At 36.4% G+C, this 63,523-nt stretch overlaps 5 protein-coding genes across 6 annotated transcripts; 3 read left to right on the top strand and 2 right to left on the bottom strand.

Moving 5' to 3' along the window:
* Positions 1–3,492: 3,492 nt before the first annotated feature.
* Positions 3,493–8,075, bottom strand: LOC117337902. The gene is made up of 5 exons (XM_033899048.1): positions 7,943–8,075; positions 6,393–6,666; positions 5,728–5,852; positions 4,896–5,040; positions 3,493–3,849 (listed from the first exon to the last, which is right to left on the bottom strand). Exons 1-5 carry the CDS (start codon positions 7,989–7,991, stop codon positions 3,690–3,692), a joined length of 753 nt encoding a protein of 250 aa, XP_033754939.1. The 5' UTR covers positions 7,992–8,075; the 3' UTR covers positions 3,493–3,689.
* A 1,044-nt stretch (positions 8,076–9,119) lies between these two features.
* LOC117337912 lies at positions 9,120–15,968 on the bottom strand. The gene is made up of 5 exons (XM_033899059.1): positions 15,405–15,968; positions 11,650–11,923; positions 11,134–11,258; positions 10,255–10,399; positions 9,120–9,431 (listed from the first exon to the last, which is right to left on the bottom strand). The coding sequence occupies exons 1-5, from the start codon at positions 15,451–15,453 to the stop codon at positions 9,272–9,274; spliced, it is 753 nt and encodes a 250-aa protein (XP_033754950.1). The 5' UTR covers positions 15,454–15,968; the 3' UTR covers positions 9,120–9,271.
* Positions 15,969–18,640: 2,672 nt separating this feature from the next.
* LOC117337878 lies at positions 18,641–24,816 on the top strand. The gene is made up of 5 exons (XM_033899021.1): positions 18,641–18,734; positions 21,471–21,744; positions 22,400–22,524; positions 23,269–23,413; positions 24,463–24,816. The coding sequence occupies exons 1-5, from the start codon at positions 18,686–18,688 to the stop codon at positions 24,620–24,622; spliced, it is 753 nt and encodes a 250-aa protein (XP_033754912.1). The 5' UTR covers positions 18,641–18,685; the 3' UTR covers positions 24,623–24,816.
* Positions 24,817–33,675: 8,859 nt separating this feature from the next.
* On the top strand, positions 33,676–36,059 carry LOC117318066. The gene is made up of 7 exons (XM_033873099.1): positions 33,676–33,785; positions 33,969–34,100; positions 34,468–34,542; positions 34,704–34,784; positions 35,065–35,136; positions 35,404–35,484; positions 35,887–36,059. Exons 1-7 carry the CDS (start codon positions 33,779–33,781, stop codon positions 36,057–36,059), a joined length of 621 nt encoding a protein of 206 aa, XP_033728990.1. The 5' UTR covers positions 33,676–33,778.
* A 1,792-nt stretch (positions 36,060–37,851) lies between these two features.
* On the top strand, positions 37,852–51,912 carry LOC117337885. Of its 2 annotated transcripts, none has more exons than XM_033899038.1 (5): positions 37,852–37,933; positions 48,307–48,571; positions 49,243–49,367; positions 50,539–50,684; positions 51,454–51,674. In XM_033899038.1, exons 1-5 carry the CDS (start codon positions 37,885–37,887, stop codon positions 51,511–51,513), a joined length of 645 nt encoding a protein of 214 aa, XP_033754929.1. In that variant the 5' UTR covers positions 37,852–37,884; the 3' UTR covers positions 51,514–51,674. The 2 variants fall into 2 exon arrangements, with proteins under 2 accessions (XP_033754929.1, XP_033754922.1); XM_033899031.1 differs by lacking the exon at positions 37,852–37,933 and adding an exon at positions 44,132–44,319 and having other exon boundaries at positions 51,454–51,912.
* Positions 51,913–63,523: the final 11,611 nt, after the last annotated feature.

Raw genomic sequence — 63,523 nt, 5'->3', positions numbered from 1 at the left:
CTGGCAACCATAGAAACTGGACAACACAGAAATCTGGTAACAATAGACACAGGTAACCATAGATAGATATAAACCAGTGGAAACTGTTACCATAGAGGCAGGTAACTTATAAACTTGGAACCATTGGAAACTGTTACCATAGAGGCAGGTAACTTATAAACTTGGAACCATTGGAAACTGTTACCATAGAGGCAGGTAACTTATAAACTTGGAACCATTGGAAACTGTTACCATAGAGGCAGGTAACTTATAAACTTGGAACCATTGGAAACTGTTACCATAGAGGCAGGTAACTTATAAACTTGGAACCAGTGGAAACTGTTACCATAGAGGCAGGTAACTTATAAACTTGGAACCAGTGGAAACTGTTACCATAGAGGCAGGTAACTTATAAACTTGGAACCAGTGGAAACTGTTACCATAGAGGCAGGTAACTTATAAACTTGGAACCATTGGAAACTGTTACCATAGAGGCAGGTAACTTATAAATAAACTTGGAACTATTGAAAACTGTTACCATAGAGGCAGGTAACCTATTAACTCGGAACCATTGGAAATTGTTAAACCATAGAGGCAGGTAACATGTAAACTTGGAACCATTGGAAACTGTTACCATAGAGGCAGGTAACATGTAAACTTGGAACCATTGGAAACTGTTACCATAGAGGCAAGTAACTTAAAAAATTGGAACCATTGAAAACTGTTAACCATAGAGGCAAGTAACTTAAAAACTTGGAACCATTGAAAACTGTTAACCATAGAGGCAAGTAACTTAAAAACTTGGAACCATTGAAAACTGTTAGCCATAGACAACTACAATCGTTATCTCGCAGTCATTTTGGCTTCAAGAAAAATACTATCCCGGTATCCCGAATATTCGAGATAACCAAGCATATTTTACAAACAATATTTAATGACGGTACTAAATCTTTAATTCGAGTTAAGCTGAGTGTTCGAGTTATCAGAATTCGAGGTAACGAGACTTGACTGTAGGCAAATAAAAACAGGAAAGAGGTTATCATATAAACAACTGGTATCCATATATAGTAACTAGTTACAAAGGGCTCAGTTGTTGAAAAGATTGTCAGCTTAATCACTTGATTAGTGAAAAACTCATTTCTCCTTTACTTCAAAACCTGTGTTTGTGTATTTCTCAAAATAGACAGGTATGGAGAGGCTGATGAGTGTTATAGTTTCCTAAATTTTTGTCAAGTTAGTTTAACCAGATATGATTTTATCAGGATTTCAAGATTGTTGTTAAATTGTGATTAGCCAAATCACGTTTTGAACAACTGAGCCCAGAACATCACGGCCATAGGAAACTAGTTCAGCATTGAGTACTTGTTACCATGGAAAACTAGTTACCATGTGAAACTGTCAACCAAAGGAAACTAGTAACCATGGAAAACTATTAAAACTGGTATTTGTAGAAACTTTGTTACACCAAAGGAAACTCGTAACCATGGAAAAATAGCAAAACTGGTATTAATAGAAACTTTGTTACATCAATGGAAACTGGTAACCATGAGAAATTGACACCACAAAAACTTCACCTTGCTCGCGGAAACAAGTTAACTTAATATAAAAAAGTACAACGAACCCAAAGAAACCTCGCATGGAACAACAGATGTATGTTAACATTAGTTCATTTACTGAAATACACGTTGCCCCACCCGTGAATGTGTACTGTATGTAGCGCCATCTATCGGGATGAAACCTGGCTGTGACGTCATTAGGGTTATTCTAACATCCCAATATTTTTTTTTCATCCTTGACAGAATATCGCTGCTATGTTTTGACTCGGCTGACGCCGCTACAGATACGTAATATGTCACGTTGTTAAATTTCACCGGGCTTGCATTTCGAAGTTGTTCCGAGACGAATGTATTTTTGCGGCTTTTAAAGTTCGCTCAACCACGCTTTGTAAACAGTCTGCAATGAACACGGCTTTACATTTCTGTCTACCCTGCAGGTAGGGCGTAAGAAATCGTAAGAGGTGACTGAATTTGGGATCTTATCTTTTCTCTTCTTTCTGAACAACTTTTTTCTTCCTAATGTCTCCCTTGACAATGCCTCACTTTTGGTCTTCAGTTGAGCGTTCGCCCCTGTGAGGAAGGCTTTGGGTTCTGTCCCCTGGCCGAGACATACCAGAGTCATTAAAATGGTAGTTGCTACTCCTGCTTAGCGCTCAGCATTTTGGGAGTGGGACGACTGGTTGGCCCGTTGTCAGTATAATGTGACCGGGTTGGGTGTCCTGCTGGGTGTCTTCGGCAGTATGCTCCAGTGAGGTAGCACTATAAATCGGCAAAAGTTCGGCCTATCACAAGGAGACTTAACACGAACATACCGCAGACTCCCAAATCACACATACGCACTCACCACATGCATGCATGTCGCACGCACGGGAGGCCGTCCTTAAATGACCTTAGCTGTTAATAGGACGTTAAACAAAATAAACTAAACCAAACTAAACTGTCTAAATGCAAATTTTCGCAGAGGATGTACTCCTTTTTGCGCTATATTTTTAGCCCGTGCAGTAAGTCTAAGTCAGTGTGCAAACTATTAATGTGTCTCTATATCTATATATAAATCTGGGATTTGACCTTTTCCCTTCTTTAAAACAACTTCCATCTTCCTGATGTCTCCATTGACATTGCCTCACTTTTAGCATTTAGTTGAGGGTTCGCCCCTGTGAGGAAGGCTTTGGACCACTCCAGCTGTGATATACTGTAGTAATTAGAAATTGAACTTTCTGCTCCCTGGTTGATGGTCCATGATGTTATTAATAAGATACAATGAACATATCTGACCCATCCTGGCCTAGGAATAAGATAGATATGGAAAGATGTGTTGTCAATCTGCCCGCGTCAGAACATGCCACTTAAGCGACCCTTAAGTCGGCCAAAATCAGGAAGACATTCCAAATATCAACCATATTCTTCTACTTTCAATGTAACTATTTCTATGTGAAAGAGGCATTGCATGTAATTGACAGATTTTCCTTGTGAAATTCATGTGAAAGAAACAGAGTAAGAGTTTTATGTGAAAGAGACATTCAGAGTAAGAGTTTTTGTGTGTGTGAAAAAGACATTCAGAGTAAGAGTTTTAAGTGGAAGTAACATTTAAAGTAAAAGTTTTATGTCCTTCAGAGTAAGAGTTTTATATGAAAGAGACATTCAGAGTAAGAGTTTGTGGGTGGGTGGGTGAGTGAGTGTGTGTGTGTGTGTGTGTGTGTGTGTGTGTGTGAAGAAGACATTCAGAGTAAGAGTTTTAAGAGGAAGTAACATTCAGAGTAAGAGTTTTATGTGAACGAAACATTCAATTTGAGTTTTATGTGAAAAATCATTCAGAGTAAGAGTTTGTATGAAATGGAAACTCAGTGCAAGAGATTTATGTGAAAGAGACATTCGGTTGTTTTCTTTGTGATAGAAATTCAGTATCAGATTTTCAAAGTGCAAAAGACTTGCATGTATTAAAAAAAATAAAAATGCCTCGTTGCTGCTGAAGCATTTATTCGGAACCTTAACAAATACAATACTCGTCAGAAGTAATGTTCGACTCAAAAACAAGTTTGGTAGCTATTACATCCGTTTCATTTGAATTGTATTTTAAGAATTGAAAATAAACCTCTTGGCTTTTATTTTACTATATGAAGAGTATTAAAAGTCATTGTTAGTAAAAACAGACTTTTAGAGACTTGTGTTGTTGTTTTCTCCAATCGTGCAGTTAAACCTTTGTAGCGGAGACTGCGACCATATCACGAAGATATGTTCGAAAGTTCCACGATCGACTTCCGAACATTGGCGTTCAATCTCCGCTCCGGACTCTTGGTAGAAGCTCTGTGCCACCCTGTCATAAAAAGTTCAGATGAGACAAATACATTTATGGGCTGTCCTTATATGTACGAAATAAAGAAAAACAAAAGTTCAGATCAACAAATATATTTTGTGGGTTGTCCTTAAATGTACGATATAAAGAAAACAAAAGTTCAGATCAACAAATATCTTTTTTGGGTTGTCCTTAAATGTACGATATAAAGAAAAACAGAAGTTCAGATCAACAAATATATTTTGCGGGCTGTCCTTAAATGTACGAAATAAAGAAAAATAATATTAAAGGAAATAGAAGATAAATATGTACCGACAAAAATGATCACAGTTGGTAGGAACAACAGACACAGCTTTCCAGCAAACCAAGTCACGTGGGAAGCCATTAAAAAGGAACTTATTGTTTAGAAAAGCTTCAAGAAGCAAATACATGGAAGAAAGAACTCGATAATAAGGACCAGAAAGGCCAGAAACAAAGTAAGAAAAAATAAACCAAACTTGTAAACCAAGGAAAAAGTATGAGCACAGCATTGCAGACAGGCCAAAACAGACCCTAAAGCCGATTTGAATCTAACTCAACATCAAAGTCAGACATCGGAGACCTTTATTCAAATCCAAAAGATAAAAACTCACCTAATGTCTCGTAGGATATATGAAAAGCTGATGTACTCTCAAAGTTTTTCAGTAGCGTGTTTGTGAAAGAAGAGACAGGGCAAAAACACCTCAACAAAAACAACAGGTGATAACCGAGGAAATGCCAATGCTTAAAGTCAACGTCGAGATGGTGTTTGAAATACTTACTAGTCTAGATCTTAAACCAGAAAAGTCGCCTGAATTGGACGAACTCCATCCAATGTTTCTCAAAAACACTGCTGCATCAATATTAGGTCCATTTACCAATATGTCTAACAAATCACTTTCAACAGGAACACTACAAGACGATTGGAAGAAAGCTCGACTCTCTGCGCTATCTTTAAGAAGGGAGGTAAACGTAAGCTGGTAACAAATGTGTAACTATGAATATATTTTAGGAACATTTCCCATGACCTTTGACCTGAATAATCTTACCTGCACATCATCAGCGCGATATTTGTAGGCTCCTGGTCGGGCCAATCCATAATTGTCCTGATCGAATGTGACAACCCGAAAGACATCATCATCAATGGCAGCTGGAGCTCGAAGTTATTGATACATTGAAAAATGGACAGTACAGCTGAAAAAGTGTTAATAATAATAATATAAGTATCATTCAAGGTAAGAGTACTTTCTAAACCTCTTTACTGTAACATTACAACAATTTCATGGACCCAGCTAATTTTCCGGATAATATGACATAAAATTTATCTCCGGTAAAGGTTTAATTTAATCTAATCTAAGCATATTCTTGGTTTTTGTGTCTTGTTATAAATCATCTATAGATTATATGACCAAGTGATAAAATTTGTAGTCGCTTGAGTGCTTTATTCAGGGCCGTACACGGTGTTATCTGAGGTGGACTTCCAAGCGTCGCTTTGACTTATATAAAATCACCAAGTGTCGTCATTTGCGTTCATGTAAGCATTGAATTGTTGTCAGATATGGTTATTAGTAAAATGTAAATGTTCATCTAAATAAACAGCAGTATGAACCACGTAACCAGTCCTGGAAGCGGTTTTACTATCTGTACAGGGCTCCGCCATCTTGAATATCTTAGAGCGAGACAACACAACACACTGTGAAGACAATTAGGATACAATTCCGATATTGTGTGTTTACGATTGCTTACCAAAACGTAACAACACATTTGAGACAAGACGATCTCGATATCACCATACCATTTGAACAATTTGATTATTTATTTAATTCATGTCATTTATTATCATCTACTTATGAAACGTTAGCCATTTTGATTTAAAGGTACCTGATCTGCCTGGCGCATCACAAATGTAATCATACATGTTGGTCATAGTTCTAACACTCTCCATCAGCGTGGGACAGGCGGCATAATCTCCCTGATAATAACAGGCTATTGACGACTCCAGATGCCTGTCAAATTACACACAAGAATGAAAAATATTTTAAACTTTTAACAATTCACGAGAGAGAGAGAGAAATGATTCATAAAAGTATATTATTTTCACTAGTGATACTTTTACTTGAGTGAACTTGACTAATCGGTAAGATTGATATAAATACATTATAGATCATATCTTCGCAACAGCCAGGGTCGTATGAGGACGGGTGTGAAAGACATATCTAAAAAGAAAACAAGCGGAAGAAACGGGCAAACAGAAAGGGGAAACAAGAGAACTATTGTCAGGGCGGGGGCCACCATATCCTTCCATACAGTGACAAAAATAAGGCAGTGTAAAGAGAGATGTTGTTAGGAGGAAAACAGTTGTCTATTAGGAAGAGATAGGTTTCCAAATTTAGTTGCCTCTTACGAATCCTCTAATGGGGACAGTTGGTGTAATTAAAACTACAGCAATTTATCTCTGTGAAACACTGACATTTTGATAACGAATTCATGGAGCATTTTTGGCATAACGAGTACCGGAAATGCGAATACTACAGTGCCCATCATACCTGCACGTTTCCCTTAAGTATCCAGAGGAAAAGGTGAAGCCTTCCGTGAATGACCCCAAAGGTTGAGGGGGCGGATTTGCGAACATGCATATGTAAAATTCATTGCACTGCATGTTGGCTTGATCTGTACCGATGTCCGTATCGGTAACCATCTCGCTGTCGATGTTGTCAGCCGGTAAATTGGTTATTTCTTCACTTCCGGGGCCAGCGTTTTCTTGGTGATCAAATACATCCTCGATGTTATTTCCGTCGATATAATCTCGTATTGTTGAAGCTGGCAATAAAGATATTTATTTTTGAATATTGATTAATATTAGTCTCGTAGTCGGACAAGATATGTGAAGAAGAGCACCACAAATGGATGCATGGTTTGAAACTTTATGCAAAAAAGTTAAGTTCCAAACATATTTTTCCAAATAAAATCCAAACTGTCTTTGTTCGATCCTATAAGAGCATCAATGCTAAAGATGAGGACACTAACACATTATCTGACTGAACTGTAGACCACTGAAGAAACGAACCAGTTTGTTTGTTTGTTGGATGTATTGCCCCGTGCTCTGTCAGAGTGATTTTGTAGAAGTGTGACTACCTCACTGGACAAAATACAGGACGGCCGTCGCATGGCATCCAGAGCGATAAGGGTAATGTGTCTTGCCCAAGGACACACTAACAGCAGCACAGACCAACCCGTTTCTCAGTTTCCCCGAGAAACAAAAAACCGACATTGTTTAGGAGCATCCGACCATAATACGAATTTCGACGGGATCATAAAGACAATAACTTCCACATGTATTACATTATGTCAGCCGCTATGTTTAATCTAATATTTTTCTTGGGTTTTTGTCTTTTCACGAAAACAAAGAAAACACAGATAACAGTCAATTTATCGTCGCATCCTTTTTTCGGAATTAATGCAGAGTGATGATTTGGGTACATGTATATGTAAAAGGAGTAAAGAATAACTTACAACGCAATGACATGTGCTCACAGATCAATGATTAGTGCTTACAGTGCAATGATTAATGCTCATAGCACAATGATTAGTGCCCACATCGATATAAATCGTAATCACAACATCAAAATCGTACTTACAACATAACATCTCGTGCTCACAACATACCACGTTTATGTAACACGTGCCCACAACTTAATACATTTAGCTCGTGCTAACAACATAATACATCTGTGTTATTCGTTCTAACGACGCTATATCTCATATTCACAACATAACTACACGTACTCAAGATAAAACATGGATACACGAAATAAAACAAGTGTTTTACGCTAAACCAGTCCCGTAAATCTCCGTTTGGAAACGGATTAATATATATATTTTTTAAAAACTTGTTTCTGGATCCTATTCCTGTATATTTTTACTTTATTGTTGTAAACATTTGTAATATACATATTGGAATGAAATGAAGTTTATATCAAATCTCTGAAATTAAAGAATTAAAAACTCTGTCCCTTAGAACTTATGACTTCAAATGATATGTCGAAACGAAATACATTCAGAAGTATATTTAAAAGAAGGACTATCGGTATCTTACCTGAAATGCTTCCTGCTATGACAGCCAGTAACAGGACAAGGGGAGACATGCTGTATCCTCGGGGAGAAGTGATGCATATGGGGAAGACGAACAATGTAATATGTATTCATATGCACATATAACGGAACATAATGATGCAATTATTAAAATATTTTCCCAATTTTATTCTTAAGTGGGACTTTGATATTTGAAATAATCGGACATGCTTTTACTCTCTAAAGTTTAGGTAAATTATGTAGTTTTTTGTATAATTTTGGGGCAATAATTGTTGAAATAAACAACTAAAATTTGACAGCTAACACATCTTTTTATTTTGACATTTAAATGTTATATAATCCTCGTCAAAATACGTTATTTTTTATGTTTATATGTAATATGTAAATAAAAATAATCATAAAATATGTTAATTATGACGTATAGTCTTTTCAATGAAATGGAAGTATCCATTTAAAGTGACTTAATCCATTTTCCTCACATATATTTCTATTGGTCAATAAATGACATTACGAAATGAATTCGTAGTTTTTGCATGGTCAAGTCACGCGATATAGTTGCTGGTGGCTAGGGAGGCAGTTACATCATCACTCGTTTTAAGCTGTGTCTATTTATAATGGTAATATCTCTCTTTTATCTAAAACCTTCCATCTGGTAAGCTCACTCCCCCCCCCCCCCCCCCCCCCCCCCCCCCCCCCCCCCCCCCCCCCACACACACACACACACACACACACACACTCTCCTTTCCTGTTCATTATCCGTCCTACTCGTCTTTGCTCATTGTTCTGGAAATTCGAAAAACTCATTCCTAAGATTTTTGCTGATTTGAACTTCAAGAAACAAACATGTTGTTATTAAAGTCATAGGATCTTAGATATTCACGTGAAAAAATATATGTCAAGTTTTGCAGGGAATAGGCTCAACTTAAGAGTTTGTGCGAAAGGAACGTAAGATTACGTGAATGAGAAATTCAGTGGAAGAGTTTATGTGAAGAGGTATTATTTTCTTAAGATTTTCATTATGAATAGAATATCCACGTAGCTGTTTTTTTATTCCATTTTCGGAAAGAAACATATGCAATGTAATTTTTTTTATACCAAAACAGAAAATTCAGTTAAAAGAGTTTTCTTTCTGATAGAAATTCAGTGTAAAATGTAATACGAAAAAAACCAAGAACCAAAACTCGTTGCTGCTGAATAATTTAATCTGAACCTTAGCAAATACAATACTTTGAATAATTTGAATTGTATTTTAAGAATTAAAAAAAAATACACTTGTAGCTTTTATCTTACTTTGTATAGAGCATTAAAGGTCATTGTTAGTAAAAACAGACTTTTAGAGACTTGTGTTGTTGTTTTCTTCAAGGGTACAGTTAAATCTTCGTAGATCAAACCGCGACCAAACCACTATCATATGTTCGTAAACGCGACGATCGACTGCCGAACATTGGTGTTCAATCTCCGAACCAGTATCGTAGTAGAAGTTCCTCGTTGCCCTGAAATAAACAGTGCGATGCTATAAATATATTTTGTGGTCTGTTCTTAAATGTACGAAGTAACGAAAAAACAAAATTTCAGATAAACAAAAATATGTTATTAACTGTCCTTAAATGTACGAAGTAAAGAAAAACAAAAGTTCAGAACAACAAACATATTTTGTAGACTGTCATTGAATGTACGAAGTAAAGAAAAACAAAACAGTAGTTCAGATCAACAAACACATTTTATTAACTGTCCTTAAATGTACGAAGTAAAGAAAAACAAAACAAAAGTTCAGATCAACAAACATATTTTGTAGACTGTCATTGAATGTACGAAATAAAGAAAAACAAAAGTTCAGATCAACAAACATATTTTGTAGACTGTCCTTGAATGTACGAAATAAAGAAAAACAAAAGTTCAGATCAACAAACATAATATCATTTTGTAGACTGTCCTTAACTGTAGGAAATAAAGAAAAACAGACATCAGATTTCGATTTCCTTTTACTTTCGTAACTAAATTTTGTGATTAAATAATATGTCAACCTTCTTTTTTTCATAACCTACATTATATTTTTTTTTTACATTTGTAAAATCAGAAATGGATGGGTGGCATATCGTTACAAAACAATTACGTATTTAGAATCAGTCAAGCGGGAAACGTTCGAATTTTAACTATATTGCAATTGCCAGCGAACACAGGAAATGTCTCCCCTACGGAAGTACATCGTACACAGCAGTGTGAGATATCAGAATAGAAAATTTGCTTTGAACCAAAGTGTAAGTGTGAATATATTTTAGAAGTATATCACACGACCTTTGACCTGAAGAATCTTACCTGCACATCATCAAAGCGATATTAGAAGGTTCTTGGTCTGGCCAATCCATGATTGTTTTAACCGAATGTGACCACCCGTAAGATGACAAAATCAGTTGAAACTGGACCTCGTAGTTGTTGATACATGGAAGCATAGACAGCACAGCTGGAAAAGTGTTAATAATGATAATAATAATATAGGTATCATTCAAGGTAAGTAGTACATTCTAAACCCCTTAACTACATAATTGTTCCGGATAAGATGACATGAAAACCTATCTCCGGTAAAGGCTTACTTTAATTTAATCTCAGTATATTTTGTTTTGTTTTTGTGTCTCGTAATAAAACATCTACATATTACATGTCCAATTGAAAATGTGTCAGTCGCTTGAGCGCTTTTACTCAAAGCCGTACATGGTATTATCTGAGGTGGACTTTCAAGCGTCGCTTTGACGTATACGAAGATGGCGTCCAAATCACCACATGTCATCATTTGCGTTCATGTAAGAATTGCATTGATGTTTAATATGGTTATAAGCGATATACATCTCCATCTCAATATACAAAGAAGCATGAACCATTTGACCAGTCCTTGTAGCTGTTTCGCTTTCCGTACAGGTCTCCGCCATCTTGAATATCTTAGTATGAGAAACCACAACACACTGAGGAAGATGAGGATAAAATTCCGAAATTGAGTGTTTTCGGTTGATATCCCTTCTCTTACCTACACGTAAACTTTATAAAACCGTATATAACATTGAAATAGCAACAAATTTGAGACAAGACAATCTCAATATCTTGCAATCATGCCGTTTGTACAATAAGATTATAAATGGAGTTAATTTACGTCAATTTATTATCATTCATTTATAACACGTTAGCCATTTTAGTTAAAGGTACCTGATCTGCCTGGCTCAACACACATGTATCGATACATGTTGGTCATAGTTTTAACATTCCCCGTCACAATTGGACAGTCGGCATACTCTCCTTGATAATAGCAGGCTACTGATGTCTTCATATACCTGTCAAATAACACGCAAGAATGAAAACTATCTGATAACATTTTACGAGACACAGAGATAGAATTATTTTCTATCAACTACACCCACAGAAGAAAACAAAACAAAGCAAGAGGGAGCAGACAGTAAAAGAAAGGAACAACAACTGTTAAACCCTTTCACAAAGTGTCAAACTTTCAACAAAAGACCGCCAAATATGAGACAGTGTCAATGGATATATTAGGAAGAAAACTGTTGCTATTTCTTTACTGTTATATTTATACGCAAGTTAGCAGTTATGAGTCGGTAACGCCCACCTACAGTTGGTAAGGGCATATAGTGTCCATTCCCTAGAGTGTTACATATATTGGCATAACGAGAACCAGAAATGCTATTACAGCAATGTTCACTATACCTGCATATTTTCTTTAAGAATCCAGGGGAAATGTAGAAGCCTTTCGTGATGGACCCCAAAGGTGCAGGGGGCGGATTCTGCATCGCACATGTGTAAAATGCATTGCACTGCATGTTGGCTTGCTCTGTATCGATGTCCGTATCGGTAATCACCTCGCTGTCGATGTTGTCAGCCGGTATGTTGGTAATCTCTTCACTTCCGGGACCAGCGCTGTCTTGGTGTTCAAATACATCCTCGATGCTATTTCCGCCGGTATAATCTCGGATTTTAGAAGCTGGTAATAAAGATATTCATTTTTTACTAATGATCAATATTAGTCTCGTAGTCGGACAAGTTATATGAAGATGAGCAGCACAAACTGATACATGATTTGAAACTTGCATCAAATCTTTAACCGAGAAATTGCTGGTTAAGTTAAGTTTCAAACATGACAAAAAAAATTTAAACATCAAAATTATTTTCGTAAATCTAATCTGTATTGTCTTTGCAAGACCCCACATGAACTTCTATGCCAAAATAAGTTTGCTGGTTTTATCACCCCGTGAACTGCCATAGACATTTTATAGTAGTTGGTGACTACTTCACTAAACATTCGAGAGGCCAATCGTATGTCATCCAGTGTAACTGTAAAGGTTTCTTACCCAAGGACGAAACAAGGACAACACAAACCGTCCCGTTATGTGGCCGGTGAAAATGGACCCTCGATGAAAAATGACCCTGGTCAGTTTTCAACCCTGAATATTGACCCTGAATGCCGTTGAACTGGGGTATGTTGTTGAAAAATCAAAAATCAAAAACATATGTTTAGGTATAAAGCAACTATTACATGTATCTGATTTCAGGAAATATTTTTGATATCAGAAAACGGCAATGCATATATTATGTCGAGCTGCACGACATTCAAAAGTTTCCTCTTTGACCAGTGATTACATTTGAGTATGGCAAGCGAATATGTCATCTATTCACGGAGCAACGTCGATCCAGGATTTATAAATAAATTATATAAGATATCTTATAATAAATGAGATATATCATAATTTTCTTAAAAAGATTTACAAGATATATCACAAAATATATATAATTTGGTAAAATAACGGATCAACATTGTCACAACCTAGCTTGCCATAATTGAATGTCGAATGTCGAGCTGCACAACATTCAAAATCTGAATGTCGCATATCGCGCTCTACAATGTCTGAATTTTGAATGCCGTATGTTGACCTGCAAAGCCTCGATAGCCAGTGATTACATTTTTTGTTGACTGTCGTAAGTTGAACTGTATATCATTCAATTTCTGAATGTTGCATGTCGTATGTCGAGCTACACGACATTAAAAAAATCGCTTGTTGGTTAGTGAAAACATCTTGCACCCTGCTCCACATAAATGAAATCGATAAATGAATGACTCGTCGCTTGACCTTGACATTTGGTGTGATCGATTTGGCCATAATAATCGATTCGACAGGGCGGGTATAGTTACGAAATGATAAACCATCTGTAATTGGGTCAGTTTTAAACGGAGTCCATATTCCATGGGTCGAAGTAAAGAATGCGCCGATGGTTCAATTTTCAACGGCATTCAGGGTCAATATTCAACGTTGAAAAGTTACCCGGGTCAATTTTCAACGTTAAACTTGCGTTCTACTCGAGTTATCGCGGCCCCCGGACGGAAGAACGGACGCAGACACTTGACCATAATGCGCCTGTCGAATGTCAGTGGGCTTATAAATACTTCACTTTCTAAATGTATAATTATATTTCTGCCGTCATATCTAATTAAATAATAGGGATATAAGTATTACATTTTTCTCATTCCATTTGCGGAAATAGCAATCCTTCATGGCAATTGTGTGTCCAGAAAACCTTTAAATTTCTAACTATTATTCAGGAAAAATATGTTTCATAGGTGGTAGTCCTCAATACTCTTTATCGATGTCACACTGGATAGTTTAATAGCTGACAGACCTTTACAATCTATGAAGTCACTAACATAATTGTAGCCCCGAAATGCCATGCCGGGCTCAACAACCGAGATGTACTGCATAAGTTTAACCCCTGCGCTCAGTTTCTCTATGGAAGAGGTGACATATAAACCCCAGATAGATATTTACGCCTGCCATCGAATGACCTTGATGGTATCTATGTAAGACTGATCTTTCTTATACTGAATGGAACTTTGATGGAGACTTAATTAGTGATAACAATCTTCAACGAATACCCAAGATTGTTGCCTATCGGACATTTTGGTTTATTTTTCAGAGCAGTCTTAAAGTTAACCATGAAAATTGCAGGATCACGGAGAACAAACACATCAAGTTTAAATATTAATACATTTCCATTACTCAAGACACAAAAATATAAATGTAACCAAATAACCAAATTCAATAAAACACCCATGCGAATGATGAACTAACTAACTAACTAACGGTCACGCCCAAAAGAAGCTCGACTTCAGCGCTGCAAGGTGAGCCCCGAGCTGGACATTTCTGAAGAAGAAAAAGAAGAAGAAGAGTCGACCTGCTTGGGAACCTCATGCAACAGATCGGGAACCGTCGGATGTTTCCGTAAAGATGAAAATACGGAAATTACCGACGCTTCATGGTTGTCATTAACACTATCCTCAGGCCTAATCAAAGGACACGTATAAATTAAAGGCCGAATTAAGACCATTTAAGTTTTGTTTAAATACACAAATGTTCTATTCACGCAGATAAGAACATTGACGATTGCAAATACGGTTTAATTAATCTGAACACGACCTGTCATCACACTGTCCGATTGTTTCGTGACGTCATCATACTCTTTTCGATCAGAGCGTTGATAATACTGACGTTTTTTCTAACAATAGTCATGATGTTTTAAGGTAAATGTTTATTATTTGTTCCCGTATGGTTTCGTTTATTTATAAATCATGTTCATAAATTCAGACTAATAATGGGGTATAACGTTACGGTTTAATTAAAACACAGTCCATACAGAGCTGAATAACTGCTCCAGAAACTCGTAATAACATGTGACATTTCGTCGTGTCCTATGACAATGAGCATTGACAACAGTTTCGTTATTACGTATTGGATGAACGAGGGACTACACATGCCAAAAGAAAGAATATTTTCCTTGGTTTTGTCTTTTCACGAAAACAAAGAAAACGCAGACAGCAGTCAATTTATCATCGCAGCGTTATATGGACATAATGTAGAGTTAAGATGTTGATACATATATAAAAGGAGTAAATAATAACTCGTGCTCACAGCGCAATGACTTGTGCTTAAACACAATGATTAGTGCTTGGAACACAATAATTCGTGCTCACAGCACAATTACTCGTGCTAACAGTACGATGTTCATAAATCTTGCTCACAACATAGTAACTCGTTATCATCATTAACTTATGATAACAGCATAACGATTCGTGCTCACAACACCATAGCTCGTGCTCATACCATACAATGTCGTGCTCACAACATAAAATCTCGTGCTCACATCATAAGAACTCCTGCTCACAAAAAGACATCTCATGCTCACAACATAAAAGCTCATGCGCATGCCCTAACATAGCACGCTCACAATACGATGCCTTGTATCCACATCAATAAATATGTGAATGCATGGAATAAAACGAAAGCGTTCCGCACCAAAGAAATCCCGTAATTCTCCCCAATTAAGAAAAAAATATCTAAAAACAATCCCTTAGAACTCATAACTTCAAATGATGTCAAAACAAAATCTAAGTATATTAGAAAGGACTATCCTACCTGAAATGCTTCCTGCTATGAGAACCAGTAACAGGACCAGGGGAGACATGTTGTATCCTCGGGGTCGAAGTGATGATTATTGCGAAGACAAGTCATGTACATCGTATTCATGTGAACACACAATATACCATAATGACACAATTGTTGACATATTTTCCCTAATTGACTTTAAAGTAGAACTTTGATATTTGAAGTGGTCTGACATGATTTTAATCTCTAAAATGTAGAAAAATGATGCAGCTTTTTTTTTTATATAATTTTGGGAGCAATCATTGTTGAAATAAACGACTTTAATCTGACCACTTACATGTTTTTATTTTTGACATTTAAGTGTTATATAATAGTTGTCAAAATACTTTTCCTCGCGTATATATATATGTGTATGATAATATGGAAATAAGAATGATCATGAAATATGTAAATTTAAGAGTCATGACATATAGTCTTTTCAATGAAACGGAAATATCCATTTGAAGTGATATGATTAATCAATTTTCCTCTCACATCTTTCCATTGGCCAATAAATGACATTACGAAATGAATTAGTAGTTCTTCCATGGTCAAGTCACGCGCTGTAGCTGCCGGTGACTAGGTAGGCTGTTACTCATCATCACACGTTTTACGCTGAAAGATAAAATCACTATAATAAATATATATATCTGTATCTAATTCATCACAATCACATCTATTCTACCTTACAGTTTTAAATATGATAAATAACTGAAACAAATGAAATGTCTGGAAACTGGAATAGATCCATTGTGGGAAAGAAGACGCAAACATGAAATTATCCAGCTTCATAAAATCATTCAAGGACTGACATCCAGCTATTTGTCAGAAATGCTACCTAATCGAATGAATGAAATGCATGATCATGATACACGCCAATCTCAAAATATTGCTAATCTACAGGCCAGAACCACGTTTTATATTAACTCTTTCTTTCCTCTTACTATTAACTTATGGAATAATTTGCCTCCTAATATAAAAGTTAATCCTTCCATTTCATTTTTGAAACTTAATCTCAACTCTGGAAAATGAAAATTCCCATGCACTATTTTACTAGAAACGATTGGGTCAAATTTATCATGCCAGACTTCGTTTTAAATGTAGCTCTCTTCGAGATCACCTATTTCGTAAAAAATGATTGAAAATCCTTTCTGTACTTCTGGTCAAATTACGAATTTGATGTACTCTACTACTACTTTATTCCACCACTTCCACCCTCCACCAAACCTTCTACCTCTTCTGGTTCCAATGTTTTCTCTCCTCTTCAACTACATTATTGTTAATGTTATCATCTTACTTATTGATACTACTATTATTATTGTTTTCACTATTATTACGACAGTATGACCTTTTCTCTGCTGGTTTTACAACACTTACCTACAGACCTCGGGTCATGTTGAGCCATCTACAGTCTGTGGCTCACCATGACATCTTTTCTGTTTGTCATGCCTGTCACAAGAGAGAAGACGGATTAATATAAGTACGTAAGTACTTCTTTCCTAATTCTCTGTTATTCTCTGTTTATGTATTGTCTTATTATCATTTTGAACAAATAAATACTGATTAAACCAAATAAAACTGTCCATCTTCTCCAAAGTCGTCAAAAGAAAAAAAAATCTATTTCCGTAACGAATGGGTTTCATCTCTATATTCTACCTTTATATCCCAAGACTATACCCTTGGATTTTGAAAGTGGAACAATATTGGTAGTTTTTAACGTTTTTATGGAGACCTCATTTTAAACAGAGACTATAAGATAAATATCTTCTAATTTACTCGATTATATACATATAATTGTCCATGTAAGGAAATCGTACTCACAGTAAGTACAGTATGTCTAGATAAGGTACATTCGTTGAACGCGTTGATTTTGAAAACATCACTTAATGTCTTGGCAAAAGCGTTGGTATCTCCTAGCATTTTAACATAAATTTCTGCAAAATATAAAAACAATATCAATATTCACATTACTTATCACCATAAGACGGTGCACAGTTATGGTGATAATTTCGCTTAAACCGTGTTTTGTTATTCATATCTAAACAGCACACCCTGACGTAAAGACACCACGAATTTAGTTCCATGTGTCAGGCTGCCCTCTCTAGTTTCTGTTTGATATGTAGTTTACATAAAAAAATTATCGTCAAAAACTATAACCAATATTGTTCCACCTTCAAAATCCAAGGGTTTAGCTCTCTGGTTGTAAAGGTAAAATGGAACCATTTCGTTACGTAAATACTTTTGATTTGTTTTTGTTTCTTTGGAGAAGATTGCCATTTATTTTTACTTATTTTCTTCAGTGCTTTATCATATCTTAAGCTGTGAGATAAAATGTAAAACATCCTAATGAAATAGATACAGATATTCAATTCAATTCAAAAATTATTTTATTATTCCAAATATAACAAATACATGTTCAATATACATACAATCAATAAACCTAATTATATTAGAAATTTAAATATTATTTATGTATATTATTATCATTTGTTAAGTTTTTTTTTTTTTTTTTTTTTTTAAATATTTATATATATGAAATAATAGGATCAGACAACAGGATTACCCTATATAAGTCTTTTCCATAGACCGGTTGCAGATAGGTATAATAATTATACATAGTCTAAACAGCACACCTTTCACACTCACTTCCACACAATTTCATAAAGGAAAGACATGGAAAATAATGATGAGCAACATAATCATAATAGTTGAAATCTTTTAGTGCTCTTTATATATATATAGATACAGATATATATTTGTTAAAATGATTTTTATCTTTCAGCGTAAAGCGAGTGATAACGTAACGGCCTCCCTAGCCACCAGCTGTTACAGCGCGTGACTTGACCATCGCAGAACTACTGATTCATTTTGTTGAAATCGGATTGATCATATCACTCCAAATGGATTTTTTTTTATTTTCATATTTTTATACATATTATATATACATATTTAAGAAAATTAACGTATTATGACAAGTATTATATGACATTTAAATGTCACAAATACAATATGCGAGCTGACAGTCCGATTTTAGTTGTCTATTTCAACAATTATTGCCCCAATATACATATAAAAACCCTGTGTAATTTACCTACATTTTAGAGAGTAAGCTCATGTCAGATTACTATTACAAATATCAAAGTTCCACTTTGAAGTCAATTAGGGAAAATATGTCAATAATTGGCTCATTAAGGTTCATTATGTGTTCACATGAATACGACGTACATTACAGGTCTTCGCCATATTCATCACTTCGACCCCGAGGATACATCATGTCTCCCCTCGTCCTGTTACTGGCTGTCATAGCAGGAAGCATTTCAGGTAGGATACCGGTACTTTTTCTTTCAAATACACAATGTTCTTCAATTTTGTTCTGACATCATTTGAAGTCGTAAGTACTAAGAGACAGTTTTTTTTTGTTCATATCTCAGAAATTACGGACAGCTTTGAAGCAAACATCTTTTATTTTGTGTATCAAAGTTTTATTGTGATTGCGTGTGGTTGTGTTGAGGGAACGATATCTCGTATTGGTGTATCTGCGTAGTTTCACTAGAACTAGATTATAGGGACCAACCAACCAATTGTTTTCCCATAGACTATCTCATTCAAGTTCTTGAATTCAATATGACAATTATGGTTTATAACAAACGTTAAGGGTCTGATATAACACCTAAAAAAAAAAAAAAAGTTGTGTCCTTCAGCTCAAATTTTCTCCAGGGTAGCCATTTTGTAAATGGGTGAATTTCGCAATAAAAATTCTCAAAAATCTTAAATGTTTACCTGTTTATTATTATTACATGAAACTTTTGGGGGGAAAATCAATCGGACTTACGAAATTTATGTCAACATTTCTTATGGATAGTTACCTATCAGGATACATATCTATTTTCTTACTTCATGACATACTGGCCAATCAGTGGCTGCCAGACATTTTATCATTGACTTAACTTTCTATACATAGAGGATGCTTCAAAAATCTATTTTTTCAATTGGTTAGTTGTTCCCTATATATACTTCCACAGCTGCCGTATTGCCAACGTCGCCACACATCCCGACTTTTAGTTTCTTCGTACCGTATTTCAACGATTTGTTTGAGGCAAACGTAAGAATTGAACATCATTTTGCAAGCTGTGGGCATACTACCGTACACTAAGTCATAATGATCTAAAGCACGAGTTATCATGGTGTAAGTACTAATAATTGTGGTGTGAGTACTAATCATTGCGCTGTGAGCACAAGTCATTGAGCTGTGTGCTCCAGTCATTGTAATGTGAGCACGAATCATTGCGCTGTGTGCACAAGTCATTGTGCTGTGAACACAAGTCATTCTTTGCTCCTTTTATATATGTATCAACATCATAACTCTACATTATGTCCACAAATTCGCTGCGACGATAAAAAAAGGAATACCGTATGTCTTTTCTTTGTTTTCGTGAAAAGAAAAACCAAGGAAACTATTCTTTCTTTTGATATGTGTAGTCCCTCGTGCATTCAATACGGAATAACGAAATTGTTATAAATACTAATTGCCGTAGGACATGACGAAATGTTACACGTCACTACGTATTTCTGGAGTAGTTATTCAGCTCTATGTTGACTGTGTTTTAACAGTACATTATACACCGTTCTACACGCGAGTCTGGGTTTAAGAACATGCTTGATAAATAAACGTAACAATACGGGAACAGTAAATAAACATTTACCTTAAAAATACCACGACCATTGTTAGAAAATGTCAGTATTAACCAGATCGGGGACTCGCCTTGCAGATATGAATATAACGTGGGAGAGTATACCTCTGTTATGGAACCGTCTGTCCTATAACAAGTTTAAGTGTAGGTTTTGAAGATGTTTCCTGGTCCTGATAGTGCCTTATTCTGTTATTGTTATGACGTCCCTCGTAGCGGTGTTCTGTTGAATTTGTTTACATTGATATTTTAGCTGTTCGTCTAAGTTTTCATATTATAAATATACCTCCTAATAGTGGTCTACGTATAACCTCAGGGCCGGCTTTATTGCGCTTATTCTTGACCGAATATCTACAGAAGGATCTTTTCTGTACGAGGTGGACAGTTCTCGCTCTGGAAACCGCTATTAGAAGTTATTGGTTAGATTTGTGCCAGAACATCGTCGTGAACACCTTTCCTTCAGCAGGTTTGGAGGACGCTTATGTTTTAACTCACCATTTGGCGATGGTGGACTTTTCGAATAGCCCTTTGTCCAAGGTTCGCTGTTTCTTTTGAATTATATGAAGGTTATTTCTCAAACTTCCAATGTACGTTCCCCTTGGTCCCTTAGTTGTGCCCATTCAATTTTAAAGAGCATACGGAAAACAAAATGATCGACAGGCAGCCAGCTTGGATTTCGACATTAGAATTTTCTTTTTGCTATTTCCTGAGAGGCACGTGGGGAATATTTTTCAAATTTGATGCGTAAGTTAGACTCTTTACAATTTAAATGAGTTATCACAGTTCCCTAAGAAGTACTGAAAGGGTATTTATCTATCTTGTTGTTTTCAATTCTGATTCTGATCTGCAAAACAAAATGGCCGACATGCGGTAGATTTTGACAGTCGAAGACATAGAGGCATCAGAATACGTTTACTCAAATTTGATATGTAAGTTTCCCTCTTTACAGCTGAAAGTTATTATAATTATTTCCCAGAAAGTTCTTCATGATATGAATCTTTCTCGGATTTCATATGCAGGTTACTTTTTGCCTCCTACCTGTGGCCATTAAATTTTGAGATTGATCAAGAAATATATATCAAAACAAAATTCGAAAGGAGGACATCTTGATTTTGCCGTTGAAGTTTGAGACTGATCTGAAAAATATACGAAAATGGCCAATAGGCAGCCATCTTGGATATTTGTTTGTTACTGCTAATTAGTTCTTCCTCAAATTTTCATTAATTATACATGTTCTTTTTTTCCAAATGATTAGGAAGTAGAGGAGAAAGATGGGAAAAGAAGAGAAAGAACCAGACTTGCATAGATCCAATTAAGGTCATTCGACTAATTTTGACCAATATTAATTAATGATTATCTTTATTGCCAGCTTCTTCAATCCGAGATTATACCGGCGGAAATAACGTCGAGGATGTATTTGAACACCAAGACAACGTTGGCACCGGAAGTGAAGAAACTACCAATTTACCGGCTGACAACATCGACAGCGAGGTGGTTACCGATGCGGAAATTCATATAGAGCACTCCAACATGCCGTGCAATGAATTTTACATATGTGCTATGCAGAGTCCGCCCCCTGCACTTTTGGGGTCCATCACGAAGGGCTTCTACATTTCCCCTGGTTTCTTAAAGAAAATGTGCAGGTATGGTGAGCATTGCTGTAATCGTATTTCCGGTCTTCGTTATGCCAATATAACACATAAGTACATTATCAAAATATCAGTGTTTCACAGAAATTAATTTCTGTAGTTAGAATTACACCAACTGTCCCCATTAGAGGATTCGTAAGAGGCAACTAACTGTGGAATCGTATAATAATCCTAATAGACAACTGTTTTCCTCCTAACATCTCCCACTTTATCCCTTTGTGTGGGATGGTAGCCCCCCCCCCCCCCCCTCCCCCCAAGCCGTGACAGTACCCCCCCCCCCCCCCCCCCCCCCCCCCCCCCTTCAGACGGTCTGAACCTTCTGAACATCCGTCCCCATGTGACTTTGGTTGTTGTGAAAACCCCTGAGAAAATAACACTTTTATGAACTCTCTCTCTGTCTCTCTCTCTCTGTCTGTCTCTCTGTCTCTCTGTCTCTCTCTCTCTCTCTCTGTCTCTCTGTGTGTCTCTCTCTCTCTCTCTCTCTCTCTCTGTCTCTCTCTCTGTCTCTCTCTCTCTCTCTCTCTCTCCCTCTCTCTGTCTCTCTGTCTCTCTCTCTGTCTCTCTCTCTGTCTCTGTCTCTCTCTCCCTCTCTCTCTCTCTCTCTCGTGAAATATTTCAATATATTTCATTTGTGTGTGTAATTCAACAGGTATATGAAGTCGTCAGTAGGCTGCTATTATCAGGGAGATTATGCCGACTGTCCCATTGTGACGGAGATTGTTAAATCTACAACCAACATGTATCGATACATGTGTGTTGAGCCAGGCAGATCAGGTAACTTGATATCGAAATGGATAACTTTTTTTTATAAAAGGATGAGAATAAATGACGTGAATTAATAATAATAAAAAAGCATGGTGACAAGATATTGAGATTGTCTTGTCTCAAATTTGTTGTCATTTCAATGTTGTACGCGGTTTTATGAAGTTTACGTTGTTTAGGTAAGCGAAGGGATATCAACCGTAAACAAACAATATCGAAAATTTATCCTTATTTTCCTCACAGTGTGTTGTGGTTTCTCATACTAAGATATTCAAGATGGCGGAACCCAGTAAGGAAAATCGCTTTGAAACCGCTTCCAGGATCTGTTACGTTGTCTGTGCTACTTTGCATCTTAAGATGGATTTATGTTTTGCTAATAACCATATTGGACAACAATGCAATTCTTACATGAACGCAAATGATGACACGTCGTGATTTTGACGCCATCTTTTTATACGTCAAAGCGACGCTTGGAATCCGCCTCTGATAACAACGTGTACGGCTTTAAATGCTCAAGCGTCTGAAGCATTCATCTGTTGAACATGCAATCTATATGACGGGACACAAAACAAAGACTATGTTTAAAATAAATTCATTTATGCCTTACCGGAGACAGCTTTTCATGTCATATCCGGAAAATTGTCGGGTCCCTCCAAGATTGTTGCAGTGTAACATTAGGTGTCAGTAAAAGGGTTTAGAATGTACTATTCACCTTGAATTATACCTATATTATTATAATTATTATCACTTTTCCAGCTGTACTGTCCATTCTTCCATGTATCAACAACTTCGAGGTCCAGTTACAACTGATTTTGTCATCTTATGGGTTTTCACATTCGGTTAAAACAATCAGGGATTGGCCAGACCAGGAGCCTTCAAATATCGCTTTGATGATGTGCAGGTAAGATTCTTTAGGTCAAAGGTCGTGTGACCTTTTTCTAAAACATATTCGCAGTAACACTTTGGTTTAGTACAAAAGCTTCCGTTCTGATCAATATCACAAACTATTGCCCGTATTGTACAAAAGTGTAGATCTTTCGTGGGGGGACATTCCCTGTGTTCGCTGGTAATTACAATATATCTAGAATTAAAATATAAATACAATTAATTGTCCAGTATTTTTTACGCAGAACGCGGCATTCTGATTGGTTGAGGCATTTTTCCGAAAAAAAAAAATACAAAAAAATACGAGAATGGCGCGAAATATGTGACGTCACAATACGGCCATTGACATTGTGTATTGATTTGTGAAAAAGAATCCGTTATAAGATCAGTTCAATTGTACATAAAATATGTTTTAATTTTGAAAATCAATTTAAAAAAATTAATTATAAGCGTTGATGTCAATTATTTGATAGTTTCATAGGGGTATGTAAAACATTGTTTGTAAACTGTACGAAACCGTGTATACCAATGAAACTAAAAAAATGACATCAATGCTTAAATATAATTGTTTTGCAATAATATACAACCTCTAATTTTCCAAGGTATAACAGGATATGAAAAAAACCCATTTAATCTAATCACAAATCTTGGTTAAGGAAACAAAAGGAAATCGAGATATTGAAATGATATCATTTCAGTATAATCATTCTGACTTCGTTTTCTTTATTTCGTATACATTCAAGGACAGCCCAAAAATACATTTGTTGATCTGAACTTTTGTTTTTCTTTATTTCGTTCATTTAAGGACAGCCCGCAAAATATATTTGTTTATCTGAACTTTTGTTTTTCTTTATTTCGTACATTTAAGGACAGTCCGCAAAATATATTTGTTGATCGGAACATTTGTTTTTCCTTATTTCGTACATTTAAGGACAGTCCGCAAAATATATTTGTTGATCTGATTTTTTTTCTTCTTTATTTTGTACATTTAAGGACAGCCCAAAAATATATTTGTCGATCTGATATTTTATTTTTCTTTATTTTGTCTCATTTGAACTTTTTTAGGGTAATGAATAACTTCTACCAAGATACCGGAGCGGAGATCGAAAGCCGGTGTTCGGCAGCCGATCGTCGAATTTACGAAAACATGGCGGTGATTTGGTCGAGGTCTGGATTACGAGACTATAACTGTACGATTGAAGAAAACAACAACACGAGTCTCTAAATTCTTTTTTTGTTTACACTGACCGTTAATTATCATAAAGTAAAATAAAGACCAACAATATTTCCCCTCAATTCTTAAATACAATTCAAATGACACGGAAGTAATTGCTACCAAACTTTTTTTTTTAGTCGAACATTACTTCTGACGAGTATTGTATTTGATAAGGTTCAGAATAAAGACTTCTGCAGCAAAGATGTTTTGTTTGTTTGTTTGTTTACTTTGTTGTTTGTTTGTTTTGTTGTAATACCATCCGTATACCAGCATCTACAACATGTCACTTCTACGTTTTAATACATGGGAGTCTTTTTCGTTTTGAAAATATTACAGTGAATTTCTGTCTCAAAGAAAATTCCCAATATTTGAATTCGATTTAATACAAAGAAAACTTTTACGACAGAATTTCTGTTTTATTCAAAACTCATCCACTGAATATGTCTCTTGTGAAAATTGAATTAATAAAAGTTACATATTCCTTTCATATTGAAAATCTAAAAAAAAAAAACTTCTTTAACATAAACTCTTACACTGAATTTTTCCTTCACGCAAACTCTTACGCCGAGTTTCTCTTTAACACAATCTCTTTAAGTGAGTTTTCCTCTCACATAAACTCTAACACTAAGCACAAGCTTCTACGCTAAGTTTTTCTTTCACACAATTTCTTACAGTAAGCTGTTTCCATGCAAAACTTGACATATATTTTGCACGTGAATATCACATTGGTTTCTTAAAGACCAAAGTACTTCAAATGTTCAGAATAAGGAGGTTTTAAAGATGAGGAGGAGGAGTAATGAACAAGGAAGGGGAGCAAGGAGGGCGACTGAACGTGCCAAATGGAAGCCGAGATCATTGAAGATTTATACTTTTCTCCCTTGGATTTCATCAAGCTTTTTGACGTCATCTTCTCATTAACCAATCATGAAGTCATAGATGTCGTGCTATTTTTACGATATCGAAGTCCCACAACAACATTCTTGCTGTACTATCCGCCAGGCTATGGCGCGGGAAGGATGTCATAATTAAATATTTTTGCCTAGGCAGTAATCGAATATTGCTTAGGCACCCAATCAAATCGCGTTTTACATTCTGGCTTGGTTTCGCAGTAAACAAAAAATGCGGCACCCAGTACAGAGCTACATTGCCGACTATGTCATGGCATTTTACCTAAATACAAAAATCACAATCTTTGGGGGAACATTCGCAGTGTTTGACCAATTCATATAAGTCATTGATCACATATCTCATCGAAATGACACCAAACCTCGATGTGTGTTTGTAAACATCACCGATGAAGTAAATCGGTAACGCTTGTTTTGATTGGTCGAAAATTTCATGCGTGAAGGGTGGTAATTTCGAATCACCGCTAGAGGGCCAGAACTGACGCCTATATCTGCCAAGGGTTCGTGGAGTGTAACGTAATCAGAAGCCTTGGCTAGCGAAGATGGCCATACCAGGCTTCGCTTCGAAAATTGCACGAATATTCATAAACGCCGCCTAGCGGAGAGAAATGGTACTAAGGCAGGTAATCCAGTATAATTCTTGTTATACCAGTTTTATCGGCGTGTTTGTCAAGTAGTACTCTACAGCGAAAATAACAAATTCAACTATCTATACCAAATATGGAATATGAGTGTATCTTATTTTTACATGTTTTAACAAATTTTATTAATTAGTTTTGCATTACATTAGACTTCGAATGTTTATTGGGGTTATAAAGGTTGAAAAATATTAAGAAATTTATAGCAAACTATCCCGTTTTACCTGTCTGACATTTAGTCCCGATTATTATTTGTTCTAATTCTCGTTCCTTCGCTTTGTGGAGCGAAACAAACGACAACCCGCGAGATTGCTCCTTGCCCTCGAGGCAATATTTAGGCCGTTTTTTCGTAGCGAGCGAACGGTGATTATAGTGGGTTTTTTGTTTTTTGTTTTGTTTTGTTTATTTTTAAACATTTTATTTACTTCAAACGCATAAAGGATTAAACACAAATTATTACAACATTACTAACGCCCTTTCCACATTACATGTTTTATAAATTGAGAAATAGCATCATATGATCATAATGGATACCATTTTTATACAACCAAACAATATACATATATATCATATATCATATCAAATTATCGAAACCTTTGGCTATATCTAAATGTCAGGATACTAAACAGCGACTCCAAGTTTTCGTTATCTTATCATGTCGCTTTAACGGTCCGTACCTTAATATTTCGGCCCTTTCACAAATACAAATCCCTCAGTTTCAAGATTTGTTAAATCTTTTTCAGATGCGCTTGAATAATGAATACTCTCCATATCTATAATCTCCATATTTGTTTGCCTCAACTTTCCATGAATTATTCTTAAATGGAATCGCTACTCCAGGTAAAAACAATTTAAGCAAATATTCAATATTGTATCAATTTGCTATTAAAGGGGAATTAAGTTTCCATAAAGATTAAAACCATTTCACACCCAAGTTTTACCAAAACTCGTCGATTTCTCCCTGGTTGTCCCTCCCATTATAGAAAATTTACTAAATGTTCTCACTTAAAGCAAATGAAAATCGTTAAGTTCGTAACCGATAACTCATTTTTTACGGCAATATTTTGGCGAGTTGAGTTGATTACGGATGAATAAATCAGAATTCTCGGTACATAGGCAAAATTCCCTCAAGTGAAATTCGAATTTCACGTGGAATATTTCCTGTGAATTTCACGTGAAGGAATTTTGCCTGTGTATCGATCTCCCCAAGTTACAGAATGAAAGGCAATATCAATATAGATATTAAATGTTGAATACTCGTGTACGGAAAGCGTCAAATGAAACCAATTCTAGATTGGTAATAATCAGGTAATGCCATTGAGGCAAGCTGTGTAATTTTCGTTATAAAATTATACAACATGTATACTAATTTCTTTTTTTAAATGTTACCTACCTAAGAAATTTTAATTTCTTGTCCAGAAATAATTTGCTAACATTTTCGTATGAAATATATCTAAATCGAATCGTATTTGGTCGAATATCGCTGACTTTTCTGAGAGACGGATGGTTGCTTGGAGCCTACAGAAAATTGAGATTTAAAACACTATTATAATATTTTACAATGTGTGCCAGACATTTACATCACAGATATGTATAACGGTTAGTTGCTATAGTTTAGTTCCCTACTTTACTTTTTGATAAAACCTCATTCCTGGCTCATACATAAAACAATTTTTATCTCTGACAATGTGTTCTTTACAAAATCCTCTCACAGTGTCAAACTTCACAATGATTTTTATATACATCGAAATTGTGGATAATGTCAACGAGTTATCTCCCTTTGACCGTTCCTGATCGACGGAGGCGTTTGAATATGGATCAGAGTAAACTCTTGAGAACTCTAGTGTATTTGTTTATTTCTGATGCGTCGGTGTATACGTGTAACCGCTTTGATGTAAATAATTTCATTCAGTTATTGTTAAATCTGTCGTGTCAGCAATTTATCAGTACTCATGTAAACACACTCCTGTTCCGCTTCATATATGCAAATAAAATATCATAAATCAAAACTAGATCGGTAAACATTCCCAGACGACAGACTGTTTCCCTATCTTTCAATTACATCATTATTACATTCTATAAAAAAAATTATTTCTCGTAAAAGGGACAATATCTAAATTGCATTACTTTTTCCTTTCAGTATATTGATAAAGCGGACACCGTGCTGCTGTATTATCGCTCACTATTAACAAAAAGGATATCCACACCACTGTGATAACCTCCTGCTCCCAAACATCGTCCATTGAAGGACATCGAGAGCCACATTTAGGGACAGCTAAACTGTTAAGAGACCTGAGCGCCACCACATGTTGTGACCCGGAAACGATCCCAGGCACAGTCGTAAAGACAACACCGCGCCGAGCCTCATCACCATTCTCCAGTTAGTACGAATATTCATACCCTGCCTACACTGCTCTCCGGCAGGGTATGAAGTCCCTCCCATTGCCGATAGTGTAGCAAGCCCCGATGCGATTCACATCGGGCAGTATTAGCAGTGGTAAAATTTTTCTCGGATAAAAAACACATGTAAATCGATGATTCTGGCATCTATTATGAATATTCAAGCCACAAACCTGCACATTACTTCAACTGTTTGACAATAAATAGTAAAATCCAAAGCGAGCAAGACACACGGAGATATCAGTTCAAACATACCGCCATCTTTAATACAAGTGTAACTTGAATATTCGTAGTCTAAGAAATAAGTTATCACATTTAGAAAATTTGGCTTCTGATTATGATATTGTTTGCGTCACCGAGACTCACCTTGATCCTTCTATTTCTGACGCTGATATACTCCTGGGTGGTTACGAGTTATACCGCAAGGACCGGGGAACCCCGGGAGGGGGGATAGCAGTATTTACATCCAGTCTCTTGTGCACCCGTCGTAGAGTTGACTTAGAATTTCAGGTGGGTGAGGTTATTTGGACGGAGATAAATTTTCCATATAAAAAATATCTTCTGTGTACTCTGTATAGGCCTCCTAACATCGCACAATCCTTTTGGAATCATCTACAGAATTCTATAGACACTGCTATTCAGGAAACCCCAAATATAGTATTAGTTGGTGATATAAATGTTGATCTTTTAACTGTAGGAAACACGCACGTTGTGTATGATATTATCCACACCTTTCACCTAACAAATGTAATCGACAAACCGACACGCATAGGACGCACGAGCTCTACCTTACTTGACCCCATTTTACTCTCCGACACGTGTACTTCTAACTTTTCTGACGTAATTGACATTGGCGATGAGGTATCTGACCATAAAGCGACGACTGTAGAACTGACTGTAGGCACAGTAATTACCAGGACGTTTAAACGAACCATAAGATGTTACAATGAAGCTAATTACGAACTTTTTAATAGTAAACTTGACGATACAGACTGGGTTGATTTATTCTCTACCTCGCACTCCCCAGATGACGTGTGTTAAGTTTACAGAAAAATATTTGGACATAGCTGAGGAGTGCATTCCTACGAAAACTGTTACAATACGACCTAATGACAAGCCTTGGTTTAATTCTGACCTTCGACGTGAAATAAGGAAAAGAGACAGACTTTTAAATTTTTTTAAATCTAATCGCTCTATAAGAAACTTGACGAATTTTCGGAGAGAACGTAATCACGTTAATAATCTAAAAAAGCACATAAAAGAACAGTTCTATGCGGACATAAATGGTATTTTAGACCGTTTTTCTGATTCGAATCCTAGAAATTTTTGGAAAGTTGTCCGCAGATTAATAAAATCTACTGAAACTGTTAATACTATACCACCCCTTGTAAATAATAACGGAGATCTTGTAATGACAGATGTAGATAAAGCTAATATACTAAATGATTACTTTGTTTCCATTTCTACTATTGACGATACAAACATCGACGAGCCAGGGGTCGAACTTAGGACGGACGCTACTATATCAGACATACAATTTGAACTCAATGACATAATCGACATACTTAAATCTTTATCTATATACAAAGCTGTAGGCCATGATGGGATTAGTCACAGTATGTTAAAAAATACTGCAGTATCTGTAGCTTATCCTTTATCATTAATTTTTAGATACTCGTTGGATACTGGTGTCTTTCCAGAACATTGGAAATTAGCAATAGTTATGCCATTATTTAAGAATGGGGATAAACATGTTTCTTCAAATTATAGACCTATATCATTACTCAGTACTATTGGTAAAGTTTTTGAACGCTTAGTTGTGAAATTTTTGAATAATTATTTACTTGAAAACTCACTTATATATAAATACCAGTCAGGTTTCCAACCTGGTCACTCTACCGTTCATCAAATGGTAGAAATGTATCATACTGTTTGTGAAAATTTGGAAAAAAAGCAACCAACGTGTCTAGTTTTTTGTGATATCTCCAAAGCGTTCGATCGTGTGTGGCACAAGGGACTAAATATAAAATTAGCTAATTATGGAATAAACGGAAAACTTTTAAAATGGTTAAATAATTATATCAGAAACCGGAAACAACAAGTTTTCGTAGGAATTCGTAAATCTTCCGTCAGAACTACTAATGCTGGCGTTCCGCAAGGGTCAGTATTGGGTCCTCTTCTTTTTATCCTATATATAAATGACATATCAGATAACCTTGAAAGTCTTTCTAAATTATTTGCTGATGATACCTCCTTATTATGTTCTGGTCGATCGCTCTTGGAAATTGAAACGAAAATAAATAATGACTTAGTTAAAATTCAAAATTGGGCAGAAATATGGCTGGTGAAATTCAACCCTCTGAAAACGGAAGCTTTACTTATATCAAACAATGAACACGAACATGTTGTAGATATAAGCTTTAATAATGTGGATGTAGAATTTGTTGATAACCATAAACACCTAGGAGTTACTTTAGATGCAAATTGCAGATGGTCCACTCATATTGACAACATTTGTAAAAAGGTATCAAAACAGGTAAGTATCCTCCGAAAGCTCAAATATCTTTTAAACAGACAAACTTTAATTAAAATTTACAAGTCTTATATTCTGCCATTATTTGAATACTGTTGTGAGGTTTGGGACGGTTGTTCTCTCGGTGATGCAGACAAATTGGAAAAACTTAACTTAGAAATAGCAAGAATAATTACTGGATTACCATCTTTTGCTAGCAGACTTTCGTTATATTCTGAAAGTGGTTTAGAACCACTTGCTACTCGTCGTACTAGGAGAAAACTGCAACTTTTCTATAAAGTCACAAATCACCTAACACCAAATTATTTATCCACTCTACTTCCTCCTTTAGTATCTGAAAACTCTCACTATAACCTCCGAGACGCCAATAACTACTCTTTACCAAATTTCCGACTTCATTTGACCAATATTTCGTTTTTCCCGGCTACTATTCGACTTTGGAACCAATTAGATTTAGAAACTAGGCAAAGTAACTCATACTTAGTTTTTAAAAAGTCTATCACTAATATATCAAAAGTCCCTTATTATTACTCTGTTGGAAATAGAAAATCTAATATATTGCATGCAAGATTAAGAAATAGTTGTAGTACTTTAAATAATGATCTTTTCCGATCTCATCTGATTGATTATAGTTACTGTCAATGTGGTCATCCTATTGAGGATACATATCATTTCTTCTTCGTCTGTAATAATTATGTTGAACAGAGAATCGAATTGTACCGAAATCTGAACAATTTCATACCGCTAGATCTGCAGCTATTACTGTATGGAAGCAGTGATTTATCCATAGAGGATAATGTTACAATATGTAAAAACACTCAGAAGTACATTCTTGATTCGTATAGATTTTAATTCCCCTTATCTTTCTAAATATATCTGTGTAAATTTATGTGTGCTTATCATATCTATTCCGATGCCGATGGCAAAAGAGAATTGAATTTCCAGGAGGCATAGGAAGCGAACGGAGAGAGCTAACCATGGCACAGGATGTGATGAACTTTAGAAACAGCAGAGTGTTTTGAAAAGTGAATAGTGTGAACTTCTGCTATCGGCATCGGAATAGTTTATTGGAATAGTTTACTTGAATTGTTTATTCATTTGATAATCTATAGTCATAATGATTTTTTTTTTAATTATATCTTCATTATAACACACACTCTCTCTCTCTCTCTCTCTCTCTCTCTCTCTCTCTCTCTCTCTCTCTCTCTCTCTCTCTCTCTCTCTCTCTCTCTCTCATATGTAAATATATGTCATCTTGTAAAATAAATGTATTATATGTATGTAAAATTATATAGGGAAAGGGCTTAATATAAGTTTGATAACTTGTGCCCAATTCCCATGTATATATTAAGATACAATAAAATATGTTTAAATCAAATACAAGTGTAAAGGTCAATTTCCTTATAAGGATATCAAAATAAATTGATGCTAATGAGGTTTCCCGCGAGATTTCAACAGAAAAACAGATTCGGAGTAATATATCTCGGTAAGGAAGGTCAATTCATTCTGAAATTATTTAATTACGCAAAGTAAGATTCGCTTTCTTCACAAGAGTTACAAAAGAGTGGTTAATATCTCTGATTATGTATTTATTTATCGTAGTAGCTTCATCCATATATGGATCACGGGTTCCATATTTGGGTTAGAATCCTCGCGAGAGTTCTTCGAGAAGTATCATGGCGGATCACGGAGACAACTCCGAGCAGTATGATATCAGAATATGCGAATTAAAGATTTCTAGATTAGACGGTAGGCTAATACATTGCAAAATTGTATTAAAAATGTTTAATTATACGAACTATTACTCCAAAGTTATACGATATCCGCTATTTGTAGCATTTTCGAAGTTCACTGTTTTGCTACATTACGAGCAATGGGAGGGAATCGTAGCTCTGACGACGACCATCTGTCAGAAATTGTCCGTCCGTCGTCCAGAGCTACGTTATCGCAGCTATTAAGAGACCTGAGCGCCACCACAGGAAGTGGCCCGGATGTGATCCCAGACACAGTCGTAAAGACAACACCGCGCCGAGCCTCATCACCATTCTCCAGTGTACTCACTAAGAACTTGGATCCTACCAAAGGACTGGTTGTCTGGAGTCTTCTCTAGTGTTTTAAAGAATGGAGAAAGTTTCTTACACGACGCCAACCTGAAAATGGACTTTACCATTGTGTCTCTCTAAGCGTTCGGAACTTTATCTAACAAACTGCTAAAAGGAGAGAGAATGTCGGTAAAATCCGAGTGGCCTGAGGACTCCGGGTGAGGGTTGTCGGTGGTAAGATGAAGCTTAGTCTCATATACAGCTAATAACGCAGTATTGCTTTTCGACGATGTAAATGTTCGCGGCAAAATAAATAATTTATAGTTAAACACACGGAAATCAAATTTTTTTCAAATATAGCGTGTTATATCGTCATGCCTTTCCCTAGAACACGTTATCGCTCGTTCAGTAAAGGGGCATAACTCTGTGTAGTTCTTTTTGCAGACTGGTATCGTCCTCAGTTACTTCCCTTGTTTAGGCTACATAGCAGCACTGGTTACCAATTATGACGTCATAGATTCAGTGCTATTGTTACGTCAGTATCACTGTGCTTCACCACCAGATTCTTGTTTCACGCTATTTGCATGCGGTGTTTACCAAGTAGTTCTCTACAGCAAAATTAACAAATTCAACTATCTTTACCAAATATGGAAGGTGAGTGTATATATCTTTTTATGTATATGAACTAACTTTACTAGTTTTTATTAGTGTATAAGGGCTTAACTTGGCACGAATTATTTGTTCCTTGAATGGATGATCCATATTGCATAATAGGTGAGTTTTGTAAAAATGTTTTCCAAATTTAGAAAAGCAATTGACATCATTTTTCCGTTGCAGACTTTGACATTAACACAGAACTGAACAAATCTACAGAAATCGACACTCCTAAATCTAGAGAGAAAGTCAACGAACATCTCCGGAGTTATCAGGATACCATCACCAGGATTACAACAGTCAGAATCTACACGGGTATGTCAGATAAATGATGCTCTGGTTAATGTTCGCAATGGCGTGGAAAGTTATAAGATGTAAACGCTGGTTCGGCAATTGCAGAACACACATTGATATTATATATATGTATATCAATTATTTGGATGAAAAAAAAAATATTAAAAAAAATTAAAAAAATGATAGTAATAAGGGTGGATGGGAATTATGATAAGGGCGGGATAGGGGCGGATGCTATGGTAACTCCGTCCCCTCAACCCGCCCCTCCCACTTGATTCACCATTGGTTCAGAGCGAGGTTCCCTAACCGAGTAAACGTTTTGTCGAGTTTTTTTCTCCAACTTGATGATAATGCTGTATTTCATAATGATTGTTGTGTTTATTTTCAGCTGAATTTCTGGAGAGATTGAGATATGTCCATCTGAAACATATCGCTCCAAATCCACAGACCGGTGATAATCACGGTAAGTTTGACTTAAGGGCATATCCTACCTTATCGTAATATGCACTAAAACACCTTATTTTGATGTGTATGTCTTGAACAAGAGAGTTTTAAATTAAAACTATACATACATGTATACACAATATACATGTTCATTGTAATGTTGATTGATTTGATCTCCAGGAGACGTTGTCCAACCTCCTCCGGCCACTAGAAATGACCTGATGACCTTAGAATGGACAAGATACCTTCCGTTTTTCCCAGGTAAGAATTTAAATCCAGGATCCAATCGTTATGAATATTTACAGTGGGACTTTGTTGGTATGGAATATTTGATCCTGATTTCCCAGGTTCCGCTGTGGTACACTTTTCAACTAACATGCTGACCTCTTTTCAAAGCATCTCTCTTTTTTTTTTTTTTTTTTAAATATGATCATATGAAATGATATTTTAATTTTACTTCTTTTGGATTTAGTTTCAAATAATGGAAACGTACATCCTGTATACCGCTTTGATGGTTTTTATTATCTTCTATTAATTGAAGCTCACTTGGAAAGAGCATGCTACATCAAATTGAAGCCGATTGCACCAAACCCACAGGAAGGCTTCAAACACAGTAAGTAGAATTTTTTTTTTCGATAAGGGAATTGCTCAGTTGCAACAATTCGGTCGATTTCTTCAAGGTCCGTAATTTGTCGGAAATGGCCAAATTGTTGAGGCTTGGAATCTGGAATACTTAAGTCGATCGGGTCTTTCCGGAAAAAAACCCACCACCAAAACAAATAAATAAACAAAAATACCCACAAAAACAAAAATTTACTGTTCTACAGAAAAAAATCCGTGTGTATTACAAGGTACAATTTATATTTTATACTGTTTTTAGGTTCTATTGTCCCTCATTCTCCGGCCACTAGAGACGACATGATGACCCCCGCGTGGTCAAGATATCTTCCAGAATTACCAAGTAAGTTATACTTATAATAGATATGTCGAGTTCATCAATATGTCATATTTAACTAGAAATATCCTCTACTGTCAGTGGTTCATTCAACATTTTGATAATCATTTCCTAGCATATATCATTTCCTATCTAAATGTTGAAGTGATTCTTCCAGTCACAAAGAATTTTGTTTGTAAATATAAATATAGATTAATAATTTACAAGGAAACAGGTGTTATTAAGGGCGGACATATTCTTCTAATATTTAACGAATCCCAAACAGAAATATATTTACTCAGGGGCCTGTGTCAGAATAATGTCTATTCATTCGATTTAAAAAAAATAACAATAATTGCTATTCAAACAAGATTTCATTATTTACATCAACATACTGATCATAACAAAGTATGTTATGGATTACAACAGAATCCAGATCGTCTCACGGCTGGACCAGTTCCCCGACCCAGGAAGAGGAGGTCGAGCTGAGAAAGAAAAGTGACATCCGAAACAAAATATGGCACAACCTCTTCTACAAGAAAGATTACTCCAAAGCTGAAAATGGTATGTGTGGTTTTATTTACCCTGTCTTTTATCAATAAGTTTCTGCATGCGATTTGAGTATCTCATAAAGATCCATAATGGAAATTCTCAATGTTTTTCTTCGATGATACACATATCACAGTTCATTGTATAACTTAAGATTTGATCGTTATTGTGTTCCAGAATCTTCCTGGTTCAACGTTGTGAAGAAACATAGAATGACGAAATCACTGCATGACATCGTACTCACAGTATGTATAACTCGTAGATGTAATTGTCTTCGTAAGGTATATTTGTGGAACCCTTGTATTTCGGTTATATACTAAATAATTTCATAGAAATACACCAGTTTTCACTTATCTAAATATACATTTGGCGCAATATTCAAGCACTGTCGTTTGCAAAGCAAGCCAAAAAGCCTACCAGTTAGGGTTGCTATCTTACCTATCGTTATTTCATTATGTCGCAAAAAAATACCCCGAAAAATAAAAAATAAATTTAAAAAAAATTAGAGGGGTGAAATGACAACAATTTATACTAACATTATTGAGAATCGAAATAAATTGTACACAATAAACATGACTCCCTGTCTAGCACCTAAAAGTAAATTAAACACTCGAAAAGTTTGTCAAAACCAACACTCAACGACTTTGTTTCTTCATCGAAATCCAATTGTTCCGGTCTCTATAATGATATATTAGGGTAATTGTATCGGTAAGGAACCCTTGGACTTCGAAATCTATAATTTTTCATTGGCAATCAACTGTAATTCACGTGGTCTGGATGTATTTAGTATTTAATTTTAGCGTTGCATTATTTTAAAATTAGATTTTTGAATGTTTCAGCATAAAACGAGTGATGACGTAACTGCCTCCCTAGCCACCAGCTGCCACAGCGCGTGATTTGACCAACAAAGACACAAGGAGAAATGCGTTTTTTGTCTTCTCCGCTTGGCCAATGAAAAGATTTATGAAGAAATCGTACAGAAATTTCTTATCCCTATTTTGCAATGTTTAAGAATGATAAAAAAAAAAAAATAAAAATAGAAAAAATAAAAATGAATAAAATGAAGAATAATGAATTCTTCATATTTAAATTTGCATTTTAGATTCAATTCCATTTCCTATTTATTGATTACAATGTATACGAAGTAAATCAAAATGAAGTATTTGTGATACATACTGTGTTACCTTAAACAATGTAAAAAATAAACTCATATAAGCTAATAAGCGTTTTCGTTGTTTTTCTAAAACTTTTGAACATATACAGAGCGTTCCTTTATCGGGTTCGTACCAGCTGTATCGGTACGAATCTGCTGTACTCGTAATGGAACGCGGCGTTCTCTGAAACGTACCACTTGGATACTGTGATGCTACATTCCTCATACTAAAAGCACGTTTTGTTTAAAACGAGACGTGAAATATCATTGTATAAGTTATGTGTGTTAATATATGACGGAACTATTCAGGTATTGATAATAATAATCGCTATGTTTGAAGCGTATAGTTTGTAGAGATGGCCGCCATCTTGGGAACTCACTTGAAAGTCAATTGCGTTCCTTTGTATGGTACCGTACCTATTCAGTATAATTGGTACGAACCAAATGAAGGAACACACGGCTAATGTACTTTGCTGATACATGCATTTTTTGAAAAATTAAATGTCAAACTACCCTGCACAAACTAAATGCATCTACATGTTATCACAGATTGAAATCGTCTAGGATGAATTCTCCTGCTTCGCATAATTTGCTGTTCAAATATCAAGGTTAAACTTAAGAGACAGTCACGACAAAAAAAAATATGGGTCATTGAATGTCCATATGAATACGATGTACATGAGTCGTCTTCCCCATATTTATCACTTCGACCCCGAGGATACAACATGTCCCCCGTCGTCCTGTTACTGGCTGTCATAGCAGGAAGCATTTCAGGTAGGAACTTTTTCTCTCAAACATTTTACATTTCAGTTTAATGAATTATTTTTATTTAACCGTTATTTAAACACCACAGTTTTACAATAAAAATGCAGCGAGGATTGGAAAATATAAGCTAAAGATATACATGTAGTTGAGGGCGTTATAAAATATAGTAATATATGTCATGTTCAGTATATTTGGCGCTTACTTTTTTTCCTTCTCATCTACGAAGACCCTGAGGGAGCCCCTCCGAGAATACACATTGTGTATTATTTTTTTATCACGTGCGTATAGTTCGACCAGAATGACCTGTCGTGATGAACTTTGATTAGTATTTTGATTACAGACGAGTCTATAGTCATTAAGGGGAAATAGGTGCTTTGTATGTATATCTGTTAGTTGTTTATAATGTAACAAACCTTATCATCAGCTTCATCATTTGTATTTATACTGGTCTAGATTTAGCGACAAAACTGTTAACATGTGAATAATTGATCACATAGTTACTCGAATATGTGTTAACCATGCATCAAAAATAATCATACAATCCCCTGTGTTGTCAATATAAAATTGTAACAAATACGAATGGTCCAAAACAGCACCCTGCTGGACACAGTAGTATTCCTAATCAATATGTTTTGTTAACACACATGTGCACAAATGCAACTACCCATTTTGAATATTCCAGGAAAAGGTCGTCGCGACATGTCATTCTGGTTTGACTATATCTCGCTGGTATGAAATAATTAATGTGTTGTTCATTTGTTCACTAACACACGGCATGAGATGAGACGTCTGTTTAGATTTAATATGACATGTGCATAAATTAATTACGAGATATAAAGTCGTGGCCCCGACATAACTAATTCGTCCGCACGAGATATTAGCTCGGTCGCTGGTAATAACTAACTCCCGTTCACGAAATATGATCTCGTGTTCACCGTTCGAACGATTGAATGTCCTTTGGGAGTTCAAAAGTGATTGATCAATTTCATATATAAAAAGAAGGTTACACTCGTATTTCTGCCTAATTGTGATGAAATTAAGCATCATATTCTTATTCTCCGAAACAAGTGTAGATAGGGGACCAATTGGAGCTATCCGTATTTTGTTTACGGAAATTGCCGACGGTTTCCGATTATATTAGCAAAACTCTGACTGTGTCAGTGTTATATAAAATGTGACATTTTCCTGAATTCTCTCTGTGATCCTAGCAGAACATTGACCAATAAGATATACTTAAAATATCAGTCCTCAATAAATCCTTTGTTCGCTCATGTCTCTCCAACCTTTTCTGAATCAGCCTCTGAATCCATGAGCTCATCGTACCATTGTTTTTTTTTTTTCTGGAGGCTGGCTTCCGTTAATTTGTTGTAATAAAACCTTCATCAGCCCAGTTTGTCCCTTATCTACACTTGTTTCGGAGATTACTTTGCAATAAATATGCACGTAATTGGTCACGTGGGTTTTCCCATGTGAAAATAATAAAAACAAAACAGCTGGTGTGTTGTTAATAAGTCCTCAACGACATTTCGAGGGCTGCACTTATCTGTATCACTGTGATTTTAAACAGATATTCGTTCGGTAATTGACGAATGATTGTCCCTTTTAAAAGCGACGACTACGCATTCAAAATAATGTCCTTTTTCGAAAAAGGATAATTATGACGTAACAGAGATATCGTATCGTGTTCTTATGCTCTATCCAAGCTTATTTGTTGGTTTCATCACCATGTCGACAGCAAGGGTATTCTTAAATTAGAATCCAATTGTAGTTGCTTGTGGCTAGCTAATAAACCACACGGGATGCATATTGCGTGTTTCCTTGTCAAGGTCACAGCTCTCGAATGACAGCACAAGACGGTCCATAATTTCAGAATCCGTAAATATCTAGATATTTTCAGATGTTATACCGATTCGTATCTCGCCGATGTTGACGTTAGAACATTGTTCTGATACTACAACAACTTACCTATGGTCATTCGGGGACGGTCTCCCATGTGTGCGAAATGCATGAGTGAAGTGTGTGTGTGTTTGTTTTGGAAGGCTGCAGTATGACCCTGTTTGTCTCCTTGAGATAGTGCAAATCTGATGTCGATTTATAGTGCTGTCTTACTGAAACACACCGCCGAAAACATCCAGCAGGATATACAATTGTACTGTCAACGGGCGATGTCGCACTCCTAAATATGTTGGGACAGGACTCAAAACCTCCCTCACTGCGGTGAACGCTCAACTAAACGCCAAGAGTAAGTCAGTCTCAAGGGAGATTAGGAAGAAGTTGTTTAGAAAAAAGAAAGAAAGTAAGATCCCAAATTTAATCATCTAATGCGATCATGCATTGAGTACGATTTTAACGCCCTACCTGCAGGGCCTCACCTCTGAAGAGAACGGTATTTTTTCGAGTGAAAAAACGGTAGAAGAAGGAATCTCGTACTCATCAAGGACGGGCCAGTTTTGAACCATTGGTCTGAATAAAACTGACATTTTAGTATCGAAATATATGTTTTATATTCATCACGAACATTATGAGCTTCTACAATCCGTGACCATACCGGCGGAAATGACGTCAGCGATATATTGGATCGCCAAGATAGCGATCTCGTTGAGAGTAAGAAATGCCCTCATTATCGGCCGACATCGACAGCGAGATGGTGAATTATACAATCGGGGAAATGCCCAACATGCAATGCTTGGCTTATTTCACGTGTTTGCGTCAGAATGTAATTATCAATTCTTTTGTGAATTTAAATAACCCCTTAGAAGTTTTAGGTTTACATCTTCCAATCTTTAACTCGCTAGGAACTCACAAAACAAGATGGCCGTAGTTATAGTTACTTGACGTTGTCGGGTGGCAAAGTGGTAACACAGTCACTTTTTATCTAAGCGATCGGGGTTCGATTCCCAGATCGGACCCGAGAAGGAATAGGTGTTACATGCCAAACTACATGTACGTGGGTTTTCTCCGGATACTCCGGGTTCTTCTTTCCAGGCCAACAAGTGTGATTAAAATATAGAGGATATTGAATGGTTTCCCGTTTAATATAACATATATTTCTCGAGTATGACAGAATATCGATATTTTCACGAGTGCGAAACACGAATGAAAAATATCGAAATATTCTGTCATACGAGTGAAATATATGTTATATTTAACGGGAGACCATTCAATTTTCTTTTAATTGCATTTCATAGACTTCAAAACAAAATTAAAAACATCGGAAAATTAATAGTCAAAAAGTGTGGGAATCAGTAATGACGTCATCTCTTTGTGATGTTACACCACGTCAACTTGACGGCGCCATTTCGAAAGGACTGATCAACGCAATGTGCATGAATATCTAACGTCAAGTGAGTATTTTGTCAAAAACTAGCCTGAAAATTTCAGAAATACAGCAAAATAACCAATTTATCTATCTCCGCTTCGATTGGAAAAATCTGCAAGTTTCAACGAGGTGAATACGAATGTCCGTTCTCATTGGACAAAAACGGAAATACTTTCACTGCAAAACTTATATTTTCACTGCAAAATCTTATATTTTCACTGCAAACTCTTATATTTTCACTGCTCATCGCTGCAGTGAAAATATAAATTTTATTAGTTTGATAAATTTCCTTATTGCATTTTTGCCGGTGAAATAAAAAAACATATCAAAAACATATAAACCATATGGGTAAATTCGGACAGTTTCATGTTTCTGTATCTCCCGGGCTCTTAGTAAGACTATCGCTGAAACGTAATGCTATTTATTATGCGGGAGTTGTCTCCCGTAGGCCCTGATCACTCGCTATCGATTTCGTTTTTGAGAAGACGCAGGTAGCCTTCTGTCCGAAGGGAAAAGGAAGACATTCCATCAAAGTTAGATTTATTCATGTTCAAGTTGGCTAACATTGTAAGAGCAATAAACGTTTTCTCATCGGATAATTCAAAGTAGTTATTTCCTGTGACAAAGAAATTTCTTTTGCAATCTAATTGAAAAATATTTCCTGTAGTGTTCGAAAAGCTGTCGAAGCTTTTGGTATAACAAGGTGGTTCACATTAGCTGACCATGCAAGTCGTAAAATAGAAATTGACGTGAGACTGTTTTCCCTCCAGAGGTCCAGTAGGGAATAGTTGAAATGGCCAACTCAATGGCTGACAAAGGTTTTGGGTTTATAAGGCAGCAATTGCTTTTAAAAGCTTCTCGTCTTGAAACCAACATCAAAATAAAGACCCCCTTCTCTGGAGAAAAACCAGGACAGGGATCGTGGGATGGATTTCGAAAACGGAAACCTGAAAAACCGCAGTATGAATGCCCTGACAGTGTCTAAGTATTATAAACACTTTTCAAAAATTGTCTTTGACCGGAGCCTTCACCAGAAAGAATATGGAACATGGGCGAGACAGACGTCCAGTTAGAGCACAGTCCAGCGACGGTGATTGCAAGAAAAGGCTCGGGGAGTGTTCGAGGTGTTGTTGACATCTCTCTCGAGAGTGCAACTCTGCATAAAAGTAGAAGGCATTGTCGCCGATGATTCTCTGAATGACGTCAACCGCAGTGGAGGCCCTACACGTATTGTGGTCTAATCAAGCAAAGCGTGGTTCCATGAGACAGGCAAAATGATTATGGAAGACGTATGTAAGAAATCGGACCAGGACGTACTCAATTGCTTATCCTTGATCAGTTCATCTTCCACGAGGCTGTTGAGTTATAGGAGGAAGCCGAAAATAACAACATCACAGTCTTTGCACTACCGCCACATACTACGTATTACTTGTGCCCTCGTGATAGATGTGTGTTCGGACTATTAAAACATTATGATAAAATATGCTCAGATATTACCTCATCCTCTCCCGGTAATTTCATATTGAAGAGGACATGGCCTGGTTTGCTAAAAAAATCGACGGAAATTACGCCATTCCATGTAGTGATGGAGGTTTCCGAAGAAGGGTTAACTGTCCTATAGTTACTTTCACGAATTGCTTTGGGTTCTGAAGTGTCAGTTGATAATTCTACTGTAACACCGACAATTACATTATCTGATGACGTAGGTTCTTCTCTAACCCCTGACATGATCATATGAAATGATTAAGATTAAATCGTTATTATCTTCCAGAATCTTTCTGGTTTAGTGTTGTGAAGAAACAGAGAATGACGAAATTACTGCATGACATCGTACTCACAGTAAGATATAATTGTCTAGGCAAGGTATATTTGTGGAACCCTTGGATTTCGGTAATATACTAAATAACTTCATCTAATTATCTCAGTTTCCGCTTATACATTTGGTACAATATATAAAGAGTCATTGTCGTTCGAAAAACTTTCAGCAAGCCAAAACGCCTACCAGTTAGGGTTGCTATCTTACCTATTGTTGGTCCATTCGGTCGCAAAAAAAAAGTAATAATATAAAAAAAAAAAAAAAAAAAAAAAATTGGAGGGGTGAAATGACTGCAATTTATGCTAACGTTATTGAGCTTTTGGAAATAGATTGCACGAAACGAGACTCCCTGTCTAACACCCACAAACTAAATTAAACACGCCCAAGTCGGTCGTGCAATTTATAGCGTTTATACATTAAGTCAGTGTTCGATCCGACGAATTACACCGACTGCTTTTAGACTTAAATGTAGCTTCTATCGAAGTTAATTGTCAAAAGAAACACTCAACGACCTTGTTTCTTCACCGAAATTCAATGGTTCGGATCACTATAATAGTTTATCATGGTAATTGCATTTGTACGGAACCCTTGGATTTATATTTATAATTTATATGGACATTAAAATGTTATTGAATGTACTTAGGTTTTAATATTAGCGGCACATTATTGTAAAATTTCACTTTTAAATGTTTCAGCATAAAACGAGTGATTACGTAACTGCCTCCCTAGCCACCAGCTGCTACAGCGCGTGATTTGACCAACAAAGACAAAAGGAGAAATGTACCCTTTTGTCCTCTCCACTTAGTCAATAAAAAGGTTGCTTTTGATGAAATTTTTCAGAAATTCTCTTTGGTATTGCAGTTTACAAAGTTTAGGAAAATTAGAAAAAGCAATAAAATGAAAAATAATCAATTCTTTTATATAAAATACATATGATTTACTTTTACATTATCGAAAAATAAAATGTCAAACTACCCTACACAAACGATAGACATCTACATGTCATAACAGATTAAAATCTTCTCGAATGAGTTCTCCTGTATCGCGTAATTTGGTGGTCTAATATCAAGGTTCAACTTTAAAGACAATTCGGACAAAAATGAGTCAAATGACTAATAATTTGATAATTTGGGCTTATTAAATATCCACATAAATACGATGTGCATTACTGATCTTCGCCATATTCATCACTTCGACCCCGAGGATACAACATGTCTCCCGTCGTCCTGTTACTGGCTGTCCTGACAGGAAGCATTTCAGGTAGGACACCGGTACTTTTTCTCTCAAATATTTTACATTTCATTTTAATAATACACAGAGTACATGTATTTAGTTTAAACAATATTTCTTATTAATCCGTCATTAAAAAAACTGCAAGTTTTTTTAATGAAAAAAAAATCAACGAGGACTGTTGTGAACAAGCTAACGTTAACATGTAGTATTAGAGGGCATTGGTTATAAATGTCAAGCCTAGTATATATGGCGCTTTATTTATTACATCTATGAAGCTCCTTAAGGAGCCCCTTCGAGAACATGCATATTCATTTTTATCTCATGCGTATCTCGCGGATATGAAAAATTTAAGAACATGCATGTGATTGAAATAAGTCAGATGATGTGAACACGAGTTTCTTTGTTGATAGCACGATGTACTGTGTTGTGAACACGATGTACTGTGCTGTGAGCACGAATTTCTCTGACGTGAGTACGAGTTATTGTGTCATGAGCTTGAATTATTGTGTTGTGAACACGAGTTTCTTTGTTGTGAATACTAGACTTGTTCTTTGATATGATGTTTTATAGTCTTGTCATATTTGTTAAGATATTTCAAGGGATATCACGTCGTTGAAATTGAAATAATTTTCTGCTTAAAGTAGCTGGGAATCTAGTATATCTCTAGACTAATCACGGCTTTAAACTTTACTTAACACTAAGACGGTCAAACGTTATTAAAAATCACACTCAAATCCAATAGCTGCTATAGTTAAAAAAAGGCTTGCCATGGTTAGCGATTAGCAAAGTGGTCATCGGAAACGATATCACCGAGGAAATGGGGAAGCTACAAAACAGCGAACATCATCCTAAGTCGTATATATACATCGGCAACTAGATGGAAAGATTGAGGAGAGCGAAGGGGGTGCCTCCGTCGAGTCGAACGAGGAATTTTCGGCTTACTTATTTTGATATCCTAAATTCATTTACAAGTTTTGCAAGTTATGATAACATAAATACGCTTTACTGATTTTCTGTATGAATATGATATTTATTTCATTACAAATAAGCGGGAATATGAGTGCAAGCTTCTTTTATATACATATAAAGTTGATTAATTACTTTGCAACTCCTATCAGCCGTTCGAACAATTGAACGCCCTTTAAAACTTGACGAAGAAGAAACATTTCTTTTTGCTAAAAGAAATTTGCCCTTTGACCTAACATGTTTCCTCCTATAATAGGAATCGGGAGCAGTCGGCGCTTTCCGTGTTTTCTCGTTTACGGAAATTGCCGACGGTTTCGGATTATATTAGCAAAACTCTGAGTGTGTCAGTAATATAAAAAGATACGATATTTTCATAATAGATCAATAAAATGTATCTCGGAATATCGGTCCTCAATCAATCCTATGTATTATCAAGTCTATCCAGCTGTTTCTGATCAGCCATTGTATCCATAAACTCACCGGGCGGTCTCTAATAGCATTGTATCCATAAACTCACCGGGCAGCCTCTACTAGCATTGTATCCATAAACTCACCGGGCGGCCTCTCATAGCATTGTTTTACTGGAGGATGGCTTCCGTTAATTTGTTGTAATAAACCCTCTATCGGCCGATTTGATCTAATATTTACATTTGTTCCGGAGACCACTTTGGAATAAGTATATATGTAATTTGTCATGTTGGTCGCTCGTGTCAACATATCAAACATCTGGTGTGCTGTTCATATATCATGAACGACATTTCGAGGGCTGTATTTATCTGTGTCGCTGTGGTGATAGAAAATACTCGGTCGGTAATTGACGAATTAATGTCCCATTTAAATGCGACGACCACGCTTTAAAAATATGGTCATTTCCTCAATAATACATGTAGTTAAAAACAATTAACAAAATTATGGGGGGTTCTGAGCGCTCTTAATAGCTAAATATTTCGAATGGGAATAAAAATAGTGTTATAGATGCTACCTCTCCGACAGAGTGTAATAATGTATTATTTTGACAATTAACGACACGTAATACATATATGTATGCATATTTAAGACTTAAAATAATTTTATAATGTAAGAATTTGTTGTTATGAAGCCAAGACGTTACAAACTTTTGAATAATATAATCTTCATTGCATACATATGACCTTGATCGCAGTGCATTCTGGGAGATATTTACACACAGAAGAAAACAAATTTGTCATAACAACATATCTAAAATGCCGAAGTTTTGATGCAAAAAGAACTGAAAAGCTTTCTTAGCGTTACCCCAACACGTTCCATTTCGCTGGATCGATACAAGTGTGATTTATCAATAAGTTTAAGCTGCATGTTGAAGGATTAAAGTCAACCTGCAATCAATACATATCAGGAAAAAATATTAACCATTGATTCAATCGCATCATTTGCTCACAGTTTTCAGTAAAGATGACAACAAACCGAACGTTACATCATACATAAACGTGTGTACATTGCACACTTGCCTTTCCAACAAAAAACTGTGTCATTTCATCATATGTTTCGATTTCATTGTCGTTTTTCTAAGTATTCAATTTGTCTATGCAGTCCTTCTCTTTCTTCGTTCTCTTTCACAATCTTATCAATGCTTCCTTCTTTCTGGAGATGTTATTACTTGTGGCCCTCTTAATGCGGTCCGCCATTACCAGGGAGTTTTTTTTCGGCGCATGCGCAGTCAGTATTTCATTCAATATGGAGGCGGAGCGAAATAGAACTTCTCCGGGACGCAATTAATTATTATTATCGTTATTTCTTTAATTCTAAAGACAAAGAAAAAGATGAACATTCCTGAGGGTGGTTATAAAGTAAAGTGTGTTACTTTTAGTACTAAAGAAAAATACACATGAGTCTATTTGTGTTTATAATTGATAAAACATTTATTTGTCGGAGGTGTATCACTTTAATCAAAGTATCACGGGGTATAGTTATGACGTAAGAGATATCATACGGTGTTCTTACTCTATTCGTATGTTGTATTCCTCTATCTTCCATTCTATGCGACGACATCCAGCAGGACACCCCACTCGGTCATGTTATACAGTTGTACAATTGACAACGAGCGAACCATTCGTTTCGCTCCCCAAAAAGCTGAGCGCTAAGTACACATGTAGGAGTAGCAACAACCATTGTATAGACTCTGGTATGTCTCGGCCAGAGGACAGAACCCAAAACCTTCCTCACAGGGGCGAATGCTCAAGTAAGGACGAAAAGTGAGGCATTGTCAAGGAAGACAATAGGAAGAAAAAAGTTTTTAAGAAAGAGAGGAATAAGATAAGATCAAAAATCAAGTCACTTCCTGCGATCATACAATATCAACGTCTCGCCTGCAGGTGCTCGTGGGGAGAACTTCAAAAGAGAACAATTTTGTTTCGAGCGGAAAACGACAGAAAGGGGGAATTCTGCCCAGGCAAATTCGTGACCTGTTTCCAGTGATTCCGCATCCCCATCAAAATTTCAAGTGTGTACCACAGTCTCGCGATGGATCACAAGATAGTTTGGAGAGGCAGTCAACCCAGCCGCTGATTTCAGGTTTGCCTGGTCGCCCGCAACGTTCTCGTCAGAAGCCACTTCGTTTCAGAGACTCTGATCACGTGGATCCAGCGGAAATTTCTAACACCGCGTCAGACGAGGACAAAGTGAAACGTGTTCTTGCGATGAGGAATTTAGGGGAAGGGATATAAGTGCTTGAAATACTTGAAACATTTGGAAGATGAGCCAGCCCAAAATGCATGACGATTTTCTTTTCTTGACCCAGACTTAAAAACAAGAGCAAAGATCCATGCACGACCACCTCCCATATTGTCTTGACATTGCTTACATTTGTGATAGTATATTTCAAGATGATATACACGGTATCTTCCATTGAAAAAAGGAGTACTGAATGTAATTGCTTTATGTACACTGCAGGAAGATTGGTCATTTGATGAGCCAGTCAGCAATGACATATAGCATCATACGCATTAGTCATGAATTGAAATATATACTAAATTCATCACGATACTTATGTTAAGTTATACTTATATTTAGCTTCTACAATCCGTGAATATACCGGCGGAAATGACGTCAGCGATATATTTGATCACCAAGACAACGTTCTAGACGAGATTGAAGAAATGCCCACATTACCGGCCGAATTCGACAGCGAGTGGGATAATACTACAAACGGGGATATGCCCGACATGAAGTGCATGGCGTATTTTATGTGTATGATGCAGAATGAGTCCCCAGAACCTTCAGGGTCCTTTAAAAATGGCTTCGATGTCACGCCCAAGTTTCTAAAGAAGCATTGCAGGTATGTATTGGACATACAGGATCTTACATGAGTGGCTATGCTATATGGAGATAATCAAACGAGTTCAATAATGTATATGCCACCATCCTATAGGCGAGTGGCTATGGCGCGGGAAGGATGTCATAATTAAATATTTTTGCCTAGGCAAAATGCGATTTCTGCCTAGGCAATATTCGATTTTTGCCTAGGCAAAAATAATTTTGTTTCGATTATTGCCTAGGCAAAAATCGAATTTTGCCTAGGCAGAAATCGCATTTTGCCTAGATAGAAATCGAATTTTGCCTAGGCAGAAATCGTATTTTGCCTAGGCAAAACTATTTAATTATGACATACTTCCCGCGCCAGAAGTGACATGTTAAATTATCGAACGAGTTTAATAAATTTCATATGACATAGCCACGAGTATAATATTCTATTAATCACATAACTAATATATATATATATATATAAGACAATAAGCAAAAAAACTTAATTTTTGTTCTACGTAATATAAGACGTAATAGAATGCGAATTCCGGCTCGGATGGGACGATTCCGTCTAGTCAGACAATCATGCGACGTCACTTATCTATTATGACGTAATAAGCCTATGATTAAGTCATTATAGTGTTAATACACAAGTTGAGATGTTTTAACATACATCATTTTAAATACATTCGTGAAATTTGACAGGTACATGAAGAAGTCCTTAGCGTGCTACTACGATGGAGAATATGCAGACTGTCCTGATGTTGTGAATTTTGTGGAATCGCTCACCGCCAGATACCAATACATGTGTTTCCAGCCGGGGAAATCAGGTAAAACTCTATCAAATCTTAAAAATGCATAAAATGGCACCCAAAGTAAAGAAATAAATCCAACCAACATGAATAATTGACAAAAATAGTAAACACCGTCCAAAAATGGTCGCTAATCAGAAGACGGAAAGTTACTAAATATAGATAGGGGGCACGACGAAATTTCTTCAAGTGCAATCAATTGGTTATTCACTTTAAGACTAAAAAAAAAGAAAAAAGAAGAGAGTTAACTATTTTGAAGGGTGGTGATAGCATAAAGAAAGTTTACGACGTGTTTCATTGTATCAGATAAAAGCAACAATGTATTGTTTTCAGTCGACAACAATTAATCCTTGTCCGAAATGTAGCACCTTAACCAGGATGTTTTGATCTTTAAATCTTCAATGAAAATTGTAATACGTCACGACCACAATGCAATGACGTCACCTTAACAATTCAACTATACTATTCCATTAGATTATTAAAGATCGATATTATTCAATTACGTCAGCATCGTCAGGTGATGGGGGACGTACATGTTAAATGTACTATCATGGTGTTTAAAGTCGTTATAAATGACATAGCCTAACTGGCAAACATGGTATTGGTGAATTTAAAACAATAAATAATATTGCAATATAATTCAGTGAAAACATTCTGCTGTCCAATATATGTAGATTTTATCTGAATAAAGCTGCAGAAAATTTTATCTTTCATTACTACCATTATGACGCCATATCAGACATGATATAAAGTCATTTACTGGCCTTAAATATATCACGGCTTTGCCACGCAATTGTATGCGATGGTATTAAAGACAATTTTGTATTAGTCAAAGCGACGCTTGGAAACCGGTCTCGGATAACGCTTTGAACAGGTTTGAATCAAGCGTTCAAGCGACAATTATATTAAAAATTTGGAGAATAACTTTTCAAGCGAAATTATAAATAAATTTCTGTATACACGCCGACAGAACACTGATAGTTTTCGATGAGATAAAACCTAGAAATAGGCATAGCCATGTGACGATAAACTTGACCTATACCATGTTGGCTCTCCTACGCTTACTACATTGTCTGCATTAATGCAAAGGTATTTTTTCTAGGTCCAATAAGATTGTAAGATGTCAGTGCTGAGGTGTAGATAATTCCGTACTTACATATTTATATCATTATCTCATCATCATTTTCAGTTGTACAATCCATGCTTCCATGTTTTAACAAGTATGATGTCCAGATGTCATTGTTGACGGTCATCCAATGGAATGACATATTCGATGGAAACTACCATGAATTGGCCAAACCCGAAGCCTTCGGATACCGACTCCATGATGTGCTGGTAATGAGCCCCCGGAAGTGTCCGAAACTCTTTTTCATTTTTCTATTGACAAAGAACCGACCATCATATAAAATACGTCATAAAATTTACATATCATTAGGATGGGACGACTGGTTGGCCCGTTGTCAGTATAATGTGACCCGGTAGGAGTATCCTGCTGGGTGTCTTCGGCAGTATGCTTCAGTGAGGTAGCACTATAAATCAGCAAAAGTTCCGGCCTATCACGAGGAGACGTAATACGAACATATCACAGCCTCCCAAAACACATATACACACTCACCACACGCATGTATGTCGCACACACAGGAGGCCGTCCTTAAATGACCATAGCTGTCGATAGGACGTTTAACAAATAAGACCAAACCAAACATCTAACAATTCAAACCATATCACCGTCTATATAACAATATCATTTACAAAATAATTTATTATGACTCTGATTTTCCATAAAACAATTGAGATATTTGTCTATTGTACTTCAGTATACATGTATATTTTAAACTGTTTCTGATACGATGACGTTAGAAGATTCGGATATCGAAATTTTATTACGGATTCATGTAGATATCGAAATTTTATTACGGATTCATGTAAAATAAGATATTCAATAGTATGGGGAACGCTTCATATATTTATATATAATTAATTTTTTCATATTGTATAGTTAGAGAAAAAAATGTCGGAATTGAATCTTTTAATCCGATTTCCCCCTTAATTTCATGCGTTAAATCGACAGTAAAATTTACTGATCTAAACTTTTTCATGACAGGGCAATGGAGAAATTTTACTACGAGACTGGAGCAGAGGTCGAACGCCACTGTTCGGTTGAGGTTCGCGGAACATACGAAACCTTTCTCATCGAGACATCGCGTCCCACTTTACGACATCATAACTGCACTTTAGGAATGGAAGAAGAGGACAACGCAAACCTTTAAAAATGTATTTTCAAACTATGATTTAAATGATCAAAATAAAGCCGTAAGCAAACTTTTTTCTTCAACTTTCATAACTCAGTACAAATGACGCGAAAGTAATACTTCGTTCCGAGTTTGAGCTTGCGCTTTTCGCAGGAGTTATCGCCCCTGATATATAGCCTTCTTTAGTTGAGGGAGGACTGGTAGCGTGCCAACACGGGAGGTAGGACTAAACATTGAAAGGGAAGCTGTTGTCTTATTGTTGTCATGATGAAACGAGAAATCTTAATATCAATAAATTCGTCAAATATCAACGGATTCTTTTCTCTGCCAAACAGGAAAAATATGAATATTAGATAAAGAATATCTCGCTGTTTGTGACTGGTCCCGAAACGAAAATGGGCAAAATGCTCTCGTCATTTTGTGGACAGGAAACCAACCAACACGAGACCCAACCAAACGTTGTTCCCTTCAATTACTGGAGATTATTGACACGTACAACGCGGTACTTTTTTTTTTGGAGTATCATTTTGGCCCCCCTGGTTTTAAGTAACTGGCTTTTTAAGATAAACATATTTCGATATTGTTTAGTTCTCTGTATGTAAGATGTCTGTAACTACGTTTCAAGTAAAACGGAAATGTGTTACGCAAGTCTGAAACGTATGGTGTTCCGTTAGGGCCAAACTTCCAATATCGCTCCTTCGCCGTCGTATTTTCGCTCCTTCGCTCCTTCGCCATCGTGTTTTCGGACCTTCGCGTTTAGGGCGAAGGAGCGAAGGAGCAATATTGGAAATTTGGCCCTAACGGAACACCATAGAAACGCATCAAGCTAATCGTTTTACTTCTGCTGGGCCCCTGTCGCATATTCGAGTTATCCCCCTTTTAACAGAGAGTAATGTACTATTCTTACCTTTAATTAGGTTGATACATGGTTTTATCAACCCCGAGACAAACTATCATCCGAGATCAATGTATTTAAGGCTATTAAATCAACATTCAATACCCATTTTCAGTAGTAGTATTGTTTCTCCTGGAACATGAAAAGCCAAGGATTCACAAGTCTATTTTCTGTTTTTACTTGCTATTCTTGTCGATTCTAGAGAAGTTAACGGACGTGTTGGCAGGGAGTGTTAGCATGCATGCACAATTTGTAAAGGAAGGCGGACACACACGCACCATTAAAGCAGTATACATAATTTTAACTGAGCATGGTTACAGGGAGTGAGATAATATACAATTATGGCCCTCCATGGAGGAGCCCTTGGAAAAATAACCCTGCCCAGGGAGACAATTCTGGATTGATTCCGGCACAGAGGGCTATAATTATTTAATCATATCGAACGAAACTGAAAAAATGTAAATTTGCTTGATAATCTAATCAACATATAGAAACATTAAAAAATAACCATTTTTCAACATTTTTCAGAGATCATTCCGGGGTTGTCGCCTCGTACTGCAGTTCTATAATGTTATGACGTCATACTGACGCCCGTGAGGGGTTATCATCCCGGGTTGTTCACCCTCGTCCTGCAGTTTCGGGGAAATGTCTCAGTTATATTTTGTCATGTGATAACGTTTAGTCCAATCATATCAGTGTAAATGAAAGTGAGGTATTATAATAGTGTTGCGGAACAAAACTGGATCGATCATCGGCGACCAGGGCCCAGTTGTTCAAAAGGTGATCAGGCTAATCACATTTTAACAACATTTTTTCAAATCCTAATATGATAATTTCTGGTAGAACTAACTTGACAAAACTTTATGAAATTCTGTAATTCTTAATTCTCTTCCAACTGACATAGTTTAAAGATGATATACTCACAGGTTTTGCAACAAATGAGAAATGAAATTTTCACTAATCAAGTGATTAAGCTAATCACCTTTTGAACAACTGGGCCTAGGTAGCTCAAATGGTAGAGCATCCGGCTAGTGCTCGGAGGTCCCGGGTTCGAACCCCGGTCTGACCGTGCATTTTCCCTCTCCTGTTACAATATTGCATATTCAACTGTTAATGGTTACATGGAGTGAGGCGGTAACACATTGTGTTTAGAGGACAGACAGACAGACAGACGTGTTCACACGTTTACAGGGAGTGAGATAATAAAGGACAAAGTCATTTCCAGCTCTACAAGGTTACAGGGAGTGAGACAATAACGTCATTTCAACTGTTAATGGTTACATGGAGTGAGACGGTAACACATTGTGTTTAGAGGACAGACAGACAGACAGACAGACAGACGTGTTCACACGTTCACAGGGAGTTAGATAATAAAGGACAAAGTCATTTTCAGCTCTACAAGGTTACAGGGAGTGAGACAATAAAAGGACAAAGTCATTTCCAGCTCTACAAGGTTACAGGGAGTGCGGCGCTAGACTGACAGACAGACAGAGAAAATACCTATTCGGAGCACGTGCAATAAACACTAGTCGCTTAATTTATCCTGTCATCTGATTTCACAGACGGTACTTACAGAAAACACATACGGTGTCCGAAGTGCTTAGGGATCCGAAGTAGGCTGTCGTGGAGGAAGCAGAATGAGAGAAGACAGGTGATCCCTGCTAAGCAGTGTATCTTCATGCATGTGTATCGGAGAGTTCCAGTTACGATGGCTGGCGAACTGGGTTATGACGGCTGTGAGGTGAACAATGCGATATATATACGTCATTTTAGCAGGTGTGGTTTGTTTCTTCACACCTGTGTGCCTTTTGATTAATAAGTATGATGAAACAGCGTTCCTTTGAGACAAAAGCTGTATACTCTAGATGTGAAATATAATTGTAATAAAAGAGCAGTTATTAGGATTTCATTTAGTCACACAAGCACCGGTATGACGGGCTTCTTTGTTCTTGGACAACTGTGGTATAATACCTTTATTACGTAACAGACTGTCTTTGAGACACAACCAGATCGGGACCTACAGGGTAATCTATATCTAGGGAGTAGATAAACTAAGTATTATCAAGTCCACATTAGAAATGATGATTATATATCCTTTGTACTTCAATGCTTCTGACACTTAGACCTATTGTTCACATGAACACACACGTACAATTTATTTTCGTTGTGCTGATTAACTGTATTTCGTTTAATGCATTATGTGCTAGCCCGACCCACGACGATTTGTGTTTCTCAGAAATATTCACGACAGTCCCCTGTGATGTGGTAGCGATGATGTCCTTGGACAAGCCACTTTACGCAAAATTAATCTGGATACCATGCGACAATCCTGTATATTGTTCAATGAAGTAGCCACCAGCTACTACATGGAGACAGAAATGGCCCTTGATGTCAACGTAGCGACAAACCCAGAAAAAAAAGGAAAAGAAAAAAGAAACAACGACGAAAACAAACAAACAAAAAAATCAAGTATTTTAGAGTGTTGTATGTTTTGCAAAAAAACATATTTTCTGTGATAGAGTCTAGATTACAGGCAGGTTTGCAACGGTTCCATGCACAGGGATATGAAACTTTGTTATAACACTATAAATTACCGATACCGTTAATAAAAAAAACCTTGTCTAATTCCTCTGATATCATTGACGTCTTAAGTTGCTTTTTCTAGGTCGAGGTCGATGCTTATACCACAAGCGCATGATAATTTGTTTTGGTCTGGGCAGATTAGGATCAGTCCTAGCATTTTTATACGTTTAAGATGACTCGATTAATATTTGTCCAACATGATACCCCTCTAAGTTTTCAATAACGACTAAATGCTCTCATGGACAGTGGACTTTTTTTAACGGTCGAAGTGAAATATCACTATTACCCTGGTTGTTACTTTGAGGGTATGAATTAATACATATTTGTCTTAGATTAATACGCCCCGTCTCGTCGATGCACGACGCTTACCCTTCCAGAACGCCTGTTCTAATCATCTTTGTTCTTTTACTAAAGTTTCAGTACAAATATATATTTAACCCTCTTTTGATATATACCGAGTTAGAATTACTACTTTACACTAAGGGTAAGGCCAAATACACATGGATCGTAAACGAAGTATGTATATACTCGTGCCTTGCACGAAACCTTTTCGTACCAATCTGAGATTGACCACGTGCGAAGGTTAAGATATTTCCGAGATATAATCCAATGAGATTTACTTGTCAAGATAATATGTTATTTAGAGAGGCTGCAATAGCTCAATCAGTTAAAGCGCCGGCCACGTAATCTCAGGTGAGGAGCCGAGGTGCCTGGTTCGACGCTCCCGTAACCATGACCGACGGGCCGGTCTACATTGTTATAGTCGTGTCCTTGGGCAAGAACCCTCGTGTCCCGGATGGCATGCGAAGGGCCGCTCGTATGTTGTTCAGTGACGTAGTCACCAACTACTACAAGGCAAGCCCGTCGCAAAATGACACTTGCAGCTCATCGGGCGATAAGCCCAGCAAACAAACAAACCTTAGATGAAAAACTATTTCGGACGTTGCTACTTGCCTCTGCCATCGATATCTTCAATTAGGCTTGGGATCTACTCTGAGCCTAAGAGATGTTTCTGTAAAGATAATGTGAAAGGAACTTGACGGACATCTATACATTTGTACACGTACGGAATATATCGTGTGATCTCTACCTGCTGCCTGAAGATGGAACTGTGGCTCAAAACAGCTATACGGATTTTACGTGTGTAACTCGCATGTTACAGATAACTATAGAAATCACGGATTTTTTTTTTTTTTTTTTACAATTCCTCCACTAGATTATTTCCGTGCGTCGGTATATATAAGGTCACGGATACTTATCCGCCGGAAGAATTTATAGTTTTTTTCATTCCTCTTCAAGTCGTTAAAATCTTCTTATATTTTCGTCGTGTAATTTGAGTATTCATCGTAAATATATTATATGTTTGAAACAGATGAGTCGAAAGAATCTTGGTCATCTACTAATGACCATTTAATTACATTATAGATTTATGGCGCAAGATATTTATAAACTTCGTGAAATCAACAATTAAAAAAGCATACAAAATCCAGTTGTTAATGGAATCCCTAAAATTGTTGCAGTTTTCTTAAGATATGAGTGAAGACTTATATATGTATTATATGTATGAGAATAAAAAAAGGCTTAGCCGTACTTCAATGATCAATGTTACGAGCCATTCAAGATGTGTCCAAGGGTTTATATGGCGCCTGAAGGAGAATTGATCGAGATTACATTTTGTTCTTCCTTACAGCCCACAAACGAATTTTCGTATTTAAAAAAAGAAAAGAAATATATATATATATATGTTCCTATGTTTATATGTGATCGTTTGAAATTTAGTTGTGTCTTGATAAAGGGGCAAATTGCCTCGAAAATTCGACAATTTACTTGTCTGTACTGTCGTTATTACTACTTGACAAATTATCTATTTCTAGTTGTAAGGATCCAGTACCTACATTTGTATATTGGGCCATACTGTCGTTATTACTTACTAGACTCTCTATATAAATATCTCTTCTGCTATATAAATAACTGCACCTGAAGTATTCTTGCACAATATCCATAAAGATAATCGAATAAATCACACATACTATATTTCCCGCCTTCGCAAAGTAAAAACAATTATGGATCATTAGGAAGAAGACAGACACAAAGACCGAAGATTTGATTGAAGCTAAAATTGGTGTACTGACGAGGAAAAATCGTGATATTAGCTTTCTTTATTTTTGTACATATACTATATATATATCATATTTCTAAAATTTTGTGAACTCCATGATTGGTTGTTGAATGGTAAACAAAAACGGGGGAAAATGGCAATATAACTTGCTACAACAGCTTGTAGTCTACCTAAATGGCACCAACCAACGTTAACGTCTGCAAGTGATAAAATGCATGCTGATTTCATCATACTTAAGGGTGTATGCTACTTAACGTATTATACTTGTTATTGGCGTCATAGTTATCTCCCTTGGACGATCAGGCTAATAATTAACGCCTAGTCTATCATCAACTAAGTAAAAATTACCATCAATAAATTATATCTTCATAGTTTGTGGAACTCTTCCGGAATGAAGATGCATGTCAGATTAAGGTAGCATGCAGCCCTAAATGAAACCGTTTGCCTGCGTATTAAGAATGTGTATATGCATATTTTGTTGTTATATGTGAAATAATAACACGTGTACGATTGATGTTACGGAGTAATAGGCCATTTTGCAATTTGCACGGATAAAATAAATGTCCACCATAAATGAATTCACCGTTAGATGTAACACAACAACGCATCTGTAGGAATGTAACGACGGCTTCGCAGAACAACTAACGCCGCTATGGGATTCAATCGCGTAAAGTGTATTAAGGTTGTCTTCACCGAAATTAGATCTCTCCACCATAGCGTGATGAGGAATAGAGACAATATGCTAGCTCAAACAAGTCTAAAATCATTACTTTACACAAAAAGCAATGTTTTTCAAAACATTATTAAAAAAAAAATAAATCATATTGCCTTCTAATAATTGTATTTTATTTGCATATTTTCTTTGATTTTTTTTCAGCAGTAGAATATAAAAATTAAAAAATATCAACACAAATGTCATTTTCATACTACTCTTATGAATAAAAATCCAAGTTGAAGCTATCAATGGCTCAGAACAATAGAAAACGGAGAGGAAACGATCTGAATTCAAATTTCGCTGCAATCTCATATGAGTTGGTTTCGCTCGTTGCCACGAATGTACGCTAACACGATATCAAGTTAAAGAAAAAAAAAATAAATAGAAAAAAATGCTTCGTCAAATATCTGGGTATATTGCTAACCGCAGATGTATATGTTTTTGACCTGTTTATGTGGATGTTTATCTACCTGCAATGCTGATGTTTGTTGACATGCTTTTCCATGCATGTTCAGCGAGTAACTGTACATACAGCTGTGCGTGTCTACAAAAAGGTTAACATGCAATCTGATAGCACTCGTTAATTAGCAGTTGATAGTGAGCAATCAGTGCTGCGATATCACCTGTTAAAACATGTACATCAATGATCCACTCGTAGTAGGAACCACGCCTACTCATCTCGATTTAGTCCACGGATCACGCCCACTCGTCGCGATTTGGCAACAACGACCACACCTATTGACAGTCACTTTTGTATTAAGGTACCACAGACATTTCCTTTGTTATATTTCGCTGGATTTTACGGCAGTAATCTTATATATTTGATGATTCATACCCAAAGAAAAATAATTTTCAAGTAATATCTATTGATTTCATCTCTTAAGTTTTCTTCTCTACCTATATTTAGAGGTATTGCTCCTGATACTTAACTGTATGTAAGAGAATAAAGAAAACACCGGAGAAACCTGTCATTTTAGTAACTAGATATAATAAATAGTTCAAGTACATTTTTTTTTAGAAAGTCAAGCCAAGTTTAAATATAGACTGAGCAATTTCGCTCGGGCATACGTGTTTTGTATAATACAAAGGCACAATAACATTGCTGGAAATACAGTACACGAAGCACGTCTATATACGCCATCCTATATTGGCAACCGAGAGCAAAGGAAGCCGTTTTATTTAATTCCAGAATGCAAACAAATTGGGCAAGCTACAGAGAAGATGTCAAATATGGTGTCTCTTATTTCTGTGGCTTCATTAACAATACGGATCGTTTTACAAGTTACATTCACGTGGCATCAAATATAGTCAAGGTCGTTCGTTACCAGTAGTTAAAGGTCAGAAATGACATGTTTCTACATAAGTATAATGCTTCCTCACTGAAGCATACTTCCGAAGACAACCAGCAGGACACCCCACCCGGTTATACTGACAACGGGCGAACCAGTCGTCCCAATCCTAATATGCCGAACACTAAGCAATAGTAGCAACTATCATTTTTAAAGACCCTGGTATGTCTCGGCCAAGGGACAGAACCAAAAGCCTTCCTCACAGGGGCGAACGTTCATCTCAAGGCCAAACGTGAGACATCGAGCCACACCTAGACACCCCACACGGTCACATTATACTGACAACTAGCGAACCATCCAGTACCAAAAAAGATTAAAGCTGGACGTCAAGCACCGAGAATCAATCCAATCTTAAAGACTCTGATTTGTATCGGTCAGTCCACATAACCTTCCTCAAAGGGGCAAACGCTCAACTAAAGGCCAAAAGTGAGGAAGTAGGAGACATAAGAAAGAAGAGAGTTGTTAAGAAAGAGTTACCCATAACTCCTTAAAGAAATGACGAAAAAGTGTCACCAATAAACTTAACTAACATTTCAACGACATTTAGACTGGTTCTCTGATTCTGAAATAAGAGAATTAAAATGATGATATCCTAAATTTAGTCGCCTCTTACGAACCGGTACAATCCAATTCTGATGTCTTACTTTCAAGTCAGTCGGCGATGGAAGAAAGCTGCATAAACACGTCATTCATAAATGGCAATTCAGCTGTATTGAAAACGAAAATTCTAGACAGATGTCTGTATATAAATGCGATAAAACATTTTCAATAAGATGTATTGATATCCGTATATATTTCGAACTCATAAACTGCCTATAATCGCCGATAAAGTATTCGAAAAGGCCCCACGATGTTGAAAGAAATAGACATTATCAGCAACTATACGGATAATTTAGGTTGTTTGTTTTCTTTACGCCAAACCTCTTTCGTGGGTTGTTACATTAAATTGTAAAAATATAAACTAGCTGTTACTCGTGTTATGGTACGCCGGTGGCACGCTATAATCGGACTTCCCGACATCATTAAAACATCACTTACTCCCTTCCTGGCGTCGAATTAAAAAAAAATCTGTTTGTTGTTTACAATAAACAAGATAAAGATAAATGATTTATTCATCTATTTATCGTACCAACTGTTCGATGATCACAAGAACTGAATGATATTATTGTTTGTAAACAAATCTATTTTGACGGAGTTGAGATAGCGACGGGCTAGGCAGCTGACTGAGAGCATTAGGTGTCACTCTAATAGTTAAACATTTTGGAAAGAAACAAACGTTTTATTTTACAATTATTCACTTATTTCAAGGACATGATAAACATGCAATAGACTGGATTTCAAAACTTTCTACTTTTTAAGAGACTGGAACGGATAACATAAAAAATATGGCGTTCGAACATATTGTGATATGTCCGTTACCGGCCACTGTATCTTGTATTGCCAATGTCATGTTTTCATTTTAACAACCGTTGAAGGTGTGTATACATTGTTAAATAGGGGAGATCGATGAATCATCCTTCCGCGTTTGAAACAGAAGACGCTCACTATACCGGACCACCTGATCTGTTTATCACCTGTACATCTTTGATCAACATTTCACCATACAACATCAGAGTCACGTATTCGAACTATTCTTTTCTGTTTGCATCGTACACTTATGTAATATATATGTACCGTGTAAACTACTGTATCTTAAAAAAACAAACAAACTTTATCGTAAAAACTATTTACTTTTTTATTATAGAAAGTGGATTAATTTAGAGAAGTTAGGCTGTAATAAGGACTCAAATAGTTTGCTATGTCAGCTTTATCAGTTCTGTATAGGTTTTTACTCTCTGATAAATTATGGTACTGAAATATCAATGCTTTTTGCAGAGGACTGTCTACCAAAGAAAAACTAAAGTAAGATTTCTGATATCTATTGATAAATTCATCTCTTACAATCTACGAAAAATCTGTTTGGAAATTCACATTTAGACATGACTTTAAGAGAAATAATCTGTTTTGAATGATAACCCATTTCTTTATCAAACCGTCTGCCAATCTTTCTACTTAGGTAAACATACCTATCTCCTGTCATAGGCGTTCATCTTTTAGATAGTTAATGTGATTCCGTCAGCATACTTGTATCTTAGATATCAAATTTCCCTGAGTTGACGTGCAATGCACTCAACTTTTAGGGGCTTGATTAATTCTCTGAGATCGATGACGGAAGCTTCTAGTCCCAGTTAGAGGTTTACCGTAACCTGCAAACCATGTCTAAATTCTGAATAATGGCGGGAATCGAGGAGCGTCAACGTAAGAACATGACAACATGAGAACAGGACAATGTGAGAACATGACAACGTGAGAACAGGACAACGTGAGAACAGGACAACGTAAGAACAAGGCAACGTGATAACAAGACAACGTGAGAACAAGAAAACGTGAGAACAAGAAAACGTGAGAACAAGCAATGTGCGAACAAGACAACGTGAGAACAAGACAACGTGATAACATGACAAGGTGAGAACAACAAAAACAACGTGAGAACAGGACAATGTGAGAACATGCCAACGTGAGAACAGGACAACATGAGAACAAGGCAACGTGAGAACAAGACAACATGAGAACAAGACAACGTAAGAACAAGACAACGTGAGAACAAGACAACGTGAGAACATGATAACGTGAGAACATGATAACGTGATAACAAGGCAACGTGAGAACAGGACAATGTGAGAACAGGACAATGTGAGAACAGGACAATGTGAGAACATGACAACGTGAGAACAAGACAACGTGAGAACAAGACAACGTGAGAACAGGACAACTCCAGAGGATAGCAACTTTGAATGAAACATATGTTTCCTACATATATTTAGTTTTTTATTTGTTAGCGCCATTATAAGGAATACAAATTTCCTTCCATTGTTCCGTAATCCGGAAAATATGGCCCTAAATGACACAAATTGTTGATAGGCCATAAAGCAAGACCAAAACAATACAACCCAGAAAATTATCGCTAATTCATTTTTCGTCTCGGGAAGCACAAATGTTCATATTCTTCGTATTCATCAAATAAAGTTTTCGACTAAAAAAACTAAATAACAAATTATCTCCTCAGGAGCTATATAAAGTAAAAAAACCCAATAATTTATCAACAACAGGCAGTGCGATTTTTCCAGACACAGAATGTATCACCTGCTCGCCCTCTGCGAAACGGTTTCGTTTTTTTATCTTTGAATTAGGCGACTACTTCAATATTTGAGAAATAAAGATGCTCTGTCAAACGGAAGTAGTTCTTTTTCTCTTACAATCTAAAGCAAATGCCAAGGGTTGAATTTTTATCAACCCTAAGTATCCAGGAGGCCTGATATGAGAAATGTGTTGGATTTATAGCAACACGGTGTGTGTGCTTAACTATCAACTTACTCGATTCCTGTACTTAAATGTCAGGATTTACAGCTGTTTATCGACAGGTGGTGAAGCTACGAAAGGAAGGAAAACTAGAATTCCCCGAGATTATAACTACACAGCAAAATGTTTTGTTTTGTTTTTGGTTTTATCTGTTTGTTTTCTTCGTGATAATCAAATATTACTATGTTGTTTCGATGGTCCGAAAAGAATTATTTTCTATTCTAATTTTGAGATATATTTTATTTTTCCAGGTCGGCAAAACTGCAGACAATATATATATTAGGAGCTTCTTTCTATGTGATCGCCAATACTGTTTTATGTTCACTTGAATTTCAGGAAGTAAGAAATGGTTCATTAAACCGAACAAACCCGTAATTCCGGATTTCTTTCTCGGAAATGTAATTGTGTACAAGTAATTCACGAGATTTCCTTGTACTCACTTTGGGATAATGTATCAATACAACGGAACATAGGTTTTCCGGACTTCATGGTCCGGATAAAGCAATCTGAGTATATATATATAGGTACTAACAGAAATTTAAGTATGTATACATATGTACTAACATATTATATATAAATAACAATGACGTCACATGTCCAAAACTCACTTAGTATTGCCCCAATCACAACATCTCGGCTAATTCCGTCAAGGCTCGGTATCAACCGTTTGATTCCGAGTCTAGACGAATGAGTCGATTGAGTATTGTCCGAGAGAGTTACGGTTATATGCGAACTATATATTGTTTAGTGTTGATCCTTAATTTCACTCAGATTGTATACATAACTATGACGCTCCATGTCATGAACTCTCCTTGTATTGCCTCAATCGCAACATCTCGGGTATTTCCGTCAAGACACGGAA

This window comes from Pecten maximus, chromosome 1 (assembly GCF_902652985.1).
Source record: "Pecten maximus chromosome 1, xPecMax1.1, whole genome shotgun sequence".
Taxonomy (NCBI): Eukaryota; Metazoa; Mollusca; class Bivalvia; order Pectinida; family Pectinidae; genus Pecten; species Pecten maximus.
The sequence above is the reverse complement of the archived record's forward strand: the minus strand, read 5'-3'. Positions and strand labels throughout refer to the sequence as shown.

What these genes read in the sequence shown, in the direction of transcription:
- LOC117337878 (XM_033899021.1), top strand. Translation starts at nt 18,686, where the DNA reads ATGTCTCCCCTCGTCCTGTTACTGGCTGTCATAGCAGGAAGCATTTCA. An exon ending in TTCTTAAAGAAAATGTGCAG is followed by an intron (nt 21,745 to 22,399) that starts GTATGGTGAGCA and finishes GTAATTCAACAG; the next exon opens with GTATATGAAGTCGTCAGTAG. An exon ending in TGTTGAGCCAGGCAGATCAG is followed by an intron (nt 22,525 to 23,268) that starts GTAACTTGATAT and finishes TCACTTTTCCAG; the next exon opens with CTGTACTGTCCATTCTTCCA.
- LOC117318066 (XM_033873099.1), top strand. An exon ending in AACAGTCAGAATCTACACGG is followed by an intron (nt 34,101 to 34,467) that starts GTATGTCAGATA and finishes GTTTATTTTCAG; the next exon opens with CTGAATTTCTGGAGAGATTG. An exon ending in ATACCTTCCGTTTTTCCCAG is followed by an intron (nt 34,785 to 35,064) that starts GTAAGAATTTAA and finishes TATTAATTGAAG; the next exon opens with CTCACTTGGAAAGAGCATGC.
- LOC117337885 (XM_033899031.1), top strand. Translation starts at nt 44,271, where the DNA reads ATGTCTCCCGTCGTCCTGTTACTGGCTGTCCTGACAGGAAGCATTTCA. An exon ending in CCTGACAGGAAGCATTTCAG is followed by an intron (nt 44,320 to 48,306) that starts GTAGGACACCGG and finishes ACTTATATTTAG; the next exon opens with CTTCTACAATCCGTGAATAT. An exon ending in TTTCTAAAGAAGCATTGCAG is followed by an intron (nt 48,572 to 49,242) that starts GTATGTATTGGA and finishes GAAATTTGACAG; the next exon opens with GTACATGAAGAAGTCCTTAG.
- LOC117337902 (XM_033899048.1), bottom strand. Translation starts at nt 7,991, where the DNA reads ATGTCTCCCCTTGTCCTGTTACTGGCTGTCATAGCAGGAAGCATTTCA. An exon ending in CATAGCAGGAAGCATTTCAG is followed by an intron (nt 6,667 to 7,942) that starts GTAAGATACCGA and finishes CTTTATTGCCAG; the next exon opens with CTTCAACAATACGAGATTAT. An exon ending in TGATGCGCCAGGCAGATCAG is followed by an intron (nt 5,041 to 5,727) that starts GTACCTTTAAAT and finishes ACACTTTTTCAG; the next exon opens with CTGTACTGTCCATTTTTCAA.
- LOC117337912 (XM_033899059.1), bottom strand. Translation starts at nt 15,453, where the DNA reads ATGTCTCCCCTGGTCCTGTTACTGGTTCTCATAGCAGGAAGCATTTCA. An exon ending in TTCTTAAAGAAAATATGCAG is followed by an intron (nt 11,259 to 11,649) that starts GTATAGTGAACA and finishes GTTATTTGACAG; the next exon opens with GTATATGAAGACATCAGTAG. An exon ending in ATCGCTTTGATGATGTGCAG is followed by an intron (nt 9,432 to 10,254) that starts GTAAGATTCTTC and finishes TGTTTATTTCAG; the next exon opens with GGCAACGAGGAACTTCTACT.